The 72089-nt window shown below is 37.4% G+C and overlaps 1 protein-coding gene across 2 annotated transcripts; it reads right to left on the bottom strand.

The window, feature by feature from the left end:
* Positions 1-652: 652 nt before the first annotated feature.
* On the bottom strand, positions 653-44961 carry 5PtaseI (inositol polyphosphate-5-phosphatase A). Of its 2 annotated transcripts, none has more exons than XM_083126851.1 (15): positions 44716-44961; positions 39520-39561; positions 36671-36771; positions 31863-31950; positions 31267-31330; positions 29338-29441; positions 28279-28395; positions 25313-25368; positions 20939-21023; positions 19454-19543; positions 18932-19009; positions 18246-18431; positions 14648-14713; positions 11527-11599; positions 653-6167 (listed from the first exon to the last, which is right to left on the bottom strand). In XM_083126851.1, exons 1-15 carry the CDS (start codon positions 44785-44787, stop codon positions 6016-6018), a joined length of 1374 nt encoding a protein of 457 aa, XP_082982977.1. In that variant the 5' UTR covers positions 44788-44961; the 3' UTR covers positions 653-6015. The 2 variants fall into 2 exon arrangements, with proteins under 2 accessions (XP_082982977.1, XP_082982976.1); XM_083126850.1 differs by having other exon boundaries at positions 6028-6167; positions 10659-11599.
* Between the last annotated feature and the right edge of the window lie 27128 nt (positions 44962-72089).

A 72089-nucleotide genomic window follows, 5' to 3' on the forward strand; every position in this document is an offset into this window, starting at 1 on the left:
GGCAGTCTGTAAGAAAAAATGAAAGAAATACATGAAAACTAATTTAATCTTCAGTATCCTTTTGTCCTGCTACTCTTAGATTCTGCTAGTCTTGCTTTTTTTACTTCAACGTTTGCCCCTCCGTTGCCTCCCGTAGAATTGATTTCCATTTAAGGATGGGGGACAATGCCCCCCCCCCTCCTGTGGTTGCTCAACTGCACGAAATAAGAGTATAAAATATATTATTGTTTAAATATAAAGGCAAAGAGGGAATCTACTAATGTAATTATTGTGGAAAAGAGTTCAAAAACTCACCAATCTCAATGTGTAGAAGTGTGCAGACTAGTATTCAACAATGAGAACTATGTAACTATCAGATTAGTTGTGTACTAACACATTAATAGACGAAGATTATTCTCTCAACACCCTGGTTGATTGATTGATTGATTTGGTTTATTTTACTTTGCATTTTGTGCCTCTTGGCTAATTTGCGAAGATGGGGATGAGTGATGAAATTGATGAATGGACATTCACAAACAACCAAGCCCGACCGGGATTCCAGCCCGGGACCCTTGGCGTCGCAGCGCGATGTGCTAACCACTCGGCCACTCAACACCCTGGCATTCAAATGTGAAAAATGAGTTTAAAAAATACACAATTATTTTGGAATATCTTTTTATCACTTCTGATGCAATTTACATCATGAACTATTTCTACAGACTCCAGCAGTTCTGCATTAAATAATACCATTTATGTATCTTTAGTTAGAACACTAACATCACACTGATTGCTCCTGTTGTATTCACTCATTTTCCCCCCACTATTGAACTGGCCATATAGACTGTGGGTAGTCTTGAATGTTGATGAAACCAATGGAAATCACTCGACATTCTCTTACTGACACAGCCGAAAGACACACAAAACAGATTGGATAATACACTTGAGTAAAGACAGTTTTATAACGGAAGTGAATACGAAGATACACAATAGTTTGAAAAAAAAAAACACATTTAAAAAACCCTGTGTGTTATCCTCTAGACAGTGGTCAGATGTACTCTTTTCCTTGATGTTGAGGTATATTTTAAAAATTGAAACCCCACAGATCTCCAACCTTGCATACTTAGCACTTGTGGCCGAATTTTTATCCTGCATTCAATCATAAAGTGATATACGTATGTATACAGCAATTCAAATTTTAAAACTACTTAAGTACAGATGTGGTATTGACTGTTTTAATTGCCACGTTTGTAACTCTTAATGGGAATCTTATGTTTAAAAATACACAGTTAAGCTGCAAGAGATTCTACATTTCATACTTAATGGTACTATTTGCTACCATGTTGAGATATTCTTTCCTTTACATCATCTGGTCACCCTAACAAATCATAGTGCAGGCCACAAGCATTCAAACAAAAATGAAACAGTATTTTCAAAATGAATTTCACAATGCAATACCATACTGTACAGAATTTGTGAAATATGTACATTCACTAAGCAAGTGTTTTTACACTTGTGCCAACTTTACAGGTAGTGAGTGGTAAAAGAAATACACACAAATATAATAACTTTTGTTTCTTACAAGCAGCCTTGATAATGCTTCTTTACCCTAAATCTGGAGTTATTTGCACATGTGATTCTGTACTTTTTTTTTTATCAGGTTGAAATTTGCAGCAGATATGGGTTTATCCAGGCTTTGCTATACCATTTCTATTAAACATATTTTAACTTATTTATCATATTCTTGAACACACCCTAAAACAATATCTAACAATGTTAGTACCTTTATAGCCAGAAACATATCAGATCAAATCTTCCTTGAGTATTACTTCATCATTCAAGTTCACTTATGGTAGTTTGCCCCTCTATACTGGCTGAGATATTGTTAAAGCTAACAAACATTTTTAAATTAAAAAAACTATTAATATTCACAAAAAACTCTTTAACTAGAGGAATGCCTACAATATGACTATAATATGGAGATTCACTGAGGTAAGGAACGGAATAAAGCCAACAAAATGGCTATTACACTGATCTATCTACAACTATCACAATGGTGATGATATTTCAACACCATTCATATCTTATCAACATTGATCCACTTAAGACATACAGATAATGCCAAAACTATACATAATTGCATATGTCTTTCCTATTCTAGACTTAGGGTAGACTACAGTTACAAATTCCCCCCTCCCCTCCCTTCCTCGAGGTAATAACTAAACAATCACACACACGTGCACATACAAAGAAACAGAGATTTCTTTCTCCAAAGATCACAATCATTACAGACAGTTTATTGTATTTTGAACCACAGCCACACGAAGAAATTATGTACACGGTGATGGAAGAAGTTTTGATTGTTGGTTAAAAGTGTTGGCTATCTACTTGTAAAAGAGAAAAAAGGTTGTACAAAGTCATACAACTCTACTGTATAAAGGTTTCAATACATCTCTTCAAAGAGAGAAAATTCTCGACTATAAGAAATTACACAGATTTAGCAACTCAATACCGTGCATATGTGTGTATATATTTTTTTTCTTTTATGCATCGAAACATTTAATAAACTTTTTTCTCTGTGTGATACATATAAACACACAGTCTTAATCCAATTACAGGTCACAGAGGGTAAATATATGTATTGTTTCCCCACAGAGAACAAGATGGATTACTACAATGACAGAGAGTGAATAAGAATTATTTTACACACACAGCAAAGCCATATTTTACCATGATTTGCACCTATAGTCTAGTCCAGACAAAGAAACAGTATCTGTAAACAAAATTCAGATATTTTTAACATTCTAAATGACCATCAAAAAGGCTTCAAAAATCAGTCTACAATGTACGTATAATTCCACAAATTGAGTTCCTTAAAATAAAATAAAAAATATGCCAACAAGCATTTTTGGGTGGAACATATTTCTACATCAACTTCGTGATGACATTAGTTCCGAATGTTAACATATTTGCTGGAACAGCAGTGACAGATGATACACTAGAAAATCTACACAATAAATGGTGAAAGACCCACTTTTCCATGACAACTTATGGATTTTCCATGTATCATCATGGTAGTGATGGATACTTATTGGGAGGAAGGGAATAATTTTGCAAACTTCTCAGAAAAATATATTTTGTCATTAGTTTGATAATAATAATGCTATCTCAGGAAAACTAAAGACAAGAACATAATATAAACTACTCATACAGGCTAATAAGCTTCAAGGTTTTTGAATTTAAATACACAGCTAAAGGGAGTCCACAATTTAACTTATCCCCTGGTCTTGTAAATTATAATACATACAGATAATATAAATTTTAATATGGTAATCCACAATATTAATTTTTAAACTCTCTTCAAAATTTGAATGTATTCCATTCTATAAAGGCAAGAGGTATTTAAACAGTATCAGAACGTAAAGAATGGGATATCTTAAAAAAAGCTGCATAGAAATATGTTAGTAAGGCACGCAAAATGAAAGCCTATTCTCGTGACTGAATACACAATCATATTTTTAAGCTAACAGTTAACTGGACTCTAAATTTTGTTTACATACAATGTTTCTTGATCTAGAAAAATCTTAATACTGTTACATTGTAATACTTTTCTTTCGAAACTTCCAACTTTCTTGCAAACACACACACATTTAATTTCATCTATGTGTTTCTTTGTTAATATATAATTTCTAACACAGATGCAAGAAGCTACAGACGGAGTGATGATTTTGTATCTATGTCATTTATCCATTTCCAATGTTGCTGTTTTTCTAATAACAAAATAAAAAATAAATTTAAAAAAAAACTGAATTTAAATGCAATACAGAAACTAACTCTTTAGTGGCAAATGGGTGGATTACGAGTTGCCAACCCCTAATTTGTATTGCAGAATACACTTATTTGCAATTTCTTTCTTTAGCACTTGGATAGGTATTGGATCAAATATTAATACATGCATACACTCCTACAGTATTGAATCTAGAAGCTTAGCTGACCTAATAGCCGTGTCAGTAGAATTGCATTAGGTACTTGCGTTTCACAGCAAATTTGAAGTAAAAAACTGAGTTTTGTTTTAAGTCCACTTTTATGCACATACAGTATAGGCTAATTGGGACTGGACCTACAGTTTAAAGTGGGATCTGAATCACTGTGCCTCCACCAGGTATCAAACCCGGGATGATGTAACAACTGATAATATTCATAAAGTACTTGTTTCATGTTTGTTAATGTGTTGGGCACTTTAAAGGATCACAGAATCACATCTTCATGCCATGAATATCCTTGGCTAGACAACAACGGAAATATATATTATAGAGAATCCAATGGTGAGAACAAAACTTTGAAAAGAAGCTAACAAGGACATTGTTGGGCAAAAGGATGGATAGTTTTGATAAAAAATAGGCAGGATAAATGGTGGTCCCAATATTTCCAAATTTTTGTTCTCATTAATTGAATTCTTACTATATGGTCTTCAACTTCATTTGTTGTTGGACTTAGTTCATCTGTGTTCCTTGTCAATCATCAGTATGCTATATGGGAGGCCCTCATCCAACTGTATAAAGGAAACTGTCAACATGTAGCAAAGCTGTGAATATCTTGTAAGCTTGTATATGCATAAGAATTGTCTTGCCTAGGTCATCAACATAACCCTTGTATTTTTTTTTATTCTCAAAATCTTGTACCACGTAGTATTGTTTTTATGAAGAAACTAAGTTCATGTAATTTACAGGCTTTTTCAATGAATCTTAAAAGATACAGTTATAAATATGCTGTTTGGAAAGATACCATTAAAATAACCATATCTTTTCATAAGATTGAATTTGCCAGTGTTTACATTTATAATGGCAAGTAAGGGACCATATGCATCAAATTTTACTCTAATTGGTATCTGGTTGACACATGATCAGTACCAGGAAATTTACATATACCGTGGCACAACAACCCTTAAGGGCCAAGGTCACGTGCCTCAACAGAGGTGTGTGATGATGCAACCAGTTATGGGGTGATGTGTGGTCAGCACAAGGAACCCACACTAGTTGTTTTAGCTTTCCATGCCCAGGTTAAACTACTCGTTCACAGCTTATATCCTTTTGCAGTTTCTCATTTAACAATTTTAATCAATTTGTAGCTTATGTCATACATTAGAATTAAATTTGCACATCTGTCACATCAGAACTCAAAAGAACATCCTCTTGTTGTAATAAGCATCCTGTATATGACTGAAGATTAGTCATAAGTTGCAATCCAAAGAAAAGTATTACAACAATGATATAAATCAAAATATGACTTTACAAGCTCATCACAAATTAAGCTTGTACAATACATATAAATAATAAAATCAGATCATTTACATATTTCATTCTAATAAATAAACAACATTTACGATATTTCCAATTACTATTACTCAATTCAAAAATTTTCATTATGATTTGTGTATATATAAAAAGTTTCTCTCTTTGGCAATTACTTACAATAATTAATGTAAAAAATGCCATATTTGTATAAAAATAAAACTTCAATTTACAAAATTAATCTCTCGTGTTCACATACTACTTCATTAAGAAACAGTACGGGTCTTAAGGTTAAGTATATTTCATGCATTTCAATATCTCCATATAAAAGTATGGGGAGTCATCTTCATACTTAGGTCGTAAGAAATTCCTAACTTTATTTTCTCAAGTGTAAAAAAAGGGGTTATCATCCCAACTAACTTTGTAAAAACTTATAGATATTCAAACTATAGAATTAATCAGATTATAAATATAGTTGAGATTCGAGAAGAAAACTTTTCCACTTACATATTTACAAATTATGATATACGCCTCCATTATGGCTTTGTTGTATGTTCTTTGATATGATATAAAAGTTGATCCAGAATTATCTATTTCCTACTGTACATTGCACACATAAAAAAACATCAAACGAATCACATATGCACAGATTCACACAAGCACACTTATACATACACAAATTCGTTTGAAACATGGGATGGACATATTTTTTCTGCAAGCAGTAATTTAAACAATTATGCATAATTATTTACACTGTTGTCTCCTTGAAGATTCTTACTGGGGAGTCTGCATGCTTTATGTGAATGTAACGCGTGATAGTTGTAGCATCTATGGTGGCTGATACTTCTGGTGCAAGGTCAGAAACTGTAGAATCACAACTCTTCCAGTGATTGGACGAGCCTAAAATGAAAGCACATAGGTGTATTACATGACTGCCATGGGAAGAACTACCTAGTACGGATGGGCTGATATGAAATATCAATAAAGTATCGATAATTGATATTCTACCGATCCAATATAACATTCCAAATGTTTCTTGAAGAATATGATTGTTTCATTAACCTCCATAATTAATTTACATAACAAAGTGACTGCAATAGGTTGTGTCGCTGGAAAACAAACTGCATACTTAGATTTTTACTTTACAAAAAGCACGAATTTGTAAAATAACAAAATGGCAGAATTTTGCACTGAATTACAAGTCATTTTGTCAGTAAACTAATGCACCAACATTTCAGCTCAATAGTGTTCTGAATCAAATGTTTAGAGAAGGTGTGTAAATATTATCTTCCTTCAATTAATATTCTGAAATTCAACTTTCTAGATTCGCTTTTTAATACTTTTTCTTTACCAAATTTAGACATGCAATATACTTAGTCTGTAGAGTGCCATTTTCTTTAATGTTATTTCTTCTTCTTTGAAAATTTGGAATAATTAATGAAATAAATACATCATTCAAGTTCTTCATGAAATATTCCCCTTTCGTTGGTATCTACGGTAATAGCCTGACAGGGCAGCATTCCCTCTACAATCTGCTTTACATTTAGTGGGCAAAATTAATAAACTAGGATTTTTGTCATATTTTCAAATCTAAATTATTAATATTTAAAAAAGAACTTCAAATATTTTAACACACTTGCATAGTATTCATTAAATGTCGTCACATTATTGTGAAGAATTTTTAATCAAAATTACACCTGAAATTAAAAAAAAATGTTTTTATGCAGTATTATCTTTAATTATGTATTGCAACATAGAAATGTTCTATATTCACTTATGAAAAAAAAAAAGCTCAGCATGAAAGATCACTGCTTTATCAAATGTAACAAGTTTTTAATTGATGTACGAAAGAGACTTCATTATTTCTGATTTGTCCTGATGTTTCAAAGGTAAATATGATGATGGTATCATATACATGCTTTATCAGTATTGGTAAAAAGTTATATTTTTGGTTCTACATAACCTGCAATGTGGCAAGAGAAGACAAGGTTGCATGTAACTTTTTTCAGATTTGGAATTCCAAATTCTGCTTGGTGACTCCTTGAATTTTTTAGTTTCATTACAATAAGATTCTTATATTTTATTCCCAATCAAATCAAACTGAATCCTTTATAAGTGGTACACCATTAGTACAGAAATACCAGTCTTTAAAGCAGTGACTTAATAAACTAAAATATTCCCTTACCACATCCAGTTTGGAACTTTCAGTAACTGAAAAAGAGAACTAACTCTCAACATTGCATATTAAAAATACATTTTAAATTAACTACTCTTAATCATGAAGAAGATGCTCTCCGAAAATGTCCAGATTGATACTATAAAAAAAAATTGTGAAATTACTGTTAACGCTTCCTTCCTTCTGTTCACTGTCAAAATAGATCCCTTCAGCACGGATACAAGTGTCTTAGTGTTTACTTCATGAATGTAATACATCTTTGTCAGTCAGGTTCAGAATTGCTGCAATCCCCTGTGTTCAATCAAGACACTGGGTTGTATGAATAAAACTGAACACCTGCTACTTTCTCCACTGTTTTCGACAATGTACTTCATTTCATATGAATAAAAAATGTGCACACAAGGAGCAGATGGTGAACATGTGCTTCTATTTTGATTTAAAGAAAAATAACATTGTCTCAAATGTACCACTTGTTATTGTGTTCATTAGTAGTAGTTCTCAAAATATAGTGGTATGATGATGTGAAATGATCACCTGTAAAAAGGTTCATGTAAGGCATACCATTGATAACTGCTGGGGGGGGGGGGGGGGAAGCACTGCTCAAATGTGAAAATGCCTCATGTTGGAAATACATTGTCTTACCTGTGTTAAAATCAGGAAACAGGAACAAAATAGCATGAAAAAAAAGGTGCAAAGGGCTATCAACATTTTGAGGATATCTCATCCCCATTGTAAGGAACAAAGGTTAAAATGTAAAAAATCACAACCAGGCAGGAACTGGACAGAGTAAATCCTCACAAATTGAGGGCTTATATTCATGCATACACAATAGTGAGCACGTGTGCATGTAGATGTGTCACAAGGTCATAAAGTTGATACATCTAGGAGAACTCACTACAGGTTGGAAACTATGCACGGTTGACTTTCTTTACATGAAAATGGAACATAATCTCACCTCTCAGCAGGTATTCATTGTATTAAAATATGAACTATCATTGATCAAATACTTATTGAATCATTTTTAAGGTGTGAGTTGCACTTTACCAAGCTTTGTGCAAATTTGATTCTCCTTCAGATCCACCCTAATTCATGAATTGTCAAACGCATTTAACATTTTCAATGTACTCCTACCTTTCTATTGTGGCACTCCAACTCACTAAGTATGTAGGTTGGACCATCTAGTAAGGGCCACTAAGTAACTACTGGATTTGACATTATACACTCTGTAAAGATAAAATAGCACCTCAATTCTCACAGTAACTTACACAGAAAACCATAGTTTCGGCCCGCTAGAAAAGAAATAAAAGGAAAGGAAGAGTAGGATAGTTTCGTTGCGTTAACTGTGATAGCTGTGGTCACGAACGGCACTAGTCAAATGTTTGAGTATCAGTAATATTCCCGCCAGATGGTGCTGAAAGCACCTCGTCAGTTATTGTCGTGAGAATTCTGCATTGCAGTTGTGATGTGTAGGCAAAGGTAAACAGCAAGTTAGTGACTGTTCTGTGCTTTCTCATTGTTTGTACAGTGTCAAGTGGCAGTATTGTTGTTGTGTAGCGTTGTTTATGTGTGATATTGTTGCTGTGTGTGGACTCTAAACAAGTAAAATGGGTAAGAAATGTGACTTGTCGCCACTTAAGCAAGGCAAAATTCTTACTTTGCACAGCAAAAAGGTAAATCTCTTAGAGAGATCGGTGGAATACTCAAATCCACCATTCAACAGCAGGAAGAGTAATTCACAAGCAAAAACAGCATAACAAATCATCACTTCGGCAACAGTGTGGTAGAAAAAGGAAAACATCACCCAGAGTAGATCAGAAAATGAAAACAGCAGCACTGCAGAATCGAGGAATGAGTTCCTGCCAATTCGCTTCTGTAATTAGAAATGACCTTGGAATTGCAGTCAGCCACACAACTGTATTGTCTTGACTGGGCAAAGTGGGTATTGGGAAGAAGAAACCACGTAAGAAGCCGAAGCTGACACAAGCACACGGGGCAGCAAGTCGTGAGTTTGTGAGGCAATATTCAAGTTGCCTGAAGACTAGTGGAAGCACGTCATTTTCTGCGACGAAAAGAGATTTAGAATAGTGGGAAACGATGGTGGTGTGAAGTTGTGGATGCGAAAGGGCAAGGAACTTGAAGAGGATTGTGTTTCAGAGACACAAAAGTTCAGTGGCGGAGTGATGGTGTGGGCTTGCTTTACTGCTCAAGGCATTGGAAGGTTGGAGATATGTGAAGGGTCAGTTGATGCACGAAAATATCTTCAAATTCCGGAACGTAAAGTTCTTACAACAGTTAGAGACTACTTTTCTGGAGAAAATATGGACTACTTTGTTTTCCAGGACGATAATGCTTCATGTCAATATTGTCAATACGTGGTTCAAGGACATGAGTATTCCGAGACTGGTGGCCTCCAAACTATCCTGACATGAATCCCATTGAAAATTTGTGGGCCATTATGAGCAGAAGACTGCATAACAAGACATTCTCGAATAGGAGGGAACCCATGGAACAGATAATCCAGGTTTGGTTCCAAGAAATCGAGGTTACACTTTGCCATAACCTTGTAACCAGCATGCCTCAACGATTGGCTGCACTGCAGAAGGCCCATGGTGGTCATACAAAATTCTAGTTTGCTGTGTTGTACTCTCGATGTTCGTACACAATATGTCTTACCCTTAAGATATTCTATTTTTTTGTTTTGTGCTATTCTTATGGTTTCTTTGACTTTTATGTATTACTCTCTGCAAAGGCTTTTTTTTTATAGAAACAGACACACACAGCTAGTTATATATGCATATACATTCATTATAGTCATGTCAATAAGCTGAAACTGTAGCGTATGTAGTTAAGGTTGGACTGCTCATTGCGAATATGCAATGTAATGTTATCAGGAATTCATGTACAAATCATTTTGGTTAATGAATCTTGTGAAAACCATATCCAAGCAAGTGTCGCTGTTTTTCTTTACAGAGTGTAGTATCAATCTGGAATATTTTAGACAGCACCTTCTAGTATTACTAGCATTCATGGATTTTGGCTACAATTCAGAATTGCTGCAAACAAAATCAAAACACAAATAGCTGCAAACAATCAAACTACTTGTATAACAAATGATGAACTACTTATTACACAACAACAAATTGCTTAAACCATAAAATCAAATCTAGCATGAACTAAAAATCAAATGCAAAAATAAAGCAAACAAAAATACATACATGCTCTACAGTTACGAAGGCTTCACATAACTACAAGATCAAATCTAGTGGAATCACAGCAACGTGCAGCAGCAGAAATGCTTCCTTGAAACAGCATGCTTCTTGGAGGACGGGTCCGTGATGGCGACTTCAACAGTATCTCTTACGATCCTGCAAGAATCACTGGACTGTTTCCGATCACAGCAGATCCTGTCTATCACAGAATCTTTGGAATTTTCAGAAGTAACCGTGACATCAGAGGCTATACTGTTCTTATGATGTAAGTCTATTGAATCATTGCACGGAACTGATTTGAGATTAGTAGAAAGTGAATCCGAGTCATCCATCACCTCCTCAAACCACTCCTCATCGGATGAACTATGATGGCTCTGGATCCGTGACGAATAGAGACTGGGTTCAGATATCAAACGAATGCGACTGTTTGAGGAAACTAGAGGATAAGGAGGGCGGATAGGTTTCTTCCCTGAGCTCCAAGTTGCATCACTAAAGCAACGGCAGGCAGCACGATCGACCTGCTGGTTTCTTTTAGTGTCCATAATGGTCGCAGACTTTACACGCATGATAGGATACTTGAAGAGCCTCGTTTGCTTATGATCAGATCTTTGGTTTTCAGGATTTGAGCTGCTTGCAGCATCAAAGCTCGGTAGTTCAGATTTGTGTTCCTCCCGAGCATTAGAATCTTTGGTAAGAGCTATATTTTGGGCAACAATCTCATCTAATGGTGTGTCTTTCGCATCCATGCCATGCACATCTTCTTGCGAAGCATCAAAAAAAGTAAAACTTTCATCATCTATACTATCTGGTGTGTAAGGTTCATGCACAATATCAAACTCTGAACAGGATATTTCACTAGAGGGAAGATAATCACCGCAAGGGGAATCTGGATCACAGCAATTCACAATACCTGCTTCTGCCAGTAAATCAAACTTCAGGTACACTGGCTGGAAAAATAAACATCGACGTATTAATACATTTGAATTCGGGGTTTGATAAACATTTACAAGTACCAAAACAAAGCAGCATTACAAATGCGTTAACTGTGTTATCTATTTTCACTGAAATATGTTCTTTCACCACATACTGGACAGTAAATGTTCTCACCTAACTTTAATGCCTAGATACCAGGTAACATACCGTATTAAAGAAAAGTACCGATGTGTCAGGAAAGACATGAAATTTATCTCAGAAATTTAAGTGAAAAATGAATGCTTAACAAGACAAGGTTAGAGTCTTGGTCAAACTTGTTCTGCCTAGACTTTCAATCTTGCCAATGAAGTTCCTGGGTTTGAGTCTAGGCTTTGGCATTCCTTGTAAGTGTCCGTTCATCTACTTCATCTAATCAACACTTATCTTCATTCTCTCTATTACACTAAATGTGAAGTATAGATGGTTAAGTGTAAGAAAAGGCTTGTGCCTTAACTTTGCCATCCAAAAGAATAAATAAATAAATAAAGTGGCAGTACTGCGATGCTAAATAACAAAAATAGAAACACAAATTGGTCGATCCTACATTTGCTCACTTAAATGTCTACAAAATGCATCTTCTGCACGTGCCAAATCATAAGGATATTTATCAATTCCAATGTACTTGCTTTAATGCCTCCACCAATTATTTTTGACAACTGTTTTGTTAGTGGTAATACATCGAGAATCAACAATTTTCCATCATCTCTTTAGATTTTTAAAACTTTTATGTTTTTAATTGTGTCCTTCAACCAGTCCACGTTCACTTACGAATGTTAAATATTTAAAGCTAATATTAATAAGACCTTTCCTGACTTCCATCCCACAAAAGAAATTTAAGTCAAATTAAAAAATGTACAAATTTTTGACCATTTATTGTTAATGTGCAACTTGAAAAATGTAAATGTTCGTATTTAATTGTTTAGCCATTTGCTACTGATTGTGTGTGGTAACAGAATTAATCTATTTTAAAATTTAAAAATTGTTTGCCAAAAATTATAATGGGTGTATCAGCACTGAGGCTGTCTGCACCCTTCTCTTATTACAGACATCAGCTCCTTTTCAAAAATGAAGTAATTGAAAACACAGTATATTAAAAGAACAAATTTCCTTATCGGGAACAAATAAAATACAGTGAAAAACTAATCAGCACCCCACCGATAGTAGGTGATATCTTTATTAAAAACAAACTTCAACAAACTAAAACTGATGCACCATTGATAATAGCTGAGACCATGTAGGAGCACTCAGCACACAAAGAGAATACACAGGACAACACACTAAGAACAATATCCCACAGCCTTGGTCTGCAAAAATGCAGTTCCAAGATGTACTATGTGGAACAGAGGTTGATAATTGACTGCCTTAACACAAGGTCACCTCTTACAACCCATAACATAATGTTGTGAACATCCATTTCAAAAAGATTATGTATACAGTAACACTTTGCTTGGCACACTCATTTAATTGAAACACATATTAGAAATATCTACAGATCCAAAACATTATTTTCCTCAATTGGATTCAGAACACATTGGTGTTCATTTGTCTACAATTGATCAATGGCGATGTGAAAAGTTTCAATATACACCAGGAATAAACATACAAAGAGAAATATCCACAATTATGCAAGTTATGATGAAGTCCAGGTTGACTTTGTAATTCAGTTGCTCGTATACTGGTAAAAAACACCATCGTTTCTGATTTTTTGTCTTACCCATTGCAATTTATGCCAACTAACCACTCTGTCAAGGAAGTCAGCACTCACTGTAATATTACAGCCTCTGCGAGATATTATTAATGGTGCAGGTACAGTGATGTCAGACTTGCCTTGCACAGCACACACAACAATGAAACCTTCAGTCTGAGGTTTCGACCCTGTCTCAGGTTCATCAGGTTGTAACAGGAAAAAAATGCTAAAGGATGTTCTGTGCCATCTGCTGGGTGCTTTCCTGATTCCACCAACACATGTCTTTTCAATTGCAGTGTTCACTAATGTTGAAACAAAACACTATACTTGAAAACAACAATGTTAGATTCCTAATAAACACTAAGAACAAAGTTGTTTGCAGAATGATTTCAGTTATTTATACAAAATTGTCAATGGCAAAATTCGCTGCAACACACTCCTTGAGGAATTCCACTTTCGTGTACCCATGCACACAACATGCAACACAAGCTTATTTTACACAAAAAAGATCTCTCTCTTACAGACTTGCCACACAATTCAATGATATCTCTTCAAGTATGGATATATTTTCCTCTGAGCTTGCCATTTGGTCTTCTATTAGAAGAAACATTTGTAAATAATATCAAGTAGTGCAATCTTTTACTTATTTTTTGTTAATTTGCTATTCATTTTTGTGTTATTTTGTTACTTTTAATTATTATTACTATTATTTGCTTTTTCATTATTGACAATTTCAGTGTAAAATTGCCTCCTGTGCTGGATCTGCAATTTTCTCAATAAATAAATAAATAGAAGTAGTTTATAGAATACCATCAAGCAAGAATAATTCAAATGACAACTGTTGTGGTAATCTTTATTTCATCTGGCACACCACAATAAAGGCAAAAAGTTATTCAGAATTTCAACATAAGATACATGTCATGTAAATACTGTGCAATCACAAAGGCATCTGGTGGTGGAATCAGCAAAGCATCTAACAGACATCCTTTGGAATTTATTTCCTCTCCAAACCTACATGTCTTTTAATCTGACGTGGAGGCAAAAACTTTGGAATTAAGGTTGTAATTTTGTGTATGCTATGTTTTTAAATGTGCTTACTACAAGTCAAACCAGACATGACTGTCCCGGTAAGTGGTGTCAGAAGTTTTTATAATTGAAACAAAGTGGTTCAGAACTTCACAGTCATAACTAGTTCAGAACTTCACAGTCCTTGTAGTTTCAAAGAATAAAATGAGCTTTAATATTACCTCAAGCAAATCAATACAAAATAATTTGTATGCCTTAAATTATTCTCATGCTGTTCAGAACGAGTTTATTATTGTAAACAATTGCTTACCTTATGGTCACCCATACACGTGTCTCGTCCTATAACCCCATATTGCACATTACTATCATCACTTAACTGCAATAAAACAAGAAAAGCAGTGAGTACAACATCCAATAAAAATCATATTAACTGTGATTACAGTGTGGGGGTGTAAGGGAAGGAGATAAGAAACATTTACCAGACACTAGGAAAGGCTTGAATATTTTGATGTATCCTCAGTGAGAGAGGAAAACGCCAGCATGCACCATTGCCAGTGGCTGCCAGAAACAAAGATGAAAATTGGTCAGAGCCCAAGTCGAGAGAGAGATTAGTTGCTATTCTATCAGTATTGGCCGATATAGGCATATATCGATAAAATCAATAATATTATCAATGCAACATATCTTTAAATAACCAGTAATCTAATATATAAATATATATATATATGTGTTTGGTTGGTTGGTTTGTTTGTTTGGTTGGTTTGTTCCGGCATAACTCTCGAATGCCTGGAGCGATTTCAACCAAACTTGGAACACTTATCACTTGCAATTTCAAAAGAAATACTGTGGGAGTAAGACACCCCTGGCACCCCTAGGGGTGGGGGTGGGAAGGGGTGACATGTAAAAATAATCGAAAACGACAGATATTAGTGTGGAATTCATAGTTTTCAGGGTCACTAAGATGAATAGTGACTCTCCCAATGCCGTTCACCTCAAAGACACCTCTGGCATCCCTAGGAGTGGGGGAAGTAAGGGGGTGACATGTAAAAATAATCGAAAACGATCGATATTAGTGTGGAATCCATAGTTTTCGGGGTCGCTAAGATGAATAGTGACACTCCCAATGCCGTTCAAGTTATTTATTCTTGCTCTTGGAGCTGGAACTAAAAATGTTGTTCATAAATTGTTGTTAAATTTATATTATAGTGAATTTGTAAAATATATTACTTTATAATTAGTATAATGTACTTATACTTGTAAATACCTGTAAATAAAATTAGTTACATTTTACGCTATAGTTAGAATTCATTAAACACCCAGGCAACACCAGGTAATCAGCTAGTCTTCTATATACACTATGTTGCCATTCGTCACCGGACACCCCTCAAAAAGTGCTTGGGATTGTCTGTACATGTCATACAACCTATAAAAGGCATTGCCGGTTGAGAATACACTCATACTATCTGCAGCAGTCAATATGGACAGACGACGCGAACTGAGAGGCAGAACGAGGGATGATCATTGGAGCCCACAGGTTTACGCATTTGACCCGTGAGATTTCCAACAAATTTCAGATACCCCGGTCGACAGTGAGTGATGTTATCGTGAAGTGGAAGCGAGAGGGGTTCATGACATGCCGACCCAGACCCAGTAAACGAAAAATATTAACAGATCGTGACCGTCGCTGCTTGAAACGTGTGGTGAAGTCAAACCACAAGGCGTCGTTCCAGATGGTGGCACAGGAGTTTCGATCGGCTTCCAGTAGTGCTGCAAGTGATCGTACTGTCTGATATGAGATCGTCGCACTTGGTTTTCATGGTTGCGCAACAGTTCACAAGCCGCATATCAAAGCCCGCAATGCAAACCCGTCGGTTACAGTGGTGCAAGGAACGCCGCCATTGGACTCTCGAACGATGGAAATCCATCCTATCGAGTGATGAATCTCGCTACCAGATGTGGCGGTCCGATGGACGTGTGTGGGTGTGGCGTATGCCCGGTGAACGCTGTTTACAGGACTGTATCGTACACACAGTGAAATTCGGCGGAGGTGGCATCGTGGTGTGGTCCTGCTTTGCGTGGTATGGTATTGGACCTCTTGTTTTAGTTTGGGGAAACATGAATGCCGATGCGTACCAAAAAGTTCTGGAAAATTCTGTGCTACCGACATTGTGGGAACAATTCGGTATTGGCCCATACCTGTTTCAGCACGACAACGCTCCATGTCATACGGCAGGCATTACCAACACGTGGTTCGAGGACATGGGTGTGCAAAAACTTGATTGGCCAGCCCAAAGTCCAGATATCAATCCCATTGAACACCTTTGGGACGAGTTGGAGTGCCGCTTGAGAGCCAGGCCATGCCGCCCAAAAAACACCACTGAGCTGTTTGCCGCTTTGCAGGACGAATGGGGTAAGATTCCCGTCGACACGTATCGCAAATGGGAGGAAAGTCTTCCTCGAAGGGTTGCAGACGTCATTGCGGCGAAAGGTGGCCCTACACGATACTGATGTGGTGCTGTGACCGGATTAACATATTGGTATAGGGTGTCCGGTGACGAATGGCAAGATAGTGTATATTAAAATGGATGTACGTGCATGTGTGTTTGTTCCGGCATAACTCTCGAATGCCTGGAGCAATTTCAACCAAACATGGTACACATATGACTTGCAATCTGGAAAGAAATACTGTGGGGGTAAAACACCCCTAGGGGTGGGGATGGGAAGGGGGTGGCATAAAAATAATCTAAAACTACCGATATTAGTGAAATCCATAGCTAAGATGAAAAGTGACATTCCCAATGCCGTTCAACTCCAAGTTCATCACCTATCGGCATGGAGGGTGAGAGGGGGTGAAAAGTAAAATGTAAAAATTAACGCAACTCTTGAACGGCTGGAGCAATTTCAACCAAACTTGGTACACATGTGACTTACAATCTGGAAAGAAATACTGTGGGGGAAAGACACCCCTGACACACCTAGGGGTTGGGGTAGGAAGAGTGTGACATGTCAAAATAATCTAAAACTACCAATATTAGTGTGGAATCCATAGCTTTCGAGGTCGCTAAGATGAATAGTCACTCCCAATGCCGTTCAATTTATTTATTCTTGCTCCTGGAGGTGAAACTAAAAATGTTTATAATCAAGTTTTGAGTTAAATTAATATTATAGTGAATTTGTAAAAGATTTTACTTTATAATTTGTATACTGTACTTTACTTTTAAATACCTGTAAATAAAATTAGTTACATTTTACACTATAGTTAGAATTCATTATTTTCCTGTCTAATAGAAGATTGTGATACATAATTATGCTGGGTAATCATCTAGTTTAGAATAAAACTCTCGTCACTTTGTTATTTTTATGGATATTAACATACAATTCCATATTTTCTGGTTTTATAAAGTAGATGTCTAAATACACAGTTTACTTTTCAAATGGAAAACCCATTGCAGTCACTTAGTTTCATGTGTTATTAATGAGGTTAATGAATATATTCTTCACAGAACATTTGCAATTTTATACCTGATCAGTATAATATTTACTACTGGTATTTGTAATTTGTGTATCAGTACTTTATTGGTATTGTTAAACAATTCATGAATAAACATTGTACAATACCTCTGTTGCAAGAAGAAATGCAACATATTTTAATACTGAATAGGATGTTTTCAGCAGCTTTTATGTGGTCAGTGCATCTGTTTCCAAGTAGCTCCCCAACTGTCCTCACATTGCACACTCAACACTTGAAATTTTTAGGTCTGTCACTGGGGATTGAACCCAGGACCACAAGTACTGAAGACAAGAATGCCAAGTATTCAATATTGAGAGTTCATTATTATGGAATTCAACAAATGAATTATAATGCTCTAATTATAATTAATGATCATGGAAATTTCTACAGGACTTACATTATTGACTAGAGATTTTGCAGTCTGACTAAGAACAACCCTGTCGCACCAAGATGGACAACGAGTCTGCATGTAGTGCCTTGCTCCCTTTTGGTCTTCTTCAAAAGGATAACTAGGAGGGAAGCTGATAGGAAACTCAAATAACCTATTCTGGAATGGTTCAAGTTCACGATCAAATTCCTTCAACTGGAAGAAAAAAAGCAATGAGAATGGTTGAGAGAAACATTTTCACCTAAATCCATGAAGCAGTGTCAAGGGCTACAACAAGATATTTAACAGTGACACAAATACTTTAACTATCTTAATTTTATGAAAACAAATGATGATGTTTTAAAAAAAAAAGGCATGTAATGACATATTTTACATCATACCTTTTTTTTAAACACAAAACTATCATTTTGTGGTCAAAGACACTTCTGGGTGGTAACAATATCCTTAGTTTACAATGAATCATTACAACTCAGAAGTGTCCATGACCATACTAACAAAAAGTCATGATTAATGCACTGTAAACAAAAGTAACTTATCTTCAAAAAATCACAAATTGAAACCAAGAATACAAAAAAAAAAAAATGATCACTTTACTGACAATATTTTTAAACAAAACAGAATAATCTGCACACAATATTATCTAAATAGATTGTAAACATGTTGCTTACCAATGCAATATATATGTAAACACTTACCCAATCGCCTGCATTAGTGATGAACATATTTTGATGATCCAGATGCCTAAATTCTTTCTTGCCTAAGCTAAGGATTACCTGTGGAACAGAAAATACTACAATTCAACTTGACAAATCAGCCTATTTACGTAAAATAAAATATAAGCATAACTGACAGTACAATGAAGAAATGTAATGGGGGTTCAAAATTTCATAAAATTCTAAGTTTCCACGCAAATTCACTTATTTCTCGAGACAAATGCAAATTTTCAATAAATTCTAACCACTGAATGAGCAGCAATGAGGTCTTAGGATAATAAATCCAAGATTTCAAATTTTTGTCGGATCTGTGTTTCAGCAAATGTTAAACCTTTGTATCTCCAAATTAAATGCCAAAAAACATTAAAAATTAGTATTTTTTGTAAGGGTCAGATGAGCAAATGTGGCAAATTTGAAGAAAGTCTGGCATGGCAGGTTAAAATGGCTGTATGATTTAACATGGAATGACTCTTAACAATAATTACCTTAAATCTAAATACTTACTTGACTTGTTCCATCGCGATACTGGAGCTTGGTGTGATCATTATTTTTATTACTTGGTATTCTTACTGGATTCAAACCTTCTGCTAATTTCTGCAAAAAAAGAAAAAGAAATAACAATGTTATTGTGGTTTAATTCTGGGTGGTTTCCATTGGATCGCTAGGTGAGAATCACTACAATACATGGGTGGTGTACCTAAGTTACAGATACAAATGCAATTAAATAAAAGTGTTCCTGTGAACCTCAGGACTATATCTCATATTTTCTGTTAGAGCTAAGTTTGGATCTACAGTTTCACCTACATTTCAAAAGCATTAATATTTTTGACCACTACAAGGAATTATGTCACAAAATGTAATATGTAATACTATAGTATTTCTAACTAAATCCCATCAGGAACTCCAGAAATTAATACTTGCAAAATGACAAACACTTATTAATTAAATAATATTGAAGATATATATAAGTTTAAAGTGGGATTTGGACCACTGCCTCTACTGGGAATCAAACCAAGTGTTAAGCCTGTCACAGGTTACTTTACGATATTTCTTCTTCCTCTTTTTGTTTCCTTTCCTTCTATTTCCATTTGCGCATAAGATAGTTTCTTATATTAAAAACAGTACATATTCATAGATCTATTACTTATTACCAGCATTTATTTGTTTACATCAGCTCCGTGCAAGTATCATTTATGGTGGACATCAATTTCACATTTTCAGGGGGACAAAGATGAAAAACTGATCCGATACCGATGTTAATGTATTGGTATTGGAGAGTATCGGTTGGATTTAATTTACCGATACTTTTTTGGCATTTTGGTCTTTCCCAGGGTCCGCAAGAATGCTGAGCAACAATTCATGGAGTTTAATTATATCATGGAAATTATGCAGAACTAGAAGTTTCCATTTATTTTGCAGCAATCCTGTGTGGGAAAACTATATTTTGGGATTACAATAGCAGGATTTTAATATTATGACTTAATTCTTGAATATTTTGAAGCAAAACTGTGATAAATTGATGGTTACACACACTAATATTAATCAAGATTTTGAACAACTTTTAATTATTACCATTTTCGAGCGTCGGTATCGGTTCAGCCCTACTTAAAATACATGAAAATATTATATGTTTTCATAGAGACCATAGAGATTGAGTATATAATGTGAGAAAACTTTAAATTTGAAATGTCAAATCAAGGTTCCACTGTATTAACAGCTTCTTTTTTGTACATTTTCTTAATTTTTGGCCCTGTAACATCTACGCTGAGAGCAACAGTGAGGATAACAGGACACTCCCTTCACAAGGAACAGTCATGCCCAAATCGAAACCAGAACTTTCAATGATGAGTCGACTCTATGCACCTGGCCACCAAATAGGTACACATAAAAGTAGCATGCAATTGCCCTACTATAATGTGTGATACTACATTGACTGCATAGGCATGCACTAGTGTTTAACTTTCGTCAAAACTACATGTACCATCATACCTTGACTACACCCTGTGTATCAGTTCTAAAATTGAAGTCTCCAAAGACGAAAAATGGTGCATTTTCATAATCATCATTATGGAACCTAAAAACAAGAATAACACAATTACCCCAAGACAAACACAGTGATCAAACTGTCAGTGTAACCAACCCACCAGCTGTTTTAGATCCATGCAGTACCAAAGTCTACAGCTACACAAAGGTTTTTCTTGTAATCCTCACTGGGAAACAGTTCAAGGAATTGCTTCCAAAACATGCAAACATTGTCCGTGATAAAATTTACCAAGGTTTCACATCACTAAAACACACACACACACAGAGAGAGATAGAGAGTCAGAGAGAGAGAGAGAGAGTCAGAGAGAGAGAGAGAGAGAGTGTCAGAGAGAGAGAGAGAGAGAGTCAGAGAGAGAGAGAGAGAGAGACAGACAGACAGAAAGAGAAAGAGAGAGCGACAGACAGAGAGAGAGAGAGAGAAAGAAAAGAGACAAATATGTTTGGAAAAAAGGAAGGAGAGCCAGATGGCTGAATAAATTTAGAATTGAAGGAAATAGGAAACACTCACCAGACAAGATGAAATTATAAATATTTATTTAACCTAGCTACATTCACACATACTTACATAGAATGAAAGATGGTAATGGGTGATGCAGTGTAGCCAGACAATAATCACAGAGGGGAAACAGGCTTACACATCCATATCAGAACCATGGTGCTTGTTAGGGTGGGTGTTGATGGATCATCAGAAATAACAGTGCTTAGGAGAGATGAGAATTAGTCAGTCTGCATTAGTTGTGATCATAGACATAAGTGCGCATGCACTAATTGGATGAGCCACTACCTCTCAGTCTTCTGTAATCTAACAGTATGTTAATATTGAGGGGGGAGGGAGTGGGATAACTGGTACAATAGCTCCTTCCAGCACCATCAAGGTATTGAACTTTGGTTGCAAGAGTGATGGTTCAGGATGGTAGAGGTTTCCCCAAGCAACTCACTACACCTGTGACAGATAAGGCTGTACATCAGGTTTGGGAGCACCATTACCTCCGCTGTTCTACAAATACATACCCTAACAAGCACTTCTCACTGCATCTACAATTACAACACTGGCATTAAGTATTATTATCTAATGCCTGTTTACCTTCTGAGCTCTTGATCTGGCTACACAGCAGAGATAATGCCTACTTACCTCATACCTCACTGAGTTGGTTATCATTTGAGTTGGTGTTTTAAGTCCACTTTATGCTCAGTAAGGCTAATCGGGACTGGACCTACAGTTTAAAGTGGGATCCGAACCACTTGAGCCTCCACCGGGTATCGAACCCGGGACCCCTTGATTACAAGGCAATGACGCTACCACTGCACCATGGGGGAGGCCCTCATACCTCACTGAATATGTACCGAATGCACCATCATTTATGAATATACTACAATATTTTTGGTAGCATTGCCTGTGTGTGAGGGAGGGGGGTTAGGAAGGTGTTAAATATATATTTCAGGCAACAGTTGATGGCTGTAATTGGATCAACATTAACCTCTTAACATACAGATTTTTTTTTTAAAAAAAAAAATTGTTTAGATTTTAATGTAATTTTTTTATTACTCAGTTGAAATAATCAGTTAAGAACATTATAAATGGTTATAATAATGTTGATTGTTGACAACAATGAGATACATGCATCTGAAAAGCCCCTAAAATAAAATCCCGAATATGCTCGTGCTATCACTGAGTAGAATATTACCAATAGAACTTGTGAAAAAAAAAGCAAGATAAGTTATTATAATAATCAAAATAAACACAAAACAGCACTGAAACACTAATTAGTGAACTTGAAAACAATTGTTTATATTATAGGGTCTCTGTCATTGGTCCTAAAATGTGTATAAGTACACACACTAAATGTGAAATACATTGTTTATATGTTACTGGCTGCGTGATAAGCCTTCAAACATGGATCAATGCACAAAGCTACACTGCATTCCTCATACATATATCTGGATTCTCTTCTAGCCTTCGTCCCTCTAGCATCACACACACTGCTGCACATTCTTGTAGGATTTTGCTCCTTCTCAGTTGGAGGAATCACTTAAGGAAAATGGTGACCAACAAGTCGCATTGGTGTTGCCGTTGCTGAGGGGCGACCAGCTGCTTTTGGCGAAAATTCTTCTCTTTGATGATGAGCAACCACTTTCTCAATGACAGCGACATAAAAGTCAAGGGCACTCTTCCGCCCTCCATGTTTTCTGTAGAGTACAAAGGCATTCCACACAGTTAGTTCTAAGAGGTGGAAAAATATTTTTTAATAATATTTTTTACCTCGCTTTCGTGGCAATGTATTGTTTGCAATGTATTGATCTACCCTATCAACACCTCCCATTGTATCATTATATGCAAACACGACCACAGGCTTCAGAACATCTTTGTTCCTTTGTCTGCATGTTTCCATTTCCGCACTGTGGAAACTGGATAACATCGAGACATCTCTTTTGTCTTTCCACTTTAGTGCAAGAAGTTTACCTCGTTGGAATGATACAGTCTCTCCTTTCTTCAGTTTCATCCTTTGAAACGATGGAAGCATATCCTTTCTTGTGGGACGCACAGTGCCATGCACATCTGTTCTATTAGATATCAAAATGTTGGTAAGCTGGGGAGAACTGTAGCAGTTGTCTAAAGTTAGGCACTATCCCATATTCAGCAGGGGTTTCTTGAGTGTCATGACAACTTGTGATGACATGGGTAAATCTTTATAGTCCTCATGAAATTTAGTGCCAGCACCTGTGTATATTATTAGGGACCAGACATATTCAGTTGCCGATTCACACAGCATGAATGACTTGATGCCAAATCTGGCTCGTTTCATAGGTATATATTGGACCCATCCCAACCATCCTTTGTATAACATCACACTTTCATCAATTGTCACATCTCGTTTTGGAGTACAAGCAGATTTAAATTTGGTAGGTAAGTGATCCAAAATTGGCCATATTTTATTCACTTTTGGTTGAGGATGACTCTCAGCGTCATATGTACTATTATCAGAGAAATGCAGATTTCAAATTCACAAATCTATGAAACAGCAAAATTTGTCGGAAAAATTGGTGTAGCTAAAATTGGATTCTTAGTCCACTACATTTCATAGGTAGGTTTCTTTACGATACTCTGTATGAGTGAAATAAAAATATACATTTCGTCCATTGTTGTCTTTCCATTCTCGTGCCAGTGTCTGCCTTGCATATCTGTTAGTTTCAGTCAACAAAATTATCATCAATAAACTGATAAAAGTAGTGCATAACATCCTCAATATGTGGCTCGAAATTCACTTCGGTTTTACCTGTGAAAGTAAAGCATGGTCGGGCAGGTGGGAGTTGTCCAGAAGTATCAATTTCACACCACTGTCTGGCACTTACCAAGTCAGTTTCCGATGAATCACTTTCTTCATAAATTTCATCGGAGCTATCTGAACCACTGAACTCAATATCAAGCTCTTGTTCACTCTCCATTTTCACAAAAGAACAATACCGTCAAGAAACACGAAATAAAACAAAGACCTCACACCTATGCCGTAGACAAAAATAAACGTCGAAAGGAGATTAGTGACATCTACCGGAAAGACAAGTAAACAACAACTTCAACAGCACCATATAGCAGAAACATACAGAAACATAGGAAAACGAGTATAACCGTCCTTTTAAAAAGTGTACGGATAAACAGAAGTTAACCTTAATATACTCGGGATATTATATTTTTGTGAAAATTAAAAACCAGAGTATACTTGGGCTTTTATGTTAAGAGGTTAGAATACAGTATTGCCCAATAATTAATACAATAGCAATAATGCATTTAAAACTAGCTGTGTTGGCTCATCTGGAATACCCAGAGTCATTAACACACTCCCTCCATCCATGGGAAAAAACTTTACTTGTAAGACTTGTTAACTCCAGAAGAGGATGACAATATAGGTCTGCTAAAAAAAAGCAGAACCCTTCTGGTCATCCCCAATTTTTTACAATATTCCTGTACTTCACCCCTGTAATCTTAACTATACCTGTCCATATCAGTTTATCAGTAAAATTACTGATCGTTTTGCTGATCCAATATGCAAAATTCTGACATTTTGTAATTATTTTTACTGATATAAACACACAACAACGACACCATTTTGTCAAGTAGATGTCTCAATTCAGGCTCATGGCAGTCACCTGGTTACATACAGAAATTATGGAGGTTAACGAACCATTCATGTTCTTTAACCAACAGTTACAACAATATCAGCAATTGGTATTGGTAATAACTTACATCTGTAGTTTTATCAGTATCAGTAAAACACTAATATCCCTCCATCCCTAAATTTGTCTCAAAGCAAGAAACCAACTCACCTATCCAATGTGTATTCCAAGGCCCGTTTCCTATTCTTACAGTACACAGATGGACACTGGAATGACAAGAATGTCGAATTTCAAGAAATTGTTTAAAAACAATCATATGGTACAGGACATATCTACATCAATGAAGAATGTCTAATCCTCGGTTCAATTCTACCAGAAAATAAAAAAGTATAGCCAAAAATTATTTTATGATAAAACTAAAATTATGAAATACTGAACCAGTTATATAAAAGAGGTTAGGTTCACATAGGATCAGTATTATAAACAGGACATTAACATCAGTCATAGACACACTAAAATTTCTACAAGGTGAAAAATTTTATATCAATTGTGGGGAGGATAAAGGATGGCATTGGAACAGAATGTCAAAGAGATAGGTTTGATCCTTGGTTAAACCAATTCCACCAATGTAATTGGAGGTGGTTATATTTATATGTGTATGTTTCTTTTCTGCCTCTTAAGGTTAACCACGACAACAAGCATGAATAAGATGAGCCTGACGAACGCTCAAAAGAAGCACCTATGCCCATACCACAACTCGAACCTGGTAATATTGGTGGTAAGATCATGGGTGTAGCACTCGAGCCACAGAAGTGCTAATATTGATTGCAAACATGTAGTTTTGTTTGCAAGCTCTATTGGCACCTCTGTGGCTTTTTCCACCACTACTTGAATGAAATATTTTGACACATTCCACTCTTTATTGCTTATTTCATTTCCGATGCACATTCTCCAGGTATCGAACCTGGCACCCCTTGATTGATTCATTCAATTATGTTATTTTATGTTGCTTTTCTGCCACTATTCACTGATAGCAATGATGAGGATGAGTGACAATATGATGAAAGGACACTAAAAATGAACACCTTTGTCCAGGCCAGGATTCCAATCTGGGACCCCTGGCATCGTAGCATGCTGTACTAACCACTGTAGCCAGGTCGGCGGGGACAATTAATAGCTGTAAGGTTATATTATACACTTGCATATTGGTTGAATATCTTTGACATTCCAAATGCATTCCCTTCTATCAATATCATTATATAACCATGCACTACGCAAAAACTAGTCATAATGACTCCTGCAAATAACACACAAAAATCAATGACAAGAGATCCTTAAGCTTGTAAAGATTTATTAGATTACCTGGACAGAAGACTTACAAGTGACAAAAAACCAGAACCAGTCTTGCTGTTCAGACTTCAAGAAAATATCCCCTAGTCTATATGTATTTCTCTGACACAGTTCTTGTTTGTTTCCATTTAAGAGACTTCCATATTTAGTAGTTTGATGGGAAATGTGAGATTTTGGAACTTGTTTGTGGAAAATAATCAAAGTCCCACCAGACGATTGTAATGAATGTATAAAAATGACACAATCTGCTTCCCAGATATCTGTCAATGAAGGCATTTAAAGTGAGATCCGAAGATAAGTTATTTTAATAATCAAAATAAACACAAAACAGCACTGGAACAGCAGAAAAAAAGAAGTGATTCTGTATAAATGACATGCATATGATCTTTATAACAAAAAGCAAGGTAACTCTAGAAGGAATGTTCACATTACTGAACAAAGGTCATAAAAGAATAAAGTACACAAAAGCAGACATGGATAAAGGAAATATTAATTTCTTGAGACATATCCATAGAAACAAAAGTGTGTGACATGAGCAGCAAGGTGGAAAAACAAGTTCTCACCAGATTAAACTTGGGAGGGAGGAAGTACAAACGGAATCATGGTTTATGGCTACATATGCAAGGTTCTGTATGCGTGTACACATCTTGGGAATGTAAACTCGAAAAAGTTTTGGGGAACAAAGATGAAATGTTGCTACAAAAATAAACACTTTGTAAGTAATATACGGGGTGAATCATGTAAAACCAACACATTTCTTTCTCATTCTATTTCAACAGGAATGCATCATAATGATCCATATTAGTTTCAGATGATGCAACAAATCTGGGAGATTCATACATTTCTTCAGAGTGCGTAGCTGTGCAGGATTCCGTAGCCATCTCAGTCGTTGTGAAGATGTAGTGCATGCTATGAATTTTCATGGTGTTTGTTGAGCAATTGAATAACAGAGCTGCATCAAGGGTATTTTCAACAGGATGGAACATACCAGTCATCAAATGAGTCCTTGGTATTGATCCAAAGCTTCTTTTGAGGACCGGATAATTTCCTGAAACTCGTGGCCACTGAGGTTGCCTGATTTGACATCCCCAAACTTCTTTCAGAGATGGTACCTTAAGGATTTTTTTTTGCTATACACCCTTGGACAATGAATGAATTGAAGGAGAACATTACAAATGAAATCACTGGTAATGACAACAGTATACTCAAACGAACGACCAGGAACAGGACGATATCTCCAGCCATGCCATTTGTTACTAAGTTCACCGCACAATATCATAAGTAAAGGTGTAATTCATATGCATTGTTGCTTCTTAAAGTAAATGTCAAAATGTGCAGTTTCTTTTTCTAATACAGTCACTTGGTTACAGAAATTAATCAAGGATGTTAACGTTCTTCGTGGAACATTTACAATTTTATATCAGATTGGTAGCACATTGGTTATTTTATATTGGTACTTTATTGGTTATTGGAAAAAAATATATCATGAATCCTCTTGTTTTTGTATTCATAAAGAAAGTAACAGAAATAAAATGCATACAGATGCTACTTTCCTGTTTCTTGCATTTTTCCATTTCAATTACTTTTTGAATTACACTTAATATTCAGAAACAAAATAACAAATTGGCCATTCGTCATTCAATTATAGAAATGGAGTGCACAATTATAGAAATTATATAAGTGAAAATACCAAATTTGAAAAATTGTTGGAAATTTTTCGATTGATACACCTATCCATACTATTTTATTCTGGCACTGGCAATACAATCAGAAACAAGGGTATATTTATTATAAATAATACTATATGGAATTTGTAATATACTCACAGTTTCCATTGCAACAAAATTTGAAGCATCGTGAAAGAGATGTATATTCACTAGATCAAACATGGACCCTTTTAAATTCCATCTTGTACGAAGAAAGCCTTTGCGAGACCATTTACACTGAAAATGGAATTCAAGCAGTGAGCGGAAACATTTTAATTGAAATCAAATTATTAGTGACAGTGAGAGATATTGAAAATTGCATGTTTCAAACGTTTCTTTAAAAATGTCAGTACACACCTTTAAGAAAAAAGAGTACTTGTAATACAATTTAGTTATAATTGAATCACGTTTTGATTATTCAAATTTGTTTTTCTACTGCATTAGGTTAATTGTGTTCAGGGATTTGAACAGCACAAAATGAATGTAATTTCACTACAGCCACTTTTACAGGAAAGCTCACACCTTCTCAATAATGCTACTACTCACTACTTTGCTACATTTGTGCTACTCTGAATAAGTATTATCATATATAATTCTTACTACTATATGTTTGATCACGACTATATCTTGATACTTATTTTGGAGTAGTTTAAAGTTATATTTTTACTTAATCTCCCATTCCTGAGGAAAGGTGGAGGTCAATCCAAAAATTAGGATTTAATATTAGTTATTTTTATACATTTCTTTCATTATTTTATAGGTAAAATTATTTCTTCATATATCATAAGAAGAGTATCAAAATTAGATAAGCATTTGCAAAGATAATTGTATGCAAATTGTACATTGCCATGTTCAATCATTTTTCTTAATCCACTGAAAGAATCACAAACAAACATGTGAATAAAGCAGAGGACAAATTATATTCCAACACTAGTACTATTCCATATTTCAAGATCACACAATGTAAAGGAACAGATAATGAAAATTGATTGTGACTGCCAATTTGACTACTATTATCTTTGTTGCCAACTTTACAAGCACACTGCATGCTGTGGCAATTGTCCAACTTGTAAAATTACCAACAAATATATCAATAATATTCCAACTGACTGTATCTATTACTTATACACACATTTAATGGCTACTTCAATATACAGGATATAATAAAGAAATACATACTTCAGGGAACAGCTCCTGAGGGAATTTAGATTTTTCTTTTGTTGCAACATCTTCAATGTTCCCAGAATGAACTTCCTTTCCTTTAGCAGGTACAAAGCCCATTTCTGTAATAATAATAATAAAAAACATTTCTGTGCAATAACTAGAGTCGCATATTTATGGTGAACAAAAGATGAAGATTTCTGTACATAAACTGGACACATCAAAAGTGGTATATAAAATGGCATTTTGATGTTAAAATGGTGAATATAATACCACATTTGATTTTAAAACCTACACATATTACACAAAATAAAGATTTCCCTTCTGATAATAAATTTATGCAGTTATCCGAGTATTAAGTTTATTCCTGTGTAAAAGGATCCATTCTTGCTTCTCAAATATTTACAGCAGAATTAATGAATTTTCCGTGATTTTCTTAACTCACAGGACAATTCAGACTTCAGAAAGTGTCGCGTTGGTATACAAACTCTAAATTCCGTCATTCTGTGACAAAATATGGTAGGAAAATGCACCTCAAACCTCTCAAAAACATGAAAAGTGAACATAATAATGTTTCATTCACATTTCTGTTGAAAATGAAATATGCATGACTAGCAATATCTCAAATTATCAACTTACACTTCAGAATATGGCATGACTCATGTTAGAGGTATGTCCTAACATTTGCAACTATTTTAGAGGACTTTTAACACTTCGACTGCCAGGTCGAATTTTTCATTTTTCTCTGCGAGACCGGAGCTCTTTTATTGGCATATATAATTATTATGCACACTGCCCGTATGGCACACTTTTAGTGGCTTTCAAAACTTGACTCCCAAACCATCTGTGAGAAAACGCAGACACCAAGACCTGCCTTTCCAGTAGGCCAGCGAAACTCATATACACATTTGTATCAAAGAAGCTGTGTATAAGAAATATACATGCTGCCTGCAAGTTGTGTATCAATCTGATACATATGGCAGTTAAAATGACCAAGATAAGAAATTTTGGTACGACATATTTTCTCAGGGTAAACTGCTTACAGAAAGTGTTAAGTGTTGATCCTAGGATATCTGTTGAGTCTAGCTATTCAAAAACAACTATGACAAAGCCACAACATGTGCCTTGTTTTCTTGGAATTCAAGTTTTCAGACTTACCTTGGTCATTCTATAGGGATGGGAGATAAGACCAAAACAGGGTAAAAATATTTAATCATGGTACTCTGTGGAAGGAGTGACCCAAATGGGCTCAGCCAATGAACACGTGAGACACAAAGGGATTGCATGGAGGGGACATTGCAACCTTTGTAAAACCTGCCATTTGAAGCAACACACAACGCTTTGCTCCATGAACTCACTTTCTTGATGTCTCTACCATTATGCATGATTTTGTTCACAGACCTCTGGGGCAAATTGTTAATTGAATTGGATTTGCAGCTCTTCATAAAAATGAACATTTGTAGAATCTAAATAAGAGGTAACTAATCATACCACAGAAGAAACACTGATTACTCAGAAAATGATTACAGTGGTAAAATGGACTATTGCAAATAATTAACAAAATATCCAGGTCCTAGTACAAATATGTTGCACCATCATCACCAGTATCAGAAGATTAAAAATTAGCTAACGCTTACATTTTCCAACCAAAAATTCTGGTCTAACAATATGGACAACACTGAAGAATGCAGTTGTTTGATGGAATGTGGAACTTCTCTAAATATGTACTATATTTTATTTACTTTCTTCTTTGCACTTTTTCCTTTGTTAAACTATGTTTGTGCAACATGCTGAGGAAGAAACTTTTATCTTTAGAATAGCAATAAAAGTTCTTCCATACTCAAAAAATAGCAACACAATTAAAACTAAAGGTAAACATGATTTAAAAAATTCTTGATAGGTTTGGATAAGGTAATCATAAGACATAATTACAGAGGCTTTTCTTACCTTTGAAGTCCCATATTAGTACATCTGTAATTGATTCATGTATAAAATAGAAGTTACCCAGCGCCTGAAAGAGAAACTTGGTTATATTAACATTATCACACAAAAATTTCTACCACCAAGATCCTCAATAGGAGCAAAACAGTGAAGAGTGACTAATTAAAAATTATACTTATTGATTACATCTCAAGACACACAGACAGACATAATAGCAAACACATAAACTGTATTAGGTCTACATTATCATTAACTATGTGTATTATAAACCCTCCTCCCGACGGGTCAAAAAAAATGATGTATTTAAATTTATAACTGGTAATATTTCACTCGCTTCCCTGTTTGAATCATCAGACCCAATGGAGTTGGAAGGAAAAATATTTTCATTGTGTATTACAGTTTGTTGAATCAGTTCTAAGGTTAACCACCTGTCTGTTGTTGACAAAACACAGACTCACAGTTGTCTTATGCCAAAATGTTATCATTTATTGCTATATGTTACTGGTTATTATATGACAGGTAATAATATGGACTAACTCTTTAAAGTAAATTAAAAATAAAATTAATAAAAACTAGAACTCATTGGACCAAAATATACTTACTGTGAATTTTTCTGCTGAAGAAAAATCTTCATCTAAATAAACCCGTATTTTGTCAAACAGTCTCAGTTCGTCACTTGACATAAGTAACCTATGAAAATAAAAAAGAAAATATTAAAAGTATCAACTACAAAAGTTGAAGCAAGCACTAGCAATATTGATTCAAACAAGCACAATAGTTCTTCAAAATATTTAGATGCGCAATCATTTAAGTATCAATATGGTATGACAATCCAATTATCAAGACAAAGAAAACTAGAATTGCAAAATCACTCTTTTTGAACTTTAAACTTCATTTACAAACAGAATATACAGCAAAATTGATGTGTTTGCATTTATTTCATCACACAAAACTACACAACTCCTGAACTGTGAGAGACTGAATTAAGAAATTCTCCTTCCAAAATAAACTTTGAAGATGAAGTTCAAATTATTTCAAGAAGCTGCAATGTTTTCCCCCTCATATGTTTGAACTAATTAAATTATAATTTATGTACTAAGGTTCTTCTAGTGAAAATGACAAACATGCTTGAAAGTCTGCTATGAAACAAAAAAAAAATCAGGATATTTTCACAGACAGAGATTAAAAAAATGGATTGTCCTGATTAAATCCGTATCTCTATACGATGCACGCTTTTAGAAGTGATATCAGGCAGGGTCACGCAAAGGGTGTGTGTGGCGATCAGCCAATGACAGGAGTGCAACGTTGTACAGTTAGGAGACTGCGGCATGGAAGTTAAAAGCCATGTTCTGTATTTTTCTTGCGGGCAAGAAGTTTTCATAAAACTTGCCACTTAAGGTTCATCATAAGATGGGGAAGGACATTTTGAACCTAACTGTCCAAGTCATATGCATTTCTGTAGCCTACAGCCGGAGTTAGCATTCCTTGAAGAAACAAGGGAAACATCACCTTTCATTTCCTTCCACCTGTTTTTTTCGTTGCCACTGTGTTGACGCAGCTGAGTTGTTGTGTCCAGGGGAAACTGTGGGTGTTAAATTCGTCTCGATATAAACAATGACCCTTCATTGTTCTGGGTGTTCCCAAACATTGAAAGTCTGGCAGCGTTTTCGTAGCAAGGTTGGTGTAAAATTATTTGCTTATCGTTCACTTGTGTGCCACGAAGAACAGTTTGTGAAAAGATTAAATACAGCCCTTTCGTGCAATAGTGTGTGTTCTGTCTGTTCTTTTTATTTCAAATAATGTCACTCTCAAAACCTAGCACCAGCAGTACAGGCACCAAGGGTGCAAAATCTAATCATTAACCTCCAGGAGAGTGACTCGGAAATGAGTGAAATCAGTGACAGTGACACGGAGACTGAGGAAGACTACGAGAGCGGTGATGATGACCTGGCAGTTCCTCAACAATAAATACCTTCAAGCTTCTTTCAGGTATGGGTTTCTCGCATATGCTACAGTGATATGATATTGTAATCCTGTAGAAATATTCACTATATTATCTCACTGTACTCATATATACTGTGCATGCATTATCAAAATAATGGACACATCATGAATCTTCTGTCCTTCCCTTGCGCTAGCAGATAGTTTGGCAACAGCGCAGTAGCACTGGCTGGGTATTGACTCATGTTCCTTCTAAAAGTGTACGCCATATAGTAAACTAAAACATTTCTGAAAGAAACAAGAGAGACTCCAATTCCAGATAAGAAATTATTAGTTCAGGCAATTTACACATGGACCTGGGCAAAATTGCTTCAGAAGGTTTAGAACCCATTAACGTCCATGATCCCCTTTTGGGAATCACACATATATTGTTTCCCTGAGCATAATGTATCGATGCAATTTTTGTCTCTATACACATGAACACATCATTGAAGGTTCTTGTTGCATGATGAAACAAAAAAACAGTTAACACAGAAATTTTAGATACATTTATAGATACAGTTATGTTCAAAAGTGTAATATATTCATCCCTCAATTTTTCAAGTTTTAAAAATATTTTTAAATTGTAGGTGTATAAAGATTTTGGTTTTGATTTTCTACACAAAGCATGTTTATTATTTCTATCAAGATCTTCATGTATATGAGATGCCATTTTGTTCTGCAGCATAATTTGTCATGATCCCAAATTGGGGATCGTGGGCATTGCCATGCAAAAAAAGCAACTTTTCTGTGTAACAATAAGAGTTTGATCTTTTAATTCAATCCAGAAAGAAAATGTCCAGCAATATCCCTACAGCACGGATAGTGAACTTTTCCAGAAAATCAGCTATACCCTGTCTCTTCTATCTCTGGAGCAAAGCCACACAGAGATAGATAGAGAGATAGAGAGAGAGAGAGAGAGAGAGAGAGAGAGAGAGAGAGAGAGAGAGAGAGAGAGAGAGAGAGAGAGAGAGAGAAGGGGGAAATCGAGTGGGCAGAGCAAAGCAGTAAACGTTGCTGCGAAAGTTGGTAAATGCAGTCGCTTTACTCCCCAACATGCAATCTCATTCCCTCTAATGTGTTCATTTGTAGGCCATCTCGTATAACTACATACTCAGAGACTTCTTTTTGTTAGCTTGCTCCAGACATACCCAAGACGGAGTATACTTGCAAAGAATTGCGCAATGACACTAATTTGTCTAATGCTGAGGATTTCCCAATCTAGCACATTCTCAATGCGGTTTTGAGTTTTTGTTTTAGGTCCATTTTATTCGGAAATACCCTAATCAGGACTCGACATGCAGTTTAAGGTGGGATCCTAATCACTACGTGCCTCCACCAGGCATCGGGGAGGCCAGAAAAATTCTTGGTATGGTATTATAGCCCGTGAAAACATACAGAAACAGGAGCAGCTTGCAAATGGCACGACCCAACAATGATTGAATTCCAAGGATTTTGTACACAGTATTGGGATATATATATCACTGCGATAGTACGACTTGAGACCATTGTCCTTGGCATGGTACAGAAGCAATTCGAAGATCAATCATCCAAAATGCACTGGATTTCTTCAACTTCCAATCGAAAGATGTTGGTGTATTTGATTATTTCATGACCTAACTGAGAATTCTGGGCTACTCCCAACAACTTTATCATTCGAATAATGCACGAGGATATGCACGAAGCTTGTAAGACATGGTATCTTCAAGTGACACCGCCAGTGGCAAAAGTCTTTAATTCTCTGAAAGAGTCCTGCATCTATTTGTATATTGTATCTGACAGGGCCCACAAGGCAGCAGCAGCAGAAAATTCTATGATTTTCACTCTGTCAATCTTTTGGCAGAATATATGAACACAAACTTTCTCAATTATTTTGAAGATGATATGCGTACCAATGTAATGCAATTCATCAAAATTAACTGCTCTTCTAGTGTTGCAGAAAGTTGAGTCAAAATGGAATGAGAATGTGGATTCCAGTCGTTCTATTCCTTTTTATAACAACATTACAGTCCCTTGTTTATCTACTTTCTCAAATTTCATGGTGTTGTTCACTACCCTTAATCAAAACTCTGGTATATTCTTGCATTACTGAGTTGTAAGTGGAACACAAGTGTATGGAAAACAGCCATGTTGCCTTCTGGATTTCTGTAAATCCATTTCCTCGTGTGTGAGTCCTCACCTGCTTTGCAGGGAATGCCAAGAGGTCAAATTCGAGTCGCACACAGGGTAATGGATTCGATACCTGGTGGAGGCACATAGTGGTTCGGACCCTACTTTAAACTTTAGGTCCAGCCCCAATTAGCCTTTCTGTGCATAAAGTGGACTTCAAACAAAAATTCAATCAGAGTCCGGTCCATAATCTGTCACTTCATCTTGTCACAAATTTACCTCCCAGAAACATTTTCTGCACGGTTGGATTTTCAGAAGACAAATGTTTTCTGCAAGTACAGGTATAGGGGCTTGCGGTAATTTTGATGTCTGGCTGCTGCAATGTTAGAGAGAATCTTCAGCATAGCTTGCAACTGCAAATCATCCACGAGGCGGCTCTATCAGTATTTTTCAAGTTACATGCAAAACTGATCTTTCATGGTGATCATCTTTAAATACATCTTCTCAATTTCCCAAATTGCGCATAATTCAGAGATTTCCATTCTTAAAAGGAAAAATATAATTCAACACAACAAAAAAAATAAAAAATTAAGTACTAATACACAAAATATTAAAAAATATTCACAAACTAAAATACAATGTAAGGAAATTCACAATAGCCATTCAGCCATTTTGAAATCAGTTTTTGGGAATTTCCCGTGGTCCGATTTTGGATATGTTATTCAGCAATGATTCCTGAGCTAGAAATTGTTTAAAAATCTTCTGAAGCAATTTTGCCCAGGTTTGATGGTAAATTGCTTTAGTTTGCCTGGACTATATGTTATTTAGTAGTTCTTCTTTCATCCATTCCATCAGTACTCGATATAGAAATTAATATAAATAAGCAAAAAAGCAAAATAACCAAGGCTGGGCTGTGAGTATCGGCCAATACTGGTGATATCGTTAGGTTACCGATACCAGCCATATTTTTCTGAAGTTTAGGTAATTTGCAAGGACCACAAAAATGCTGCACAACTTTTTTTGGGGAGTCGAATTATACTAAAAGTTACAGGAAATTCAAAGTTTTCATTACTTTTGCACCACTAGTGTGTGAAAAATGGATCTTGCGATTAAATGACAGCTACATTAATATTCTGGTGACATTTTTTTAATATTTTAAACCAAATCCTGATAAACTGATGTATATAATTGCATTGGAATACTTGCATATTAATATCGTGAACGACTTTTAATTGTTACGATTTTCAAGCATCGGTGAATATCAGTTCATCCCTAAAAATAACTATAATACAATGCCATAAAATATATTTTGAACTCTTACCTTACAAAATATTCAACATGTTTCATACTTTGTTCGTAATTCTTTCCTCCAACCTCCTGGCAATGTAATGCTATAAACTTTGGGTCCAGTCTTGCCACTGTCTGGAAGAAATGATAGAACATAAGTGTCCCATGCATCTTAAGAAAGGATTCTTCTCTATATTATTATTACACAGCTATAATTAAGAAAAATACAAATACAGATACTAGGGACGTTCAATATATAAGTTTCCCTGTGCTATAAAATATTGTATAAAGCAATGCCATTAAAAAGAAGCACATGGTTGACAAGCACCATCCTTCGTCTTCAAGGAACAACAATCGATTTGTTATCAGACGTGAAGGCGCATGCGCTGAAGGGTGAAAAGTAAATGCTTGATCGGAAAACACGGGCTCGCGTCATAAGGAGTTCAGAAGCATGGATGCTAAGGGTGTTCTGCTGATGGACTTTCTGGATCGAGGAAGAACAATTAATGGTGGCCGTTATTGTCAAACATTGGATAAACTGAAAAATGCACTTCGACATAAGCGACCAGGTCTCCTGTCAGCTGGTGTCATTTTTCTTGACGATAACGCTCGCCCCCACTCAGAAGTGCAAACACAACACAAAATTGAAGAATTGGGGTGGGAACGACTGCCCCACCCTCCATACAGCCCCGATTTAGCGCAGAATGATTTCCATATTTTTCCAGTGTTAAAGTCTGAATTGCAAGGTTACTGTTTCGAAACAGATGAAGAAGTGAAGCGGAATGTGTGAATAGTGCTCAATAGCCAGAGCCCTCATTTTCTTGCAAAGGGTATGGACAAATTGGTGCAACGGTGGGACAAATGCCTGAATCTCTATCGGGATTATGTGGAGAAGTGAGGAAGGATCCTCCTACACGTGTATGTATAGTTTTCTAATGTATCTTAAAAATAAAAAAATTTACAGCATACGGAAACTTATATATTGAACGACCCACGTATGATCAAATGTATGAAAGTTAAACATATCCGTTTTCTTACACTAAACAAGTCAGAGAATTAGGGTTATAGTGCTTCAGTCAGTAGGGTGTCCGACTGCCACATGGGAGACCAGGCTTCAGTTACAGTGGTGGTTGACATCGAATGCAAATTACTGCAGCAATATCTCTGCATGCAGAGAGACCAGGGTATAATGCATGGGTAACAGGGGGAAACCCTGAGAGGTAAAGGTAGCTGGAGCATTGTGCTGATCGCATCACCTGCACAAATGGCAGAGATTGTGAATATGTGTGGCTCTACTTCCCATATGTCTTCACGGTATTTTGTAATGTGCAGGAGTTAGCTTCGTAATAGTGGTAACAACAATAATATGATTTACAAATATATTCTGACATTGCAGCCACGCGGGATACCCAGGTTCGATTCCCAGGGTGGCTGATCTAAGGTCCCTGCATAATGTGGCTCTGGGGCTCACCCAGCCTCAAATCAATGGGTACCTAAGGCAACAGTGAGGCGTAAATGTGGCTGGAGCATGGTGCTATATGCACAGGGAACTTTACCTTATTCTAACATTGCAAGCAAACCACAATAATTTTGCTCAGGTTTATTTTCCTGTGGGGGTACATATCAATAGTTAAGGTCTATTTTTAACTGTAGGTTAAGTCCATATTAAGCATGAGCAAAGTAAATTTATTGCTAGAACCATTTTTTTTCAATTAACCCCCTAGACTGGACAATGCATATGTGTAATTTGAGACAATTGTATGGCGATGGTGGTGTAACGTGAATGGTTAGCATGTACACCTAATGCACTGATCATAGAAAAATGCTCTCATGTGCCCTCTATAGACAAACTATTCAAACCAGTCGATAGCAAGAGCTTCGAGCTTTACTGAACGGGGAAACAGAAAACAAAAGTTCCTATGATCCTGCCATACTTGGAAAATGGTGAGATTGAGATAATACCATTGAAATTTCCCTTTTTGAATAATAAAAAAAAAACTCCCTCAAATTGTAATATGTGGGTTGCTCTTAACTCGTGACACGGCCTCGACTGGAATTGAATTGCAACATTGTATGGCGGAAGAGAGATGCCGGTCCATAGCTGGGTGCAGTTACTCACAATATTTTGTGCAATGGGAATGGGAGGCCACGGAAAGCCAACTAAAGCTTGACGTGCACTGAGATGCTGGAAGCAAGGCAAGATAACGGAACAGTTTAACTTTCGGCATCTCAGTGGCCATAACGTTAAAAATAACCTGCAGACTTTTAGCCGGGAACTCCCGTGCTTCGGTTCCGCACGGTCCTCTGTAGTAAGCGTTACACCATTTGATTTCAGTAGAAGTAGACGACAAAAGTTCTGTTGCCAGATTTTTCCAGGTTTCCCCACGTCTCAGTGTGCAAAGCCCTTAACACAAGCCAGAAGAGACTGTCTACATTCTACACTCGCTTGCTCAAGTAAGTCAGTCAATGCAAGAGATCAACTGCAGGCAGAAATGGGTGACGCACAGAAGGAAATGGAAGTTGAAGAGGTATGGGAACGTTTGATGTTCGGACGGAGATGGCAAGTGAAAAGCAAGAAGATAATTAGCAATTATCTGCCTCCTCCTCAGTAAAACTTGGCTACACAAAAATGTCTACCTTCCCTCCAATTCTGACTAAAAAATACAATACAAATATTATGTCACTTACCTGCCACTTTGACTCATCACAACAATGAGGATGAGCAAAAATGAGGTGACTGTTGAAGGGAAACTCACAAAGAACACACATGACACGGCTGGGAATCAAACCAGGGCTCTTCGGTAGAGACCAAAAGGCAACCACATAACGTGCTCTGCCAGCAAGCCAACAGAAACACATGTAATAAGATTAAATCGTACTTACTGATAAAAATTCTTGAGTCCATAGTTTTAACATCATTGAAGGCTGGGAAATAAAAATGTTAAACATTTATTTTAATCATTAATTCATAAAAACTTATTATAATTAATTTGTACATGTGCAGATATATTTCTCACTCTCCTGCCCTTCTGTGTCCATTCCAACAAATGTGTTGATGAAATAGGTAGGTAAGCATACATGCTTTATATGGGACATGAACTCTGCACCCAGGCTTCACGGTAGAATGTGCAGGGCCGTTAACCACTGTACCCCCTTGAGAATTATGTTGATTTTTTTAATCCACAGATTTCAATGTTTTACGAAATACACCTGCCGCAAAATTACATGTGAAATCTGCCATAGTAAGCGGTCTATCATTTTGTAGCCTTGTATCTAGTGTTGTTTTGTTTCGAACACGGAATTGTTTCTGCATGAACATATCTGCCAACAGTGTATTACTGCTGATAAGTGAGTTCATTTCATTTTGTATTGTTAGTTGTTAGGAAGGGTGACTTTCTGGTGTAGTGTGTGTGATAAATTGCTGTTTTCGTGTGGTGCACTTTGTGTTGGATATTTTCCTACTGTATTTGTGTTGGATATTTGACTACTGTACAGGTGTATTTGTGATATGCCGGGAAAGTACTGGAGTAGTGTGGAAAAAGCCAGCATTATTTCATGGCAAAGTGAAAACGTCCCGATAAAGACGATATGTAAACAAACAGGTCGTGCAAAATCAACCATAATGAAGGTACTGGCAGCCACCAGAGGACTGCCTCAGACTGTCATTCCAAAGCACAAATTCGGTGGTGGGAGGCAAAGAAAAACAACCAAATCTACGGATGCTCTCCTGATGAGAGAAATAAAGAAAAACCCTCGGCTGACAGCATCATCACAACTTAAAGAAATGCACCCGAGTCTGCTGGAAAACATTAGTGTTCGCATGATCCAGCACCATTTACAGAAAGACTTGGATCTGCCACGTCGTACTGCTGCTAAGAAGCCACTACTCACTGCCTGCATTCCTTTTGCAAAGAAATATGCACACTGGACACCAGCACAGTGGAGGGAAGTCATGTGTTCCGATGAAAGCTCATTTCAACAATTCCGAATGGGAGCTGCTAAGGTTCGACGTCAATCATCTTCAGATTGATAGGACCCAAAGTATACGGTTCCGACCATTATGCACTCCCAGTCTGTAATGGTGTGTGTGTGTGGGGGGGGGGGGTGTTTTTCAGTTGAAAAGGGTAGGGCAGGTTTATATTTCTTACCATAAAATGCGACTACGAACGAAGACCGATATATCAATGTTCTTAAGGATCGTTTAGTGGATATGCTTCAGATCCACGAGTGTGTTCTTTTCATGCATGATAACGCTCCTTGTCACACGGCTAAGGTAAGGAAATGGTTTGAGGAACAACAGATAAAGATGTCTGAGTTTCCTGGTAATAGCCCCAATCTCAACCCAATTGAAAATTGTTGGCATTGTATGAAGCAATTCCTGGGAAAGAAGAAGATTCAGAACCTACAGACCCTCCAAAAAGGAACTGAAGAAAATGTGGTGCACTGACATGGACTTAAATTACTTCCAAAGTCTTAGTGATTCCATGCCCAAGCACATCCAAATGGTTCTCAAAAATAAAGGCAACATGACTCCGTACTAATGTATGCTGCTGTATCTAATAGCTTTTCACATGAATTTTCTGTATTTTTTTGTGCTTTTGTTATGAGGTCCGAAGTCATTTTGCGGCGAGTGTATAAAATTGGTTCCAGCAAGTGGAAACACAAATTTAATGGAGATATTTAATCCCAAAGAATAGCCCACGAAAGTAAAAACCTGACATTTTTAGCACTCTCGTTGCTTTCTATTAGTAAAAACCGTTTGTATCCACACTAAAATAGTGAAAGAACACATCAGAAATTGGTATCAACTCCAAACCTAACAAAATAAAATTATAGCTGCTGTTGTGGAATATCATGTTGGGTGCTATATTCACTTGCATGAAGCCTTTGAGCTGTTCTGCTTCATGGTAAGGTAACATACATACTTTATTTCACAATAACACATCTCCCCAAACTAAAAACAATTAATTTTCAAAGATGGGGATAAATGATGATATGATGAATGGACACTCACAAACATCCATGCCGGGACTCGAACCCGGGATGCTGGCATCGTAGCACGATGTGCTAACCACTCTGCCATGGAGGCTGGGCTGAAAACATTCATAAATTATGCAAAATACTTCACTTTTTCAAGGGGGTACAGCGGTTCAAGGGTACCAAAAGTGCTAGTCAGTACATTACGCATGTTATCATTTATTGATTTCAATCATGATTGAAACACTTCTTATGTGTATAAAAAACTACAAATTCCACCTCTACTTCAGATTGCTGGGTGCTTTCAGGAGTATTCTAGTGTTCTAAGTGTGTTGAGTATGTTAAGTTTGTGGTGGAAAGGCTAGAACTGGCGAGTGGAACATGTTCATGAATTTCCTCTCTCCTGGAGATGTTTACCCTATGGACAAAACATTTCAACGTTATACTTCACAAATTATCTCAAGTTTGGAGCTTTCAGCATTGAACAGACAAGCTTTAGATATTAATATAATTGTGATAATTAACCAGCTAATCATTGACCATAGCAGCACAATGTGTTCAAGTCCATTTTACAAGTTTACAATACCGGACCACTCTCCAATTTCTATGAAATTTCGCCTACTCACTAATTGTGAACTCCTAATCACGAATCTGCATGTAATAATTGGCGGTCGAGTATGGAAATCAAAAAAAAAATGAAACAAACTATGTTTTCTTAACGTAACGTGACCGTACCATAAGAACAGTAGCTCCACGGAACATGCCATTTCCCCCGAATGGGTGTCACTTATCGCACAACACTTTAGCAACATAGTGTTCTGACATCACGGGAGAGAGCTTTTTCATGTTAGGCAAGACAATGTATAGTCCTCTTAGCCAAAATATTAATTTTTCTTTGTATTTATGCTAATGGAACCTAACCTAACCTCATAGGCATTCCTTGTCTGACGTCAATATTAAAGGTAGCAAGATTGTTGTGCATAAAGGAAGACCATTAACGAATTTGCGAAAGAAAGATGGTTCCCAATGGCTGTGTATGGACAATGACCGTGGTAAATCGCAAGGTTATTTTACAAGTTCTACACGTAAATGGACAATTTTAACAAGTGACCGCCAAATATGAACTACAGATACGTCATCAGGACACCGAAATTACGGTACTTGTTTACTATCCTTCGGACACATTTATTTATTTTTACAGAAGAAATTACTTACCGTAATAAGTTCCTGTAGCATTGTCGAACATCGGGAAGGTGTTTTGTGTGATGTGGGAATGTTTCATAGCTGAAATTCATGTTGTTCGTTGAAAATTAATTTTCTGACGGAGAATAGCTAGCCCCACGAACCATTGGCACCTGGATAGGTTACTTCTGTTAGGTTAGGAAACATAGTTAAAATTTGGTGTCGTGTTAGTATCAGGATCTAGGGTACTACTTTACTATACCTGAGACACCTGGGAATGATCTCTTTCGAACTTTTTTACATTGCTAACGTACTATTATGCAGTCCGGAACACTTACTTAGGTGAAACAATGAATTTATAACGAAAATAATGTCTATTTCTTGCATTAACGAGTACTTAATGTTGTTCCTTATTTCCCACAAACCATCCACGGGTAGCCCCAAAAACCATTGACGTTAGCCCAAAAATTCACGATAGCCCCACGAACCATCACGGGGACGAGGTATGCCTACTAGGTTAGGTTAGGTTCCATTAGCACTCCTTTCATTCAATTTAGCATATACGGACAACATCATGGCGGCAGCAGCAATAGCGCATCGGAAATAGATTTTCGTAGAAAACCACATGCATTCGCATTAAAATGGATCAAAACTACATTCCCGAACATCAACAACACTACAGAAAATGATTTGCGTAAGTACTTTCTCCTGTAAATTTGAAGGAATCCGTCTCAGGTATTGTAAAGTGTTACCGGATCTAGAAATTGAAAATAATTGCGAACCATTGGCGCTAGCCCCACGAACCATTGGTGCGTGATTAGGTTAGTTCTGTTAGGTTAGGAAACATAGTTAAAATTTGGTGTCGTGTTAGTATCAGGATCTAGAAATTGGAAATAATTGTGAACCATTGGCGCTAGCCCCACGAACCATTGGCACGTGGTTAGGTTAGTTCGTCTCAGGCAAGCGAAAAGGCCTATCAGAAAGACGTACTGGTAATGTGAAAAATTGCAATTAATTTCATCAAAACAATGTTGATACACCTTCAGGAATGTTCCGCGAAGCAGGTACGTAAGTACGAATGTCAAAAATTGACGAAACGAAAAAATTAGAGGTGTCCGAAGGATAGTAAATTTTTACCAACACAAGTATGTGTACACATCACTTTTAAAAGTCCCAACATATAAACACCTCTTAATACCTTGGTAACTTTATGAACAAAATGTAAAAATACTTGCATATTCTATTATGAATCAAGCACTGTGTTTACAGGGAATAGTTACAAAAATTGCATTAATATGTACTCCAGCTTTCGTGTATCTTATTCTAAATAATGTATTATGTATCTGATGTTTAAAAACCAAACTTTTCATTCTACAGCTACATAGAACAAAATGTAAAAATACTTGCATATTCTATTATGAATCAAGCACTGTGTTTACAGGGAATAGTTACAAAAATTGCATTAATATGTATTCCAGCTTTCGTGTATCTTATTCTAAATAATGTATTATGTATCTGATGTTTAAAAACCAAACTTTTCATCCTACAGCTACATATTATTTGTTTACAATTCAAGCTTCCCTCCAAAGTTCCACGCTTATTTATTTTGAAAAAGTAACACCCACAATCTTGAATTTTTCCATATATATATATATATATACATCTGCATGCATATAATACTCGTACAAGTTTTTTGACGTTACATATCCTACACTTTTGTATTTTCTGTATCTGTAAAAGACCATTTAACTTGCATGAAATGGCAATTTGCAGGCAGGTACAAGTTGAACAAGGCCACCGTGTACACTGATTATAACACAACATTTTCGCATTACCATCCTTATTATGCATCTCTGCATAGGGGCATATTTATTATTGAATCTCCATATAAATTAGCTAATATAAAGGGAAGGTACTCACGTCTTCAAAAATCGACCCAACGTTAGCAGTTACCAACAATGTTGGTGTAGGCCTTGTAGGTATTCCAGCCATGGTTTGCTACGGGTTAGTACCGATCATTGCACAAATTTTGTAGATAAGCAGCTCAGTGTCTATGGCTTAAAATCTCATACATACTGAGTTAACTGCAATCTGCAGTTCCCAGGGCTCGTAGTACACTTCATCTTAGAAATTCTTATCCTTTGCTGTCGTACTACGTTAACCACGCCTACCACGGATTACGTCAATGACGGAAACCATAAAACCTGAATCGATATTGTGAAGAGAAAACGGAAGAACTCCTACTTGCAATGGAAATCGTCTGCAGTCGCAACCAGCGCAATGTCATTTCAGTGCAGAACGTAATTGTTTGGGTACTGTTTTGATCCACGCAGTTAGATGTTAGATTTGGACATAGATAGAATATTAATAACTCATAAAGAAATGCTCACATTCGCGTTATAAATATGCACAATTGCAATAGGGCTCACCCCCCCCCCCCCCCGATTGATGCCCTATATGACGATGTAAAAATTTGGCTACATTTGTTTATTTTGCTCGCGTATCGTGATCAACCAAAATTAGCAGAAAAACGAAGTATAATAAATAAATTCAATTCAACGTCAATCTTATCCTCGCATTTTTTTTAAGTTGGTGATGGAGGCAGCCCTTTAATATATATATTTTTTAAAAGTTAAAGCCAGCGGCGGCACCAGGGGAAGCAGAATGAAATTTAGGAGGTGCGGTATTGAAAATAAAGCAAACATACAGGTACATATCTAGAACTATATTTCGAACGGAACGAAGTGCCTAACATTCAGTAATAATTAGGGTGCGGATTTTTGCCTATTTGCCTTTTTTATTCATTTGTAGTAAAACATAGGCTTTAACGTTTTAAGTTCATTTCATGGTGTTTCTAGTCCAAAACGCATTTTTATAGTGCCTATGTATGCCTATTTTGAGGGTTAGCGCCTATTTTGCTAATCGTGCCTAAAATGCCTATTCTGCAATTTTTTTTCTTACTTCAGTTTTACTTGGACAAGACTATGTCAACCTACCCCTTATTTTTTTTCCACCTGAAAGCTTTTAGGAATCAGATAGTTATCTGTGGAGATATGATCAGTGGCGGCGATTGGGTTTCAAAATTGGGATGGGGTGGGGCAAGGATAGTTTACTTCCCCTTGGTAGATAAGGTTTAGCAAAGTGTGGGGCGTTACCCCCACACCCCCTATACGCCTTCATGGCGTGGTGCTATGCACAGGGGAACACTTTACCTTTACCTTTACCATAGTGCGGGCGAAAAAGTGACAAGAAGCCCGACAACTCCCTCCCATGACCCCCATAATCGCCGCCACTGGTGATGATATGATGAAATTTATCAAGGAACACTTAGCCTACAAAGAACACCCATGTCCATTCCGGGATTCGAACCCAGAACCCCTGACGTCGTAGCCATGATGTGCTAACTGATAGCCACTCCCTACACCACGAAGGTCGGCCCCTCCCAACTGCTACGTTTTTGGATGTATTATTATGCCTAATATTATGTTGTCTTTTATCACCAAGTTTAACAGACTCTGGAATATTTTTTGTTTGATTAAAGTCCAATCTCTAGAGTATGGAAGTCAGCTTGGTTCCTGTTTACAATACTATAGCCTATATTGTTTACATGAAACAATGGAACTGTAGGTTATAATTGGTTCTCGGTGAGGTACCCGACTGGAATTCGTCCGCCCAAACTGTAACTTCTGGACTCGCCACTGCCTGCCACCCTGGTCTCCTAACTTTTTACCTTCCATAAAAACCTTGATCATGCTATATATTTACAGTTTTAATTAAGAAAAAGGTCTTATTTTTAAAATACTTTAAGTGTTACTATTAGAGAACATGTTTATTGTAGGCACGTATTTATTTAATAATGATATCAGAATTACAGTAATCTTAGTTTAAATTGCTACGTGATGGTGCAAAATACTTAATATGTTATGTAGCATTAACTTCAATTAATTCTTGTCTATACAAAAACAGATAGTCATTCTCATATAATCAGAAACAAGGTTTTGGAGCTACTCAAGGGGGAAACCCCATTCTTATTTGCTTTGACAACAACCACATACTTAGTAGTTTGAAACGTACAAAGCTTGTTCGTGCAAGCCAGTGACGTATATCGTGTCTTACCCTGCAAGAAAGTGGTCCTACGGTGCAAACAGAAACACAAATTACGCACAATCGCACTGAGCTATGTAGTGAAATTCTAAAAATCAATTCTTGCTTTTACAAACATACTCTTTGGACCTTCACCTTTGCAACACAACGATCATGAATTCCAATGAAATCATATGTTAAATACAAATGAGGTGACAAAAACAAGAAAGTAGCTGCTGAGTGTTGAATTTGTGTGAGTTGATTACAAAAAGTTGGACATGCAACCTGAAGTTATGATTGCTTAATTGAGTTGGTGTTTTCAGTCCACTTTATGCACAGTAAGGCTAATCGGGACTGGACCTACAGTTTAAAGTGGGATCCGAACCACTATGTGTCTCCACCGAGAATCGAACCCGGAACCCCTTGGCTACAAGGCGACCACGCTACCACTGCACCATCGGGGAGGCCCGACCTGAAGTTATGCTAACAAAAGAAAACATGAAGAAACTCACGCTAAGTTACAGGTAATTATCAAAAACCACGAATGGACAAGCAAAATGAAATAAATTGATGAAACAATCAGCAATGTTGAGGAAAGAAAGAAAACAGCTACTCTCAGTCCCAGTATCTACAGGAAATGCGGTTTCGCTTTCAGATTTGGACCAATGGCTTGCCTGTTGCATATAATAATAGTAGTCTCGCTTCAATATCTAAAATTCTACGCTCAATATGAGTTTTGTTTTTAAGTCCACTTTATGCAAATGAAGAAAATCGGAACTGGACCTACAGTTTAGTGGGATCCGAACCACTTGTGCCTCCACCGGGTGTCGAAATCGGGACGTCTACGCACAATAAGTGCTTTTGGTGGAAAATACGTTTTGAAAAAGGAGCGCGGAAGAAAATTAAAGGGTGTGCAAGCACTCTTAGGTTCAGATCTGCAAGCACTATTCAAAGTGAATATGTAATCGACGAATCAGATAATAAAGCTTTAAACCGAAATTCATAATCTTTATTATTCCAAATCTAAGATTAGGCCTATGTTTTAAATCCTACACCATCGACAACATAGGAGGCTTGGTTCAAAACTAGGCAGACCTAACGCATATAAGAAGTCTGATCATTGGTTCATTGATAAACTAGAGACCAATCAGAAGGCAGTAGGTGCGTATCAATTATCTAGTTTTCCTTGCTTGTTGTGGGGAGGGGGCGGGGAGTCGACTGAAAGAAGATGTCGGAAAGACATCAGAATATTGTGAATGTAATAATGATGTCAATATATATTGCTGGGTTAAAATGTTGTTTTTTTGTTGGTTTTTTTTCTAAAAAATGGGAGGCAGAAGCTTTTAAACGTGCTGTTCCATACCCTTGTTCCCTTTAACAGCACCACTGCTGACTAATGTTTAAATCTCGGAGCCCGTTATCCTGACAGAGGTTTCTCGTAGATATTGTGAGTACTTCCGAACGAATGTTGAGATCGTAGGCGTAAATTCTAGTTACTAGATGGGGTCGGGGGGAAGGATCGACAACCCAGCCTTAGCAATCGACACGAATTTTCATTCTACAGATTTTGGAATTGACATATTGGCCAACATAAAATAATTAGTCCAAATGAATCGAGCAACTTGAATGCATTTCGAAGGGTGACAATTCATATTCTTATCCAGCAGCTGCTCTAAGGGGAGAGCCGCTGTGCCATGGCTCTACCCTCAGAAGAAGCGCATGCATCGCCAAAATATGGTAAAATTAACACTTTTACTGACAAGGAGGTCCGAATCCCCTGCTGTTCGCCACCCTTCTTCCGAGCCATGCAAAAAGACGTTGAAAGGCTTGAAAAAGTCTCGGCAGGAAACAGGGTAGGAAGGGGCTAGCTATGCTGGTCAGACACCAGCCGAGCCAATTTTCGTTTGGTACAGTGGGATCCATGAGTATTACCGTGCAAATTGTCCATCACCATGTTCGTGCACTTTATTTGACCCAATAAGAGCTTTAATAATTAAAAGAAAACACAAAACAAGCTGTTGACAACTTCTGCATCATCATACCTATAAATCCATCGTTTAAAAACACACAGGATAAAAGAGAAAAATTAATGAAAATAGTCGTGGACAATTTGCACGGTAATACTCATGGATCCCACTGTACGACACGGGAGACTTCGCACTGTGGTGGCAAATTTGCAAACTTAGAGAGAAGTCAGTAATTTTGACCGATTTTTAATACCCGTTTGAGAAGTAATACTTGAGAAAGATAGGTACTAGCTACGTTTGTGCCTATTTTGGGAAGAACGAACGTAATATCTTCCCACGTTTATATAACAATTTGGATAGATGTGCGTTGTAAGGGTCATCCAGACTTTTCGTTATCGATTTCTTCCTTACGAAAATATATCCCTGCCTCTCACCCACTCCTATATTTATATATGAATTTCACTTAGAAATAGAATTCAGTTTGTTGCATTGAATTTTACAATTTTTAGATCCACATTTCATTCAGCAGATATTAATGGGATTTTGGCGCTAATCACATTTTAGTTCTTGGTAACACTGGTTGTTGATATACAGTGTTGGAGTGGCAACATTGTAAACAAAGCAAGGCGAGAAGTCTGTGTTCGACTGTGTGCGTCAAATTGTTCAGTGTTATTTTTAGTGAAGCAAGTGAAGATGAATCTGATTAGTGAATTATTACATACACTGTCTTGCACCTTACCATTTGATAATAAATTACGTAAAAGTTAACAACTTGTCCGGCCTACGTTTGATTTTAACCGCTTATATTTTTAAAAAATGGTAAAGGTGAGAGGCATGGATTTCTTGGAAACGAGAGAGAGAGCGTGCTACGATGCCAGGGTTGGCGGGTTCAAATCCCTGCCTGGGCATGGGTGTTCTTTGCGAGTTTCCCTGTCCCTTCATCCATTTCATTGTATCATCACTCACCCTTACCTTCGCGATTTGACAAAAGTGACAGAAAAGCGAAGTAAAATAATCACAAAATCAATCAATCATAGAAACTCTTAAATGTTTTCTGCATGTAAATTTTAGAAAACAAAATGTCATTTAAATTACCTCTTTCATTATATTTTTATGACATACGCCATGGAGATGTTTTTCCTTTTTTTATCTTTCTTTCTTGATCATGTTGGCACTACCCATCATACTAGCTGCCGGCTGCCACTGTCATTATCGTGCATTGATATATATGTAGATCGTTGTGGGACGTATTATTTGGCGGGAGGGGCCAGTTCACATACCCTCTTCGTTCGTCACTGAACTGGACCGACGGTTTTTTCTTCCATTCGTTCAACCTCTTGGATTAATCGCAACGAAGAGAATGAATAGTGAACTAGGTCTCCACGATACCGTAATATTATCTCTGTCGCCTTGAAATCAAGTGGCCGTGAGTTCGATCCGCGGTCGAACTATATTGCACAGCAGGGGTTTATCCAGAATTTTCCATTTAGGGTGTGTAAGTTCGTTATTAGGGGGATGTAAAAGTTAAATTAAAATTATAAATGATTAAAAATTGATCCTTTGTCGAAAAAATTTAAGGGGTGTTGAGGAAATGGGGGGAATTAGGGGGAGTATATTTTTTACTCCTTTTAAACATTTTTTTAAAAAAAATATTGGATATTGTTAAGTATTTCTTGATGATAAGCTGTGTGTATGTACGCCCAGAACTCAAAATGTATCCACGGATACAAATATGTTTTGATTTGACTAATACATTAAATACATATGCTGCTAATCAGTGGCGGCGATTGGGTGCAAAAACTGGAGTCGAGGGAAATTTACCTTCTTTTGGGAGACAGGGCTTATCGTTAAGATGCCATAGTGAGGAGTGGGGGAAAGGTGGCAAAATTTCCCCCCTAGTCGTCGCCACTGCTCCTAATGGTGTAATTTTGGTGTATCAAAACACAGAGAAATACATTAATGTATACTTTTTTTTCATCTGCTGCCGCGCGATGCACTATAATTCAAGCGAACAGATCAGGCACAATCATTTCAAAGATAACGTAGCATTTACTTTCATGAATGAGGAACATAGCATAGTGGGCAGAGCTTCAATTGACTAAAACGGTAGAGCAGTAGCAGAGTATCCTAAGGCTGAACCTCGCTAAATAAAACTACTCTATTCTATTCTATTCAGTTTGCCTCAGCAGGAAAATGTCTTCCGTCACCTCATGCATATATTTCCATCCCGTTCGCTGCTGACAATCAGATTCCATATTCGCATCCAACTGATCAGGGGAAGCGGCTACGTTGCGTGCTCGTAAAGTGGTGGGAGTTGACTTGTTGGCCAACATTTACGTGCGTCACCTGTTCGTTCTGTCGCAAAGCTGAAAACGTCATTGGAACATGGACGGAACAAAGACACGCAGAATGTTTGCTGCTTTATTATAGCTTTGAAGGCAAGGCCGTGGTAGGAAAGGGATTCGCGCTGGTCACAACATATGAGAACGTGTCAATTTCTAACGGCGGCGTGTGAGATGGGAAAAATACATTTGTATCTCATAGTGTGTATAAATATTACCATGGAATTTGTACTATTATTCATTTCACTTTAATGAATTAATAAATAAACGAAGGAAATATATAATGTAGAAGAATTGACCAGTGCCAAAGTAGGATTAGGTGCTACCAATGCTGTAGACAACCGAACAGAAAATTAAATTTAGGCACTCCTCGTATAGCTGCAATAATCCCACCTACGCAAACACTGCTTTTATTTTGGGGTGTAAGGGGTGATCCTTCCACGTAGAACATCCATTGTCAACCTCACTTTCACGTAATACACTCTGGACTGCATTTTGCAGACTAACGAGGCTCTGGCGTATGTGTTTCGTCCTTATGTGTGCTGAGTGCCCTTTACAGCTTCAGCTTTTAACCGGTCAGAATGTTTTAATATTTTAGTTAACTACATTACTGTTAATTTATGTAAGGTAAGGGGCTGGACCCAGTATAACGTGACGGGTGCAAAATAACCTTTAAGTGCTGGGGCACCCAAAAATTCAAAATCAAATTCAAACTGCTTTTATTTTTCTGGCGGTGCGCAGCGGTACACCTTACCGACACGTTTCTATAGGTGAGACTAAAACCACTAACATGTTATTATTAGATAAGGAAAAATGGTATTCCCCAAGCTAGTTTTTTTTTTTCAAAACATTCCCCAGCTGTCTCATTGTCACCATGTTAAACCACAGGAGCATCCCCCAGCTAACCCCAAGGTGGGACCAACCCCCCCCCCCCCCGCCCATCTAATATTTTCCACTTAAAGGGCTGTATAGGCTATGATTGATTTAGTTTATTTTACTTCGTTTTTTGTGCCTCTTGGCTAATTTGCGAAGATGGGGATGAGTGATGAAATGATGAAATTGATGAATGGACATTCACAAACAACCAAGCCCGACCGGGATTCGAACCCGGGACCCTTAGGCTGTATAGGCACACGCACACGCGCGTAGTATATCCTACCCTTTTGTTTGACTCGGTGCGAACTGAAACGAAGCAACTGACAAACCCCTGTCCTCAAAAACAGTGGATATAAGAGAACAACTACGTAATCGCGATGTGTAACACGAACTAGCGTTTGCTATCTCTTCAGTGCTGGGAAATTTAAACCCACATTTGCTGTATTTTCGAGGTATCGATAGGTCATTTATTTTTGACCCAGTGTTGTTTTATGTCACGTTGAAATATTCTTGGTAGATCCATCCACCAATTTTTTTCTGAGGTACGGATAGTTGGCACGAACGGGCACCTACGTCGCACAAGATGAAGAATAGATAACCGGGACAATTTGCTTCGTAATATTTGTGCGTTCAACACTACTGAAGGCTAGGAGGATAAACAACTGACTACTTAATTGTTTAATTCAACAAATTCACAAAATAAAAATTTACGAGAAAAAAATTATACATATAATCTTAAATAATACACATTTTGAAGTGTTGACGTCTTGGAGCTCCAAGTGGTACTCGAAGATAGTAACATGGTATAAAGGTGGAAACTGTACAAGCTGATACACAATTAGATGACGTCAGATGAAGGCCTTGCCTTTCTTTAAAGAACAATAGTATTGTAATCTTAAAGGTATTACCCTATTAATTTACCCACACATACGTTAACTTCCACATTGAAATTATAGTTGAAAAGCTTTTTTTTCAAAGCACTTCAGAATTTTCGGGTTGAGCCAGTTTGGAGACCCCATCCAACTTAAGTGAATTCCTGAACATAAAAAGTACTCAATAACCTTTAGACACAAAGCAAGTACAAATTAACAATGAATAAAATTCGCACCGGCCTTGGACACAAAAGTGAACTATAACGCAATCTCTGTATTTGCGTGACGCCAGTTCACAAAGGCACGTAGAAATAATAATAATATATTTCGGAAGGGATTCGAACAATGCGTTTCACATATACTAACAAGGTAAAGCTTCCCATTAGCATTGCAACATGGCCGTAAAGGCATATGGAGAAGGGGGGTGAAGGTAGGGCGCCACACATTCACCAACGGAGCCATTTGTGAAGGTGATGTGATCAGCATCCCGCTCCGGCCACCGTTACTCCCCAGCTACAAATTTACTAGAGGGTGGGTGGACACCAGAGCTGCTCCTTGGGGAACATTGCCGTAAAAATTCTCACCTGAAATCACCCACCCCGGAAATCGGACACCGATCTTCCACGTGGCACTCAGAAGTCCTACCATTTGGACTCCGCAACACTAATAATAATAATAGTAATAAAAACAACAACATTTGAAACCATTTATATTAACATTAAATTATTATTAATTAACATTATTTTTATTATTTTTATTGGTGCAAGATTAATGAAATGGAAATTAACTTGAGAAAGTGTAAAGTTTTAAGATGTACTAAGAAAGTTCATTATATAGTCTCAAACTATTTTATTTTTGAAAATAAAATCCAAGTGTGCGACAGTCATGAAGATTTAGGAATAGTAATAGACTCCTCTCTCATATTTGATGAGCACATTTCAGAAATTTGCAAAAGAGCAAAGAGAATGCTTGGTTATATATTTTTCTCATGGAAAGTTTTTAAAAAGGAAGATACCTTAATATTCCTGTATAAAACGATAGTTCGTCCTATTCTTGAATATGCAAATGAATTATGGTTTTTGACTGCAACCAGTCACCTTCAAAAAGTTGAATCAGTTCAAAAACTTTTTATCAGGTTATTATGCACAAAGTTTAAAAAAAATTACTATGACCAACATTACTCTGAATGGTTATCACAGTTGAATATGTTTTCCTTAGAAGAAAGAAGAAAAATGAGAAGGTTAAATTTTGTAGAGAAGATATTAAATTTCCAAGTTGACAGTGAATACTTTTTGAATAATATAGCTTATAAAATTCCCAGATATTCCCATAGGTATATCTAATTCTCACATGCCTAAACAAGGCAAGAGGTTTAGTAGCTGATCTTGTTGAAACCTACAATTTGAATTTATGTTGATGTATAAAATTGTAGGATCCACTGTTTTATTTTATAATTATGTATTCAATTTTTTAATTTTGTATACCATAGTGGCTGTTTAATCGTCATCATCACTTCAATAAATATGATCATTATTATTATTATAACAATACACAGTTAATTGCACAATATTATATAACAATAAACAATTATTAGTATCAGAGATATAATGGATCTCATTGAAAACTGTAACTTGAGGTGTGGATATGCTAACTTGTTATGTTATGTTATTCTGCAGCTTATGTATTTTATTCGTGTAACTTTGTGCTTTTGTATTTGTATTTGACTTAGTGCTGTATAAGGTTTCATACTGTGCTCAACACTTAAAATAAACGATTATTATTATTAAATAAGTCAATAGATAGTAATATTTTTAACGCGAACAGGTAAAAAATACGGTGTGAGAATCTCGTATAACAGCACGTATTTATTATCTAGCTTATGCCTAGTTAAGATAACTAAAATTTGAATAAAAATAGCCGTCTAATAAATGAAATTAATATTAAAAAATAATGGAAAATTTATTGAATACCAAAAAAGTTGTTAGGTCGAGATCCTAAAAGTATAAGTCCCAGATCATCATTTTTATGGTATTAGCAGTAGTACGTAAAAATCAGGCACATACGAGGTGCGATCAGGTTGCTCCGACCCTAACATAGAAGGGATGACGTTATGATTGATTTTTTATTTCGTTATTGTTTAGTGATCCTTTATATGGTTTCATTCTGAATTGCAAGTCTGAGTAACGTACAGTTTTCTTTTTACAGGGGTTTAACTGAGTGAAGTTGTGTCAATGTGCCAGAATGGAGAAAATTGAGGTGAGAGCAGTGATCAAATATTTTGTGAAGAAGAAGTGGACGGTATCCAAAATTCATGAGGACTTGGTGGATACACTAGGGGACCCTGCTCCTTCATACAGTATGGTGAAGAGATGGTGTCGTGAGTGTAATTGTGGGAGAGAGTCCTGTGAGGATGAACATGCAGGTGGAGCACCAAAAACTGTCATGACGACCGAAAACATTCACAAAGTCCACATATCGTGCTGAAGGATCGTCGAGTCACTATCCGTCATGTTGCTGAGATGTGTGGCCTGTCATATGGCACTATGCAAACATAATTACCCAGGAATGCAAATGAAAAAAATTGCTGCAAGATGGGTCCCTCGAAACCTCACCCCAGATCAGAAGCGCACCCGAGTGTTCATCAGTCAAGAACTTCTTGACAAGTTTCGTGCTGATATAGACGATTTCCTTGCCCGATTTGTAACTATGGATGAAACATGGGTCCATCACTTCGACCCAGAAACAAAAATCGCAAAGCATGGAGTGGAAACACCCGCATTCTCCACAGGCCCGTAGCCAGGAATTCTTTGTAGGGGGGGCGAAGTCAATCCTAGAGGGGGCAAATTTTTAATATATTGTGTCGCATTGGCAGATATGGTAGGGTACACAGAGGCACTTGCCCCCCTCCCCCAAAAGCTATAAGTAACAGAAAAGGGATGGTATCTTGAAACTGCAACGAACACCACAAAAAAAAAAAAAAAACTTCGATCAACATCAAATAGCAATATTTCGATAATGACCTTTCAAGGTTGCCAAAGAATATAAAGTTTAACATAAATAGGCTAATAGGGACTGTACCTACTTGATATTGTAATTGATTGATTTGGTGTTTTAAATCCACTTTATGCACACTAAGGTTAATTGGGACTGGACCTACAGTTTAAAGTGTGATCAGAACCATTATGTGCCTCCACCCTACTTGATATTTACAGGTCGATAATGTTAATTGATGACTAAGAACAGCTTTGGGCCTCTCTGCAGAACTGATTAAGGGAGCCCTTTATAAATCATGCTTCATAATGATTCCCTATAGTTTCCAGTATGCAAGATTTTTACGCACAAAGGAATCTATCGAGAATCCAACAGCACCATTGTGTTGTGTTGTACAAGCAAAATCGGATTAATAACATAATAATGGTTACATAATATCTGCACTTTGATGAATTGTGGAAAAAATTGTTAATACTTTTTTTGATCTTGCTAAAACATTAAAACATGGGTCCCTTAGTCCTCCACGGACTCTATTTCCTTCAAAGGGGAGACTCTTGTATCACTACAGACAATGTTTGCCTACTGGTTACGTTAACCATTTTGCAAAATTATTGTATGAATTGCATTATATTATAGTTGAAATACATGTTTCGACACCTGACAAAAAATAGGAATACCTTGATTGATCAATGACTTCTTGGATTACAGTGTCATCATTTATATTTGATATTAAGTTTCATAGAAATAAATTGTTTTAATAGGGTGCAAATAATTTTATGGGGGCTCCCAGGGCTGACTCCCGCCGCCCTATATAGCTATGGCTCTGAACTTGGACTAAAAAAAATAGGAGAAATTGCGAGCGAAGCGAGCAAGAAAATTTTACGAAATATATTTTTATTTGTATAAAATTTTAAATCTAAGGGGGCAATTGCACCTCTGTGCCCCTTGCAAGTACCCTTGGCCGTCTGGAAGAAAAATGCATGGAACACGTCCTCCCCGATGGCGCAGTGGTAGCGTCATCGCCTTGGAATCAAGGGGTCTCGGGTTCGATACCCGGTGGAGGCACAAAGTGGTTCGGATTCCGCTTTAAACTGTAGGTTCAGTCCCAATTAACCTTACTGTGCATAAAGTGGACTTAAAATACCAAATCAATCCAATCCAAGGAACACGTAAAAACTAATTCCATCCTGAGTATCCAATTGTCCTGCTATTCTTCCTAGTCTTGTCTTTTTACTTCAACGTTTGCTTCCCCTACAATGAACTTCCGTCCAAGGTTGGGAGGGGGAGATATGGCCCCTGCCACCTGTGGTTGTGACACTGTCTGTGAGTGTCTCTTCATCAATTTCACGTCATCATTCATTATTGCGATTAGCTAGAAGTGGCAGAAAAGCAATGCTAAGTAACAAGATTCAAATATCCACTCCCTCCCTCTACCACATGAATCACTATTATCAAAAGGTAGACTTGGGAAACAAAAAATTAAGCAGTTAGAAAATCATAGCAACACATCCAAGAAAAAACATCGGAACACATTCGGCACCATTAATCCGCGTTTGTTACAACCTGTCCCGGTTCCCGCGCTAGTTGCTCCCTGGCATTTCTCGGTGCTGGGGAAGGTCAAAGCCAGGCAGCCAATTAAAATACGCAACGTCGCAACAGCGTCTACGTAAGCGCCTCTCTTCTGGCTTCCATTCGCTCCTCGCTGCCTAGCAGACGATTTTTTCCTCGTTTCTCTTTGGCACCGAAACTGTCGAGCGCTCCCTAGCGCGGGAAAAGGGACAGGTTGTAACAAACGCGGTATAATACAAGACTACTCAAAATGTCACAACTGTTCTAGATACTGAAAATTGTGAAATCATTTCCCGAAGTTTGAATCTGGAAAGTAATTTGCCCCCCCAATCCTGATACCACATTATACAGAATCCCATACACCCTAATAAATCACAAAATTAATTAGTGTCTTTGTTATGTTGCTAGAGTAACACATGATATAATTTTAAACATTAGTGAGAATTTCAGGTAGGAATGTGTTCTGTATTTTTCACAGGGGGGGCAAAGGAGGCTCTCAGGGGGGGCAGTTGCCCCCCCTGCCCCCCCTCTAGCTACGGGCCTGACTCCACCAACGAAGAAGTTCAAGGTGCAAACATCAGCCAAGAAGGTGATGGCCTCAATTACTGGGACTGCAAGGGTGTCCTTCTTGTGGACTATCTACAAAGAGGCCAAACCATCACTGGCACATACTACAGTGACCTAATCAAGAAATTACGGGATTCCATCAAGAAAGAGAGGCGTGGGATGTTGACGAGTGGTGTGCTCCTTCACCAGGACAATGCTCCTGTCCACACCTCACGCATTCCGAGGGCCGCTATCGCAGATGCATCGTTCGAATTGTTGCCCACCCACCCTATTCCTCAGATTTGGCCCCCAGTGATTTCCATTTGTTCAAACATTTGAAGAATGACATTCGTGGGCAAAAATTTTCTGATGATTCTGAGGTGATAAGGGCTGTGGACTCATGGTTGGAGGACCAGTCGGAAGAATTTTTTTTGCAAGGTATCCACGCGTTGGAGCACCGATGGGAAAAGTGCATTGGAGTTGCAGGGGAGTATGTTGAAAAATAAAATAAAAATTGATACCCTATTGCCGCTCTTTCTATGTTAGGGTCAGAGCAACCTGATCGCCCCTCGTATAATCCACAGCAGTTGCTCACTTATGTCAAGTTAGTCATACTCATCTAACAACAATCTAACGCCTTCAGATTTTTCTACAACTCTTCTTCTTTAATTTTGCGAAAAGATAAAAATAAATAAATAATAATTCTTGTGATAAATTATCCGTGCCTTTTCAAATTTTAAATTCTGGCCATGATAATTTTAATATATTTTTTCGCCCGGCGCAGAATTAAACACGCTTTTCAAAAAGAAAAAAAGTAGGAGACATTTGAATGAATTTATGGTTTGCTTTATTTTACTTCGCTTCTTGTGCCACTTTTGGCTAATTTGCGAACATCGGGATGAGTGATGACGTTAAGAAATTGATGAATGGACACTCACAAACATCCATGCTCCGGCCGGGATTCTAACCCGTGACCCCTGGCGTCGTAGTGCGAACCACTCCGTCACGGGGGCGGCTAGAAGACAAATGCAAAGCGAATATATCCCATTCCTGCTTAGATAAGCTACGACTTTAGAGTTTCAAGTGCCACTAATGAGCATTCACTATTTCTATTTCGGTTATTTTGTCTAATTTCTGCCTCTCTAGGTAATTTGCAACTATGACTATGAAGATGAATGGCGAATTGATGAATAGACAAGATGCCTTATCAAAGGTTATTATGTAGAGGGCTTCCTGGTGTGATACACTAACAACTCTATAACGGAAGCTGGCTAAAGTTTCTCACTGGAAACGTGGGCTCCTTCACAGGCGTAACTTGGCGGGAGGAAGGGGTCTCTCAATCATGTGCAGTTAATGTAATGCAAAAAGCAAGAAGAAGGATTATGCTTGATTATAACGTAGGTTACTTATACCCATTTTTTTTATTAGAATCCTGTTCAAATTCTGTCCGTGCGTGGGCACTCGAAGGGCGCAGCCTTACTCCCCATTCAAATTTCTGGCGAAATTTTCATGTATGTAACTTCACTTTACTGACAATACACCGAATTATCTAATAGTGGTAAAAAAACAACAACTTCACAGCCTGAAAGTGCAACTAATTTAGTACTTTTTCATATTAATCTACAATCTATTAGAAACAAATTAACGGAATTGGAACTTTTTTTGAATGATTTTCCTTGTCATATTTTTTCTGTTAATGATCATTGGTTGGTTAACGATGAAATAGATATGTACATCCCCTCAAATTACAAGTTAGCTAGTATTTTTTCTAGAAGGTCTATGATCCATGAAGGTGTTGGTATTTATGTACGACTCGATTTTAATAACGAGTATCAACCGTTAGATATACATCACTTATGTATTGAAGGAGTATTCGAAGTTACCGGCATTGTAATTATTTAACAGTTTGAAAGTGGTGGTCATATCCATATACCGGATTCCTAATTCAGATTTAAATATGTTTTTGTTACAATGGGAAAAACGTACAAGGTCCATTGATAAGTACAAACAATTTGATGTTGTTTACATGGGGGATATAAACATAAATGTTCTAATTGATAATACTGTAAAGAAATCATTCTGCGATACTCTCAGGTCTCATGATTATTATTATGCTAATGATCAAGTAACTAGAATGAAATCTTGCATTGATAATGTGATCACTAATGTTAACAGAAATATGATATCCTGTGGAACTATTGAACCCTGTTTATCAGACCACAGCGGTCTGTGGCTTATTTACCCATTTTAATTTATACCACACCTCCCACCACAAAAACTACAAGTTTTAGATTGCTTGGTCAAACTAATATAAGAAACCTTAGAGATAGCCTTAATTAAATAAATTTCTATATATTGTTAAGTATTGTTAAGCATGGAACAAATTTACACATACAATTGTCGATATTTATAATGAGTGCTGTCCAATAAAATATAGAACTATCAGCACTGGTAAGAAGAAAATGAGAACAGATCTAACATGGTTCACTCCTAAATTAGCGAACCTTAGAGCTATTATGCTCAGACTACATAATAATGCCAAAAATGTCGATCAAACTGCTAAATTGAACTATAATGAGATAAAAAAATTTAGAAAGGAAATAAAATTAGCTAAGCTAAAAGCTAATGAAGAGTACATAGCTAAGGCAAGTAATAAATGCAAAGCTGTCTAGTCAATAACACTGAGGAACAATTAAATTTGCCGCGACCGGAAAACAACCTATTTCTATGTTTTTTGACTTGCTGACCACGAAAATGATGTTCTTTTTTCTCCATCACGTCTAGTTTTTGGAATAACACAAAATTGAAATAAAAGTAACAAAGCTTTTTTTTCGCCATATGATATACAAGGATTCATCAAGAGAACACGTGTGGCTGTTTTTCCTGCATAATATGAAGAAAGCATTGTAACAACAACAACAACAACAACAACAACAACAACAAAAAGGGCAAATATTGTTGTTTATTTTGTTACCCGATAAAAGAAGAGTAGAGAAAAGCCCTTGTTAAAGAGGCAAGGTGATGATGCATTGTACACTCGAAATCGAATGAAACGCCCCCCCTTGCGGTTATGCAACCCGGAATTTTATATCATCTAGTTTCGCCAGGAATAGCAGCTCGCGAGAAGCGTAGTGTTTCCAACTCTTGAATCTAGCCAAAGATTCACGCGACCGGGTGGAGATCTTGCTTTCCTCTTGATTTGATTTTAACGGACAAGAAGTTTATTTTGAGAATGTCTCTGGTAATAATAACAAGTGTTATTAACATTTATGCTTGAGTTTTTTATTATTCTTTTACCACTTCCGAACGAATATGTGAAGATTTTTTTTTTTCATTTTGCAATAACGCTTTCGGCATTTTTCCTTCAGAGTTATTCTTTTTGTTTTTAAATTTTTGGCGACATCTGATTTGGAAAAAGTTCCACGAAGTTTGTTTTAAGTGTAAATGCATCTGGACATACAGTGTAGAGTGGGATTCGAACAACAAATATGAGCTTCCGTCGCGAATCGAACCAGCGCTCCTTTCATTATGTTTTCTTTCCACGTTTATTAAAATTTGCTTCCTTCAGCCTACTTCCGATTGTCGTATATTTCAATTCGTATTCCCGTTTTTTTTTCATTTGCATTGTTCGAGCCGTGATAACTTTTTTTTCCTTTTCTCGATTTTCCCTTCGCACTCATTACAGATTTCGGTATCGCGCTTTTCCATATTTTCAGTAATTTAATTCTTTGACTATTTTTAATTTGCCCTTAGTCCGAATCAAAGAAATATGTTAGTAAATGTTTCCCGTGTAAATCTTATTGTACGGTGGTGTAAAATTGATGCCAGCTTTTTCTTGCGATAAGGGTTTTGAAAGTGCAAGGGTCTCATTTATTAACCATGGTGGGAAGGGGGGGGCGGAGGGGTGCCAGAAACATTCCAGTCGGAATATGCCTGAAACGAAAAGTATAGATCGACCACAACGAAAAAAATCCTTGGGACGAAAAGTACCCGCGCAGATCTCCCTTCTTCCCTTCAGTTCGGGCCATAAGGAAGCATGGTCCACTCTCCCCCGCCCCTCCTCGCGGGAGTACGGTGCACAGGAGTCGTGGGTCTGCGCAGGTTGTTTTGCTTGTGGTTCCACTCTTCCATCAGCAGGTGGGTGCTGAGAAGGCTATGCTACCTGCGAGTGAGGGGGAGGGGTTGACGAGCAACACTGCCACAGCGAGTCGCTGTAAATGATTTCATTGTCTGTGCTGGGTGAAACCGGTTCTTGGTGCTCCTACACTTTTCCGATACATTTCTGCCAGCCTTTCTAGCGAAGCGAGGTCATATGTTCCAGATTCGAACTCTGGTCAGGCATGAATGTATCACTGAGTTTGTCCCGTCACAATTTTATAAATTGATAATTCATCCGTATTATCGCGATTAACTCAAGAGGCAGAAGAGTGATGTAAAATAACCGAAATAGAAATTGATGCATTTGTGCCTAGTGCTAGTGTAACGACGAAGTTAACTCTTTATAAATGATGAAATAGGTAGCCCTTGCGCTCAAATACACTTATACCTTGGCACAAAAAAAAAAATCTAACTTATCGCTGATCTCTTACTACATTTGGAATACAGCCAAGAGCGATGTAAAGCAATGCAATTACATTGTGAATGTTTCACATCCTATGGTCTTTCTTTTTCTCGTAGCGGGGGCGGGGGTTCATTCATTACAAATATCTAGGAATGGATTTAGCAGCAATCCGTGATATACTTAAATATCATAACATGCTGCGTAGCCAGGGTTCTTGGGTCCTAGCCTCTGATAATGAGTTTTTCTTTTTCGTTGTTTCTTCAATCTTCATCAATTTCCCTGAAGCATCATTCATCCTCTGTCGCCATTGGCTATATGTAAAAGTTGACAAAAAATTAGTAAATTTTGAAAAGAAAACACAAGGATCTGCTTTTCTCATAGCTCGCCAAACATGCACATTTCTGTATTTTATGCTTTCAGCGCTATCATTATTCTTGGCAGGCAATGGAATTGAAGCAACTCTCACAACTAACGTAAACTACATATCACTCAGGCATGACAATTCTCGCGGGCAAAGTGGATTTTTTTGGCACATGGTAGCGCAATAACTATCTTCTGGCCTAGATTTAAATCCGTACTTTTTATTCCAGTTGAGTGATTGACTCACAATTTTGCCATTGAAGGTTTGGGTTGTATTTGGGTTATACGTATTGTGTTTTTGGTGCGCTAGGAAAAAGCAATCCCAAAGGTTCGCACTGAACAGAAAATTGTGTGCTTTTCCCCCCCCTCTCTCTCTCTCTCTCTCTCTCTCTCTTCCAACTCCGTCCCTCTCTCTCACCCCCAAGTCCCCACTATTTAGGTAAACTGTTGTTAGAAACATATTTTCCGAAGAATATCCACATTGAAAATAATATTCCCCAATTGTTTTGATAGGGCATTTCTATTGCTCCGAACGAATTATCTCCGTAAGAGGACTAGGGCCTCCCCTATGGCGCAATCGTAGAGTCGTCACCTTTAATCAAGGGGTCCCGGGTTCGATACCCGGTGGAGGAACATAGTGGTTCGGAACCCACTATAAACTGTAGGTCCAGTCCCAATTAGCCTTTCTGTGCACAAAGTGGACTTAAAAAAACAACAATTCAATTCAATTGAATTATCTTATCAATATTTTTAAATCTGGATGCACCTGCTTAATTTAATAGATTATACATTTATATTCATTGCGGGCAGAAATGTGCGAGAAAACAATGCATTTTTTTCAGGGAATGCATGAGTCAATAATAATGTATATTTTACGGTATATACTCTTTTATATTGCATTGATTCAATAGTATCCTTATTTCCTAAAGCAAGCGTGAGTTTCTTTGCACACACCACGCAGGCCCTGCTTGACGTAAATCTCAGATGCAGTAACTTCACGGTTGCCTCTTGCCACCACGCTTTGGCTTTAATTCGAGCCCCGGTGGGTGCTTCGTTCGAGATCCTGCAGCAGTTTTACTCGTATCTATGCCTTGAGCATGCCACTTGCAACGGAACCAATGAAATGAAACTTTCTGCACCGGAATGGGCGTGAAACTCTACATGCACCAATGATAAGGTGTTTTCAAGAGGCATGTGCCACGTGCAGCATGTCCCTTCGGTCCGAATGTTCCTTTACGATATCATTTCATCATGCCTTACTTTCGGAATTTACAAGAGAGAAGATAGTCCGCATGTTCTTGTGCGGCGGATCTGCTGCACTACAGATTGCTACGACCCTTGGTGTGGACGATTCATGCGTCAGGCGTTGGATTCGGTGTTACGAGGAAAAAGGGGACCAAGGAATGAAGTGAAGACCCAACAAAGGCCGGCCGAGGAAGGCAACCAGGGAAGAAGATGCAGGCATCATTGAGATGAGCGAGGGCAATCCCTTCATGGCTACAACGAAGATTCGCCAAGAGTTGAAACTGGAGTGCCATGCTGCAACAGTTCGGCACCGTCGAGCGGCAAAGAAAGAAGCAATGATGCATTTCCATCACGAAGCACGGATCAGTTTTCTTTACAATATTTACCAGCTCCTCAAGAATTTTGGCAGAACGTAATTTTGAGCGACAAAAAGTATTTTCGTCTGACGAAAATGGTCAGGTTTATGTTTGGAGGCGCAACAACACTCGCTACGGCCCCGAGAACATTTCTACCCATGCTAGGAGTGGCAGGATATCCGTGGCGGTGTGGGGATGGATCAGTTCGTCTGGAGTAGGTGGATTGGTGGAAGTGTCCTCGAGAATGAATTCTCAGGAATACATCGCAGTGCTGGAAAACCACACGCTTCCCAGCGTGCGAGAGAGACACCTTGAAGATGAGATTTCGCACGTGACTTTCGATCAAGACAACAGCAGCGTCCATACATCGAAAGCGAACACCACCTGGTTTAATCAGCACCCAGGAATTTCAAGAGTAGATTGGCCAGCGAAGCAGGGACGGCGCCAGGGGTGGGCACGGGTGGGCAAGCGCCCACCCAAAAATTCCTGTGCCCACCCGATTGCCCACCCAATCAAATTCAATAAGTACATATACTTGGAGATATGTGAATAATTCGATAAATAAGTGTATTCTGGTGTTCATAACATGTATATTTTACTGTGAATATTATCTATGCTAGAAATATTCACATATTATCAACCCATAAATAGCCAATTTTGTCATTAGAAAGTGAAAGTAAATACTAGAGCTATTGAAACAAAAACTGAGATCCAATGAAATGAATACTTCCATGATTAAAAGCAGTTAGTAGGCTTAGGAAAATTATGCAGGGTATGATCAAGATTATATCAGAATTTAGGTCGAACTTGAGGACTGCAGCTCCGGGCCTCCACATACGTATATAAATCTCGGCCTGGGTATGGTTAAAATAATATCTAAATAAACAAATAAAATCATCATCTTAGCGTTACTTCCTCCTGCAACACAATACATTATTTTGATTTTAATTATTATTATTAGAATAATTTCATCAAGAAGACTTAGATGGGCAGGCCATGTGACACGAATGGCAGAGGAAAAAAATAGTTTACAAGATTCTTGTTTGGAAACCTGATCGTAAGAGACCAGTAGGAAGGCCAAGACGAGGATGGAGGGATAACGTTGAGATGGACCTATAAGAAATCGGCAAGGATCGAAAATATTGGATTGAACTAGCCCAGAATAGGGACAGATGGAAGGCTTCTGTTGCTGAAGCCATAAACCTTCGGGTTTAATTATGCTAGAGAGTATAATATAGTTTTAAATTAGCTCTGCATTAAAATTCCAGAAGTGTCCCTTTTTTATTTAATTACAATTTTTATATACTTGTTATCTTCAAATATCAATATGGTATGCGAAATATCAACTTTATATTCATTTTACTAATAAGAAGGAATCACAATAATCACTACAATACTGAAGTGAATAAATTTTAATAAACCAGTTATGTATGGAAAAAGCTACAGAATTATTCAATTGCTAATGAGTGGCTTATCCTATTTAGAAATCCTCGTTCCATACATAAATTTTGCCACATGAATCAGCCGAAATTGTCAACAGAATCTGTAGATGCAGCTGAAGTAAAGAAAAAAGTTATGTCACGAAGTATCCAGAAGACGATTTTATTAGTTTGTTTTTAAATCCACTTTTATGCTCAGATAGGCTAATCGGGACTAAACCTACAGTTTAACGTGGAACCAGTGTGCATTGTGCTTCCACCAGAGGAGGGTGGAGTCGAACACAGGACGTCTTCATTATAATGCGAGAGCGTTATGCCTTTGGGGAAAAATATACAGAAAGAACTCGCACCAAACGTGGCATTTTATCGCCACAGAAGGTGCGTCCATTTTAGGAGGGTGATTGCCTGAGACAAATATTTGAGACTTTCGGAAAACAACATCATTGTTCACGGAATTAGCTGCCTTGACTTGATCCACTAATGAAACGCTGTGCAATTGAAACTACCATCTCAACTTTCTAAGAGGTATGAACTAATGCAACTCCATTTTTGGAAGAGTGAGTTGTGGTTGATTTGTTATATTTAACCTTTAAACAGCCGAGCCGGTTTTCGAAAGTAACCCCTCTCTCGCCGCGGCCTTTTCGCGCGATATTTAAATTATTACACTTATTTCAGAAAAACGTTATATCTCGGAGACTATTTGAGCAATCTACTTCCGATAACTTTTGTTTGAAAACAAAAACATCGGAGCACGCGACCGTGTACAAATTTAGAAAGCCCAAGTGAGAAAAACGGGGTTGGGAGGGGCCAAGTCCCCAAATTTCAATGAAAAAATCGCGTTCGCCCCCTTTTCTCCCGTTATTTTGGAAAAAGGGTGCAAACTTTTGCATTGTTTTCAAAGAGTAGACCTTTTTCAACAAAGTGAAACTTGTTTTAAGTTCTAGTTCTCATACTACAAGCTGAAATATGACGCAATATGTACAATTTGCATTTTGGCTAAAAATAGCTAATTTGCATATTAGAGAAGGGGGGGTTCTTCCACATGACATTTCAATGTCTTGTCTCAACATGTGTCAGCGTTTACAACCTCACATACAAGTATGAAGGTCCTAAAAGCACGTGAATGTTGTAATCGGCACCATGGGTCATATATGACCCATTGGCTGTTTAAAGGTTAAAATCATTTTTCTGCTAATTTTGATACTGGCGACGATAAGGTTCAATGGTGATTAGATTAAAGTTACGAAGGGGCGAAAACAAACACAAGCTGACACTCAAAATACAAACCCTAATAAATTATTACTTTGGCAGTGGTTCCAAGCGCCAGGGAATCGAGTTTGCAGGGTGTGTTGCACAGGATAGAAGTTGACATTCTAGTGTGTTCGAAATGGTCACGCCATGCAACCCAAATCATTATGAAAAATAGATGAATTATTACTGGCACGGTGATCAACTTCGATGAATTCCGTGTGTCCTAAATCATTTTGTTACCTCAAAAAATATGTTCATGTAACCAACCATACGTGTATTGCTTCTCCCACATTAGTAACATGACAGTTCAGAAAATGAATAGCAACTTAGCTAATAATCTCTTCAATTCTGAACAGATTTTTCGATCTTACCTGTTTGTGAGTGATATTCTGTCAAAATAGCCTTTCATTAGCCTAGGAATACTTCATGGACATTGAACAAAGAATTTGATTTCCGTGTGTGTTTTAAATCATTCCTAATAAGACGTTCATTTTAATCCAAACATTCAGTGGCGGCGATTAGGAGGACCGGGAAGTGGGGGATGCAGTTCCCTCGCCAAATTTTGCCACTTTTTGCCCCCGCACTATGGCCTTTTTATGCTAAGCCTTTTCTATCAAGAGAAAGTATATTGTCCTTGCTCATCAAATGTTGGCACCCAATCGCCGCTACTACAAACATTCAGATAGATTTCTCAGTTGTACAAACCTTGTAAGCTAAGAAAAGTGACCCCCAAGGAGTAAGAAAACTCTTTCAGTTAAAAACTCATACGATGAAAATACTATGCTCAGGAACATGCATTTAAATTACGAGAAACTTCACGATTGTCTACCATCGCACTTTCTATCATTGTCGCCGAATACATAAAATCAAATATGTGCCTTGTTTTTGCAACACAAGCTTAAACCTAATTCACATTTATTTCACTGTATTAACATGCATGAAAGAAGTGATTAGAATGTATGACTGGGGTATGGCTGCGCATGGGTAAACACTTCCTTGAAATAATTTTGTCCATCAGAGACAAAGAGAAAGGAAATGAAACAAGATGCGACAATAGATTAGAAAAGATAAAGAGGAAAACAAGAAAAGGAAAGGGAAAAGGAGTAAGAGGAAAATTGGGAGTGTAAGAGAGAGGGGGGATACATACGTCTTACATACACATATAAACTATGTATTGTCTTACATTTATACTGCCCACCCTAATCTATCAATAAGGAGATTCTGCCCACCCTGTCGAAAATTTCTGACGCCGCCCCTGCAGCGAAGTCTCCCAAACGAAAACATTTTCACGTGTTTGATGTTTGGGAGAGTTTAAGGAGAAGACCAAACATCTGCTCGTGAAATCCTTGCCTCGTCGACTAGATGCAGTGCTTGAATCCAACGGCGGGTGGACACAGTATTGAAACCCCGCACGGTTTAACCGATGTTCTTTGCTACATCCCAGAACAAAACTAATTACACACATCTCCATATGCAACTTATGTTTCCAATTCTTTTTTATTGATACCTTGGTGCTCATGGTTACTTTTTCACACACCTGCACCATTATATTATATTCTATAATATTAATATTCACATTATTGACAGATATGATTCACATGAAATTCAAATGCGCAGCACACATGCACCCATTCCTAACACTTAACTATTAGTTACATTACACCTATCACGTTGTCACAGTTCTAAATCAGTGGTGCCCAGGGGGAGGGGCATTATGGCGCAGACTGTGATGGAAATTTGACTGAGTAAACAGGGAACAAGTTTAATTACGTTATCAATTAGCCATTGCTGTTATACAAATAGTAATTTGTAGATTGTCAGGGGAATTGTTACGGGTAATAAGTAATATTGGTGGGGGGGGGCGATATCCAACTCTTACATATTAGGCCTTAGATTCATAGGGAAATTATGGTGGGCGATTAATGAAGTTAGTGGGATTTTCAGGTAGCTGGATTGATAATTATTTTGGGGGCAGGGAATCCCAACTCTTGTGTATTACTATTACGTCTTAGATTGCTTTTTTGGAGGGAGCAATATCAACAGGAAGTCTAAAATTGGCATGGAAATTTTGTTGGGAAGATTGAGTATTAAATTTGAGGTGGAGGGGAGGGGAATGAAGTTTTGATAAAGTGTTATGTCTTAGATTGTGAAGAGACTCGAACCCGGAACATTCGGTGTCTGGATCGTTAGTCCATCACTAACCGCGCTTGGCCGCAGAGAAGGTTCTCTTTGGTGGCCAAGCGTGTTAAATGGTCCACTTCCGATACCACGAAATTTCCGGGTTCGAGTCACGGCTTCAGTATTGGTATCATGGTGTCAATTTAATCTAATCGTCACTCATCCTCATTAACCGAAAGTGGCAGAAGAGCGACTTATAATAACAAAAGATACAAAAACAACTTTAACCCTCTAGTAATTTCTGATCAACAGATGCGTATTAGTTTTGATTGTTGACTCTTTAATGATAAGCTTACGATTATTATTGTTAATATGAATTGCCATCCATCAACAGAAGGACGGACCAATCGATCATTTAATTCATGTCGTTCTTTTGATATTTGTTGTCCCTTCGGATCAGCTTCGAAACCTAAGGAAATTATTAGATGTTTGTCTGAAGTTAGTGACAATGGTTCTTTAAATTCCCGTCGCTCTTTCAGCCGGCGCGGGAACCACCTTTATGGCAGTGATCCTCTGTTGCCGCGTTTACCTACGTAGGAACTCGTGGCCAAACAACGAATTAGGTCTACCGCTTGGGCAAGAAGCGGCAACTTCACAAAGCCCTCTTCTCCGAAGCAGCCAGCCGGGAAACAGAATTTTGTCAAAATAACCCTTCTGCTCTGTGAATGAACACCGGTTCTAACAGCGTTTCTATACTTAATTGGACATTATCCATTGTTTTTCTTTTTGATTGACTATATATTCTATCTATATATTTCGAGACATATCAAGAGATCACCTCTTCTCTCATCTTCAGGCGATCAATTTTTGCTATGTCTGTAGTGTGATTGGAACTATGACAGTCCGTGATTTTTTCCAAATCCGGTCCGCTAAGCAACCAGTCTTAGATGCCCATTCGAAATCGACAGCTATAGAGCAAAATATGTTTGAAGTGAAGAGTCTTATTGAATGAAACATAGCTCGACTCACCCTCACATTTGATTGTTTTAGATAACTTGCTTGCACTTCGTATAGAAAGCACCACGAGACTGAAAATTCACACTATTTGGCATGGCAAATAGACCTTATTCCAGCTTCGCTGAAAGTTCGATGTAGTTGTCAGTCATTAAGTTCAACGCTCTCTGCGCGTGTGTTGTGATGGGTTACCGTGTTCCAATTTTGTTTTAATTTCATTTCATGCTCAAAAAGGCTACCCGAAGTGGGACCTACAGTTGAAAGTGGGATCCAAACCACTAGGCAGTTGTGTCTCCACCAGGAATCGAACCTGGGACTCCGTGATTATAGGGGGTTAACGCGTTCATGGCTTTACAGTTTCGTGAATTCAAGGAAGCCAAGGTGAGAAAAATGTGAAGAAATATCTTCTACACGGAGCTAACTGTGTGTATGTATGTAAAACTTTCTAGCACATCCATTTTCCTACCTTCATTTTATCATCATTACGTTGAATTTTGCACCAGTGATTTTTCACTACGTTTTAGGTCACGTCACTTTGAGTCGTAAAGTATTGTCTGTAATTCAGTTTTAATATAGTTTGTAGCCTCTCACCCAAAAATTTTTAAGGTGGGAGAAGGGAGGGGGGCTCAACTTCTGGAAAAAATAGTGCGAGTTCAATTGAGAATACGAAAATAGAGCGGAATGATTATATTGCTACAATATCTTCAGGAAAGTAAAGCGTAAAATTGAATTCTGCCTCTGAGTGAGTCCATGATATTGTTTATGTTTGAAGGTAATATATTAAACATGACTATCAGCATAACCGAACGCATATAATGAGATGATTTATTAGTGTTACCAGACTAAAGGTGTGGAGTGCGGCCTGTTGCCTCGTTCATTACGGAATTCCACATGTAAAAATTGATCAGCTCTTATTGCTAGTAACCATTATAGGCTTAGACAAAATTCTGGCGTTTATATTTCAATTCACTTCCTCAACAAATCCTTTCTCGATTGACTAGATTTTAAGCGGAGCGTCATTCAGTTGTTTGTGAGTGTTCTTTTTGCAGAAGCAACAGCAGCTCGCTCGCACCCACAGTGCCCCGCCCACTCGACGAGACGCGTGGTCTGTGCAGTGCAGAACAATGACAGTGTTGCCTCTCTATTCGATCTTTGTATTCTCTTTTGCCTGCCACTACACACACATTTCAGACAATTCTTCCCATACAACAAATGGAAAAGCAATCAGGCAACTGTTAAATGGCTCTTTTCTAGATTTTCTATTAACACTTTCCACGGCCAAGATATGTTAACTTGGTTCTGTTTCGTATTCCCACAATTTGGCTTCGTGCAGTAGGGCTTTATATTGCAAGCTAAAAAAAACAACGTAGGCAGGTATTTTAACATTTTAATTTTCATCCGTTTCATGATTGTGTGAAAGAATATGGTTGAAAAATACACTACTTGAGACAATATCACTAATAATAATTGGCCGCCGCTGTGCCCGAGCGTGGTAAGCCGTCGGCTTTTGATCTCGCTGCCGAAATTCCCGGGTTCGAGTCCCGGCCTGGGTATGATTGTTTATGAGTGTTCCTTCATGAATTTTATCATACACTAATCCTCATCGTTGCGACTAGCCAAAAGTAAAGTAAAAAAAGAGAAAGATATTAGTAATAATAAAAATATGAATCTAGCTCCCCATGGTTCCTTTAGGACTGTCCTTTT

This window comes from Lepisma saccharinum, chromosome 8, assembly GCF_977018435.1.
Source record: "Lepisma saccharinum chromosome 8, izLepSacc3.1, whole genome shotgun sequence".
Taxonomy (NCBI): domain Eukaryota; kingdom Metazoa; phylum Arthropoda; class Insecta; order Zygentoma; family Lepismatidae; genus Lepisma; species Lepisma saccharinum.

Coding starts and splice junctions, on each gene's coding strand:
- 5PtaseI (XM_083126850.1), bottom strand. CDS start 44,787: ATGGCTGGAATACCTACAAGGCCTACACCAACATTGTTGGTAACTGCT. Junction 39,562..44,715: donor TTGGGTCGATTTTTGAAGAC/GTGAGTACCTTC, acceptor TTTATTTCCCAG/CCTTCAATGATGTTAAAACT. Junction 28,396..29,337: donor CTCAGGAGCTGTTCCCTGAA/GTATGTATTTCT, acceptor TTCCATTTTCAG/TGTAAATGGTCTCGCAAAGG.